This window comes from Hippichthys cyanospilos, chromosome 13 (genome assembly GCF_059441005.1).
Source record: "Hippichthys cyanospilos isolate Australia breed blue-spotted pipefish chromosome 13, RoL_Hcya_1.0, whole genome shotgun sequence".
In the NCBI taxonomy this organism is placed as follows: Eukaryota; Metazoa; Chordata; class Actinopteri; order Syngnathiformes; family Syngnathidae; genus Hippichthys; species Hippichthys cyanospilos.
In genome coordinates this window covers 10,595,315-10,667,403 of record NC_142381.1, presented here as the reverse complement: position 1 = coordinate 10,667,403, position 72,089 = coordinate 10,595,315, and the positions used below count along the sequence as shown (strand labels likewise).

Here is a 72,089-nt window from a genome sequence, read left to right as displayed (position 1 = left end):
GGATGCTGAAGTGCCACTCATGTGACTGGTGGGGGACATTATAATTGAACAGATGCAGCTTCGTTCTTTCTGACTCAAAAACATTGCCTCGACAACATTCGCTTGCGCAAATGCGGACTCAATTTATCGTATTTCTCAGAGTACAGGTCAACCTCATGTATAAATCGACCCCCCCCCCCCTCCCAAATTTACTCCAATTTGGGTGAATTTGACAAAAATACAAGTATAAAGCTTGGTTCATGCTTGGCGTGCAAACGCTCCACGCAGAAATGAGACCCGCGGAATCTAGCCGGTATGCTTTTTGCAGCACTTTATACTCGGTGTGGCTAGCCCCGACAGTCAGGCGATATGCTCCCTTACTGTAGGCGGCATTAAATGCCGTCTACAGAATACAAACAAAACTACTCTATAACAGAGGTAGAGAATCTTAGTAGAGTCTAACAATCTAAATTCTTCCAAGGTTTTTTAACAATGTTCGTGCTCTCCAGGAGTTGTTTATGGTATTTAGGTCACAGTAGTCCTTTTCCGCTGACTCATAAAGGGGTTTGTACTGGTGAACTTTCATAAGCAATAGTTCATCGGCCATATTTTCTGCATGGTGCTTCCGTGTGGTATAGAAATTTCAAAAGGATATGCGTTGCGGACAATCTGGTCCGCGTGAAGGGGCGTAATTGCTGAAATGATATCATTTTGACACGAGGAGACGCGGGGAGCTCGCGGATGCATCAAGCATAATCCAAGCTTAAGTCTTCCCCTGATTTAAGTGGTTACATATATAATGATTGTCCTATTTAAACACATGGTTGTTATCAATATGACTATTATGGTACTTTAGAGGCATTTCTACATCCTGTATTGAGCAACAAACTGTTGCATTTATGTGGGGGTGCGGGAGCAGAAAGGAGACAAGACTCGTTTCTTACTCTTGCCCGTAGCCTAATAGCTTGCCTTGACTCAAAGAAGCTGCTATTTCGCTGGTCTTCTTCTCTGGGCAATGTGCAGTATTGCCACTGTTTGCACGCTTCGTCCTGAACATTTTCTCCAACGTGTCAAGCTCTTTCCCCCAATTTCTCGCTACTTTTTCAGAAACTCTAAAGAGTTGCTGCCTTGGAGTAGTTGTTCATAGCATATCTCCCACTTCAATTTTGAAGTGGGCTTCATTGGAGTTTATTTTCCTGTGCATAATGCTTCAAAATGCGGTGAAAAAATAGCCATGCAGCCTCTGTGTCGACAACAAAGAGGCAAGTAGATGGCGTGTGACGAAAGTAGATATTTGCGATGCTCTGTTCAAACACTGCAAAGCGGATACATACTCTATAGAATTATCTAAGCAAGCAAGTATACATAATCATTTTAAGCTTTGTACATACCCGATACGACTTATTATGCATTTGAATGTATGTTATTCAAACCGCAGATATGTGGAAAAAACTGGTCTGGTTTTCAGTTATGCGGTTATCAACCCCCCTTTTATGGGGGTTGAAAATGAGGGAAAAAAAAAAATCAACTTGTACTTTGAGAAATATGGTAGTTGTCAGCTAGTTTCCTTGTTAATCATGTCTTGCAACTATTAAAAAAAAAAACAGCAGCGTGAGGCCAATATTGTGCAAGCAGGCGATATAATGAAGCTATTGTTTACCAAGATCATTTGAAAATTGGTGAAGTTACATAATGAAGTAATGTTCTCTCAATATGTCGGTAAAGTGTTTTGAGATTGAGACTTTGGTTCTGCCACAGCTGTCAAGATTTACACACTGAACGTGAGACTCACGTATTTCTGTCTCGTGTCATGCTCTCACATAAAACTTTGAATTTCTCCCATTAAGAAAAAGTTCCAGTGGGAATAAAAATTTTTCCACACACAATGACCACTGTCAAAATGATCGGGGGACTGGCCTGCCATAAATACACTGCAGTACCACCTCCCAAATCTCCCCATTTCTCTGATTGGGCACTCTAAAAAAAACCTTTGCTTGTCGGCTACCCCTGAATGAACTTTTGTGAACTCTCTATTTTAATCATATTCAGAATCAGGGCTGGACTGGCTACAAAACTGTGTGCCACTGCCTTGCTACTGTACTAGGCACCTCGTCAAATAATGTAGTTTCCTAAGTTCAAACTCTCCCTCCTCAGTCTTCAATCCAGTTTATGAATAATGGTGCCTTTCTGTGTCAGTGGTAAGAGAATATGTACAGTACTAATGGCCCATTTCTTCAAAAGTGTCAGGGATGAGGCGGTGCCAGAGGTCGGCCAAAATTACATCTCTTTGACACCTTAAGAATCCCAAAACTGGCTTTCGTAAACAGGGCTATTTAGGAGAAGGTGATTACTGCACTGTAATTGAACTTTTGGCTATAGTGACTAACTCGTGTTTTACAATGTTCAGGAAATGTGAAAATTATGTCATATCCTTCATTTTTCAAAACACAACAGTAGTTTCCACTTTAGAAAAGGGTTTTCAATTCTTTGTGAAAATTACACTGTTCTTAATCAGTTTACAAGTTAAGCAAACAGCAACACATCACATTATTAATTCCAGGTACCATTGAGGTTTTCCACAGATAATCAGGACTGCTGTTTATGGTTGATTAATAAGCTAAATAAGTAATTATTAAAGGTAAATGTTTGCCTTTAGAATAATAAAACGCCTTGTAGGTTTATCGTCCATGATCAAAAGGATGTCTGACTACCAAAATGGATCATTGTGAGAATTTTTTTTTTTTAACCCCTGGGATATGTTGCTATATATATTCTTCTTGTACTGTAGTACATTTGCTGATGCTAGTGTAAAATTTGTCACATTTGCTGAATTTAAAGGGGAAAAAAAGAGGGCTTAACTAATTTTCTGGTATTGTTGGTGAGACACAGTCTAACAATAACTTGATGTCTGTTGAGATTGTGATCACTGTCCAACACTGCACAAAACCCATGTTTCATAATAATCATAATCATAGGCTAATAATAAAGATAGCTCCAATTTAATAGCGACTTTCAAGCGGTCCTATGATGAACAGTTGAGCTTGATGTTAGCGAATGAGTCATTAGCTTTGGCCGCCAAAAGATAGTAGTTTCACTGCAAATGGCAGCACAATAGAGATTTCGTTAGATGTCAGCAGGCAAGCAGCAAGGCATTTTTTATCAATATCGTAAGATAATGCAAAGAAAGTTCCAGATTGCTGCTGTCTGTGGGAGAAACTAACACAGATTGGCCAGCTACCTAAAAACCAAAACAAAAAATAAAACACTACATTAAGTGTCCCAATTAAGATAAAGAGTCATTATTGATGTATATACCGGTATATTTTTTAATGTCAGTGTCAATGAATGAAATGTCTAGTAGGAAAGAAGTACTTCACACTGTATGTATTTTAGAAATGCATTTTCAATGACTGGTTTGCTAATTTGAACCTTATGGCAGACAATATTATTTATTGTGGTGATAATTATTTTCACAAAAGACCACCCATGCAGGAAACCCATTTAGGTATTGAAGTGTCATTTCTTTGATGATGGGCCATGGGAATACTAACAGCACAACTAAAAAGGTGAAAGGCTTCATCAGTGGTATGCAAATTTCCAGCGCAAATATACAGGCCGTGCCACTTGGGAAAATTGTATTATTGCTTATTATTATATGCATTAACAATGGCAATGAAGAATAAAGAAAAAAAACACATGCATAAATCACAATAATACAATCCAAGATGGGTTCCACATACGTTTCTGTTCTCGGTATGACGCTCATAAGCAAGATAAGAATCTGTATGGAGGCTCCAGACAATCATAGGAAGGCTAATCGATGCAGACTATTTGGTTGTGGTGGATTCTCAAGAAAACCGTTGTTATGTGGTGAAAAGTTGTTGTAGGTATTTGTTTCAGTTATGACTGTTTGGTTCAGTGTTCAATGGATATTGTTGTATTTATACTTTTGTCATTTGTGTAATATATATTGTGCTCTAAACGCATTGCCAAATATGACAAATGTCATTTTGACACGATTAAAAAAAAGATTTTTGCCTTATAACCTTTGGTCCTTTTTTTATTAATAAAAGAACAAACAATCCTTAAAACTATTATTTAGGTAAAACAAGTTCATTTACAGTTCAATGTTCAAATTATTCAACCTGTGTGTGTGTGTGTGTTTTTTTTTCTGGGCTGGGCACAATCTGATGAACGGTTTTATTAAGTAACTCATGCGATAGTTTAGCCACCAGATCTATCTTCGGTTAAGAACAGATTAAGGTTGCTACCAACAATATGCAATTTATGTGGTTGTGCTCACATGTCTTGTCTTCAAGCTAAACAGCAAAGGATCAAATCTAAGCATTGTTTGCGAACATACAGATGGAAACTTTGTATCATCTGCATTGTGGTGATAAAACGCTGTAAAACTTTGACAAAGATGTCACATGAACATTATTGTTATCGTATGTATGTCGTATGTATATCGTAGGTCATAAGTCAAATGAGCTGGACAATTTGTACTAACCAACATTGCATATGTTTTGTATGGATATCAAAATAGATGAATCGTGTGATACACATGCATTTTCTTTTCCATAATGTTAGCTGACTTTCATATGAATGCAATTACAAGGTCTTATACAGTATGATACACTCTGTTTGTATCTATGGAGTTTACAGTTTGTAAAAGGTAGTTGTGTGTTGTTACAGTCAATTAGTGAAACAACGTGCATGTAGAAAGAATACATGATGTTTTTATCTGAATAAAAAGAGCTGGCTATGTAGTGTTCATTGTCGCTGCAAAGAATTATGTTTATTGTTGCTGAACTGAATTAAAAGTGGCTTTAAGACATGTTGACTCAAAGTTTTCTTTTGCCAATCAGCAAGGTTTTATATATATATATATATATATATATATATATATAAAATTTCCATTCGAATTGTTTCATGGGACTAGACAAGAGAAAAATGCAATTTTTAGGGGTAATTCAGACTGATTTACTTTTTTTATTAGCATATTTTCCTTGTTTTTTTTTCAGATTTGGTCCCAGGACAAGTGAATATAGTGTCATGATCACTTTGGGTTTGGTGTTTTTTTTGTTGTTGTGGGATATCAGGGTTTTCTGGCTTCTAATTTTATGGCGTTGCTGTTCAAGTTTTTGTTCCCCTTGACAAGTTCTTGTTAGTGTCATTCTGTCCACCTGTCCTTGTCAACCTGCCCCTGTGCCAATTGTTTCCTGTCCAGCTGTCTTGTGTTGTCTCGTTAGTTGTGTAGGTATCTAGTCTCCAGTTTCATTTCAGTGCTTGTTGGGTTATTGTCACATTGTTATGCTGTCTCACTTTTCGCTATTCTACGTTTTAATCTAGTTTTGTCCTTGCTTTTTCCTGAGTCCATTAATTCTAGTTTATTTGTATTTTAGGCTTTTTCCGAGTTTTGGTTGCTTTCGGTTCGCTTTTGGTTCGCCTTGCTAATTGAGTCCACTATCCCCCACCCTAACAACACCATGCTGCACGGCCATGGCAATTTAGTAAATAGATATAAAAGCTTAACTGGCGTGAAAACTGCACACAAGAATAATAGTCCGAGCCATAGCATGCAATTTCATTTTTGTCAATCTTTTACAGATCTGTGCAGGATACTGCCTGTGACCTTAAAGTCTGTTTCCAATGTCAATTGGCTGCTACTCAGCACAAAAAAAGTTTGTTTTTTTTGCCGTTTCAGTCAACCATTTTTCAGTATTGATTTCAGCCAAAAATTCATTACAGTCCATCCCTAATATATATATATATATATATATATATATATATATATATATATATATATATATATATATATATATATATATATATGTATATATATGTATATGTATATATGTATATATTTGTATATATGTATATATATACATATGTATATATATATATATATATATATATATATATATATATATATATATATATATACATATATATATATATATATATATATATATATATATATATATATATATATATATATATATATATATATATATATATTAGAGATCAAGATGTTTGATCAAACAAAGTAGATCAAGACTGGATTTACTTGTAATTGCAGTTGGTTAACACGAAGATCTGTCAAGCACATTGAAGAAGTATTCTTCCCAATACACAATATTATATTCTGTTATTAGTGTCTGAAAAGTGGCAGGACAAAGTCAAAAGATGTCCAAATTCAGACTGGTGCAAAGCCTTGAAATTTTTGGGGGTACCATAGTCACGTCACGTCAGTCCTGCGTTGCCTGTGCGCTTCAGCGCCTCCAATTTTCTTTCATCTGCCCTAACCCACAGTAATGTTCAGATCAAAGAAATTATTTGAACTTTCTCCTGCTCAAGTCACTAAGAATTGACATGTAAGTCATTCTCACCAAGGTCACGCGTCCATTGTGCGTACGTGCTTTCCTGCATGTTTGAAAGTCCACTTTTTGTTTAGTTTGAAGAAAATATATTTCACTTTCATACTTGCACATTGCTACGTTATTTCTCCAAATTATGTTTTCAAGATGACTCAGACTTTGACACCAAAGGGGTTTGCTGTCTGTCAATTATCTGTATTTTTCAGAATACATTTTTGTAGCAGTAAAATTAGAGGCAATTTGAAGACTTTGAAGAGGATTATAATTTCCTCAAAGGCACCACTACTATTTATTGTCCTCCCACACACACACAAGCACATACCCACAATATTGTACATAAATACACACATGCTGCACAATTTCCCGCACGTTTGTAGAAGAATTTGTTTTTTGTCTAAATCGCATGCAGCGCTCAACATATCTGGACACAGAGGCGGGTTATACCTGGTGTTGGTAATTTTGCAGATGAGTGGATGTGAGAGAAAAGCACCACTGTAGGAGTAGTGTAGCCACCTTCAGTCTTGGTCAATCAAAGAGGGAACTCTCATTGAAAAATGAGCCTGGCTCATCGTTCAGATTTGCATTTGCATACTAGATCGTTAATTTTGCTGGACTGCTCATTAAAAAGAAAACTTTTTAAAACACTGAAAAAAATTGTTAAGCACTATTTTAAATGACTAATTTTGCAAAAACTTCTCGTTCTCAGGGGCTAAATCTTGTGAAATATGCCTCTCACCCCATCCCTAATGGTACGAGCGGACATGCAAAAATGCGCCAAGTCTTTTTTTGTTTGTTTTTTCCCTCCAGGATTCTATTCGGAGCAAAGCTGTTGCTATCATAAAATCCTAGTCAAAGAGCAGTGTTAAAAATAATAATAAGTTGTCAATGAGCTTAATAGGAGGTTAACCACTGTAGCAAAACCATACATAATTTGAGAGAGTGAAAGGTAGACAGCAAGAAAACTTGGCTTCTTGTGCTTGGGGAGTGTACTGTTTTGTATTAAGAGAGTTTTGTTTTAACATATTAAACCGCTGTGGAAAAATAAAAGTTAGCAATGAACAGCAAAACACAAAAATTAAGTTTAATGAAACCCACTTTAATTCAATATTGACAATTTCCCAAAACAAATATTACCACTTAAATTCCTTCAGTTTATTTATTTATTATTATTTTAAAAAAAAATCAAAATGACTTAAAAGACTAAAAGCCCTAGTGTGTAAAACATGGCATAAACAACAAGAGAACAAGATTCATCATTGTGTATTTGGCAAGATCCAACTTTGTTGCTCAGCGCCTGTAGAAGTCATAGCTGTTTGTTTTTGAATCCTGCCTCCCTTTTAAAAGCGCACGAGCATTCCAGCTCACTCTTCAAGCAGCTCGTGACGCTCTGTGGCTAATGAAAGAGGGCAATGTGAAGTGAAGCCTCATTCCAGTTTAATGTACTGAAAATGAGATTACACTGTTATGAGCGGTTTGCTCTACGTGTTTGCTTCTTGCGATATGTTTTAATTTGCTTGTGTCAGTAATATTGATCCAGATTTTACATTAAGACATTAAATTTCACTATATAATATCGTGAAAAATACATAGGCATCATACACATAATCTGCACCAAGAGAATACACTTAAGTTATAATGTAGATGTTTTGATTTTAAGGCTCCTATCTTATGCATTACTCAAATTCAAATCCACGTGGCCCCGGCCTTCCTCTGTAGTTTACATGTTATCCCCGAGCCTGCGTGGGTTCTCTCTGGGCACTCCGGCTTCCTCCCACACTCCAAAAACACGCGTGGCAGGTGTAATAAACATACTAAATTGTCTATAGGTGTGGTTGGTTGCGTGCATGGTTGTTCGTCTCTGTGCCCTGCAATTGGGTGGCAAACAGTTCAGGGTGCCCCCCCCGAATGCTGCCCGAAGCCGGCGGGATAGGCACCAGCAAGCCCGTGACTCTTGTGAGGATAAATGGTTCTTGAAAATGGATGGATGGATCTTATGCATTAACTGACAATGTATTTCTAATGGGTAACTTACAGATAGTATTCACATGACGTTAGGGAACCATGCCAATAGACCCAGTGGCCATTTTCTGGATCATGTGGGCAAGCGAGCGAATGTAAAAGCTGAGGAATTTGTGTTTTTCTATACTGTTACTGTCATTCATCCATTCAGTCATTTTTTTTTTTCCTCTAGCCGATTGACAATTGTACATATGTGCCACTCACAGTTGCGGCAATAGGGTGAACAAGGGCTTGAAAAGAAGCTTCTTTGAAATGCCCGCTGTTATTGTTCAATTCCCCTCAGTGAACGAACAAAAGAACTGAGTTACTCAAGAAAAACACATACTGAAGATTGCAAAGACAAATTCACATTTGGAGGCACAACCTTTAAAGAATGTTTTCTTCCATCTCGTTGAAGTAGTTTAAAAGATTGTTAAACTGCACTTTACCGTGATGTGATTTTGATATACAGTATGTGATACTTTTTGGCTGAACAGATTAGAGCAAATAACTACAACAGATCAAGTGATGACCAAGTTTGATTTTGATATTTCCCCAAATTTCCTCTTTAAAGTGACTCTGTAAGATTTAGCATCGGACAGCAGTAGGAGCAGTGTTTATTGCTTCATTTACTGTAATGCCACTAAAGCTCCCACAGGCGGATGCAAAAAAATATGCATACTCCCAGGAGAGTATGTGTAATTTAGGGCCATTACGGTAAATGCAGCAATAAACACTCCTCCTCCAGCTGTCCGTAGCTATAACAGACATGGCGACCTCCGGAGGAGTGCCACCCCCCATGTAATATAATGTAATGATAACTAGACCTACTATTATATTTGAAACATTTGTTGGTCGTTAAGAACACATTTTTTTGCTAGTTTTTGAAATTTAGAATCATTTATTTTATTCCTTTTTAATGAAAACCGGTCTAAATCTTACAAAGTGTCACTTTAAGGCATTTGCGTTGCTTACGCATCAGGCCAAATTCTCAAATTGTAGCCAAAGTGTTTGAAAATAAGTGATTAGTCAACAATGTTGGGGTAATCATCATGCTAGTGCTAGTGCTAGTGCTAGTGCTAGTGTAGCGTACGGTCAGTGAACTCACTAAATTAGTCTCAAACCAATTCAGGACTCCTCACCTTTAATATCATTTCACAAATGATTCATAAAAATGCTTTTGCAGTATTGAATTTACAAACGTCGAAAATAAAAGAGAAGACATTATTGATAGTAAGTTTTAGTTGTCGTTTTTCATTTGAACCGAGTGCTCAACCTTCGAGAAATGATCAGTATATTTAAAAATGTTTCTAATTACATCAATAATGTTTCTTGGTAAGCCTCCATAACAGGTTTGCAGTGTCAACAGTTATACTCTTGTCTTGTTTTTCACTCCTCCATAAGAGCAGACCATACACAATCAAAAGTAAAGGATGTAGGCATGGGTGAACTTGTGTCACGATGGAAGTATGAATGCATGTGGGCGTGCTCGCTCCACTGTATGAAATGCAAATAACATGAAAATAAGTTCAAGAGATTGCAGCGCTCTATCGTTTTGTCCTTGGAAAAATATACTCTTCCCTTCGTCCTAGGAGTGACACAAAGAGGCAGGATACTAACAAAGCTGCTGCCTTGAAGTTAGCATCAACAGACCATGTTGTTGCAGTCATTTGAATACACTCTTTGAAGGTTAGTGGTTTGTCAGGGGGCTCCACTTAAAACCCAACATATAAGGGTTCTGTATGTGCCTATAAAAAACCCTTCCACCCTCTAAGGTTTTCATTTAGATCCCCCACAGGGAGTTCTACTGATAACTCTTTTATATGTTGTATATTGTTTTATGTTGGAACACTCCTCCAAATTTCACCGTCCCCACCCAATTGAAAACAGGTCAAACTCAACATTATCCAAAAAGAGAATAAAATTGGACTGTTTTTTGATTTTGGACAAGCAGGCTATCAGACATGCCTAAAAAGGTGCAAGGGAGTCATTATTCCAGCTTCGCAGCTAGTGGTTCAATGGTAACAACAGAAAATTAAAGAAACACCCATTGAGTCTGCATGTATAAGGTCACAAAATGCCTCATTAACAAATCTGATGGCAACAAATACTGGATGGTAACCGAATCAAATGATCAGTCCTTTAATTGAAAATCTATGCTACACACACTGCCCCTTACTTTTTCGAGGTAAGAATGAAGAATCTTTTTTTTTTTCTAGAAAATGTTAATACTTACAGAAAGCTTAACCATTTGTCTCTTGGCCTTCACCATTGCTGTGGAGCTGATTATTCGAGAATCCCGTAGGATGTTTTCAAAGAAAAATTTGAAACTCAGTCTACATTCTCCAGTCAGGGTACATATGGAAGATATGACTACAGAAACAACCAAAACCACACGCGCTGAATGCCTACTGGATAAACACAAACAAACAAAATATCAGATGGGCACGAATTGAGATTAAACCTATCAAATCTCACAGTATTTTCATTGTTGACAGTTCACTAATCTCGGGTTTTACATCAAAGAGCCGGCAAAGGAAAATCCTATCAAAGGCCTTGGACAAAAGGTGTAGCACAGACCTAGAAGACTCAAAGTAAATCCTGCCTTCCCAAAGGAAAATAAAACATTCACAAAGCGTTCAAGTGTTTGGATGCTTTGCAAAGGAAAACCATCAATATAAAGGCTCTAAATGGCCACTCAACCTGCACCCTGCCTCACATCCTTAATTCAGGGATTGGAAACCGCAACGGGTCCAAAATCAGAGGTTCAATTTTCCACTTAAAATTGCAGCTGACAACACGACGCTGGATTCAAATCTCCGGCGCTATGTTCACCGATGTGTTTTTATTGTTGCGCTAACACTCCCCTGGGATGATGCCATCAATAAGGCATATGAAAGGTAAAGGCTGCAGAATGCCAATTTTGCATCTAAAGTAGAGGACCAAGGCTAGCGCGCTGCTCTTGTTTCATTGCCCGTTCCACTCCACAGCTTTTGAAAAAGAGGAGATGTAAGGGCCAATGGAAGGCAATATTCCCCATGCAGAATTTTGACCATTCTTGGATCATTTTCTTCCACATCATTCTCGCAGTATTTTATGATATAATCATACAAATGAAAAGAGAGAAATTAAAAACGTGCCATGATTTGCTTTCCTCGACAACAGTAATACTCTTTGATTGTGGACGACCATAAATAATTCATATGCGTGTTAATACAGAAATAAAAGTGTAACATCATGCCCAAAAAGCCCTTTCATATACTCGGTCAACAGTGGAAATCATCAATTGAGGTCGTTGTTCTGAGTTGCAGTTTCCAAACCACATGAATTCAGTGATAACTTATTCATGTCAAGATTTTTTTTATGTCATATCTATAGCTCAGTATTTTTGAGAACCAACAGAGTCATGACACAGGTTTGCAAAATGTTGTTTGTACTTAGCTTTGTAACAAGACATCTTTAACTACCTCATTGATAAAATATCATTTGGATTCCTTTACCGTCAATAGATGTTTTATTTTAACATGTGTACACATGTATTGCATTAAATTACTTCTTAGACAAGAATCATTCCTCTCTAATCTGACTTCCCAGAAGCTATACGATAAGACAACAAATGAGAGACAGACTGTAAGTTTGGCAACAGAACTGACATGAATTGTTCCTTCAAATCCTGCATTCTGAGAAATATCAAGGAGTTCTGGTAGCTGCTAATGGTAACTTGCGACTCCAACAAAGTGGAAATGCTCCTATAATTGCATTTTTATGTAAGCACAGGAAGAGTGAAAACAAAACCAAACAAGCAGCAGTTAGCGTTCTGGCCAGTGGCCACAACTCTTGGCACCCGTGTTTTTTGCTAAACAATACCTTGAAAAACCGCAGTCCATCTGGCAAAATGTTCTGTCAAGAGACGGAATTGGCAAGGCACCCAATTGGTTTGTGTAAATCAAAAGAATTAATTGTGCATGGGGAGGGAAATAAAATACCCAACCTACAGTCCAGCATGATGGATCAATTATATATTTGGGCTGTGTAGAGGGCAGCTTTCAAAGTATCAAAGGCATCACGAAATTAGAGGATTACCAAGGGATTTGGGAAGAAAAATGAGACACCTATTGTATGGGGTACCTGGGGTGGGTATTAGGATTAGAAAAATCAAGACTATTATCATGTATCTAAATCAAACACACATACAAGTTAGTGGTGCAATGGATCATGTGTGAGCCCTGATCCATGCAGATCATGCACAATGGCTTGTGGATTGGTCGGTGAAAAAAAATGTTTAATTCACATTGGCTATCTGCTAATGTTGCATATGGTGCATTCAAATGCAGTCAGACTTTTCAAAGGCAAACAAAATAAAAAGGCTAAACATTAATAATGGCAAATATCCAAACATTGTGGGCTTTCTACTCAATAAAAACTGACATATCAAAAAGTATGAAAGGATTTTATCGTGGAGTCTTTGGGGGCAGGCTAATTTGAAAAAGGAATCTGCGACGCAAACTTGTGATCCGATCCGAATCGTGACTTTTTTGATCTGTTGCACCACTTAGTCCTGTACAAGGAATCAATTAGTATGTTTCAAACTGGCCAACATTTTCAAGCCGGGGGAAAACTTGCAGCAAAACGCTGAAATCTGCCATGGGTGAAAGAAATCATGCAAGCCTTTGAAAATGTAAGCAAACCGACAACTTATGGGTGCAAAAAGCTTAGTGATTGCTGTGAGAAAGTTTGGAAGCACTCGTCCTTGCCAAAGTCTTAACAACAAACTAATAGGAAAGCACTCTTCCTTCACTTCCATTACCATCCAGGGGCATATTCTATTCCACCGTATGTATAGAGTGCACAAAAGGCAAAAAACACTTTTGTAAAAGTCAAGAGGAGACCACTAAATAACATATGCATGAAACATATTTTAAGAATATTTGAAAAAACACAAGACTCTTGTTGTTATTGCCTTAGAAGACGAGCTTGTATGACCACCAACTAAATCAAGCTTGGGTGGTCTTCATAGTTTATGTGATAAGAAACATTCCTGGATGAGCGGGCGAGAAGCACTCACACTAAATCAGTGTAAAATGATTTCATAACTAATTTGATATACCTTAAGCCTAATTAATCACATTCCCCTCCTCTGAAAATGCTTTGTACTTCTGTACAGTGATGTAAAGCAGAGGCAGAAATGTTATAGATCTGACTGTGAAGTGAGCTACACTAAAATGTCTGTCTTGACAGCATGTATTGAATCGATTTGTGGCACGGAAGGTGATTTTAACATTCATGCTGACATCCCAGTGGATGCGACAGAGAACCGAGTTGTTTTTATGTATCGACAGACTCAGCAAGTAATCCAGTTCACACTCAGTATGTGAAAAGGTTGACGCCTGAGATCTTTTGTTTCCTTCAAACAGTTTCCATTTATAGATCCAAATATAGAGTCAAAGTTAAAAGCTTTATTCAGTGCACCTTTGCAAAGTACAAGTTTATTCAAGTCCACCTTCGTAAAATGGCATTTTTAATCAAAGCCTTCATAGAATGTCATTTTTAATCAATGGCGGCAGATGTCCTTCGAGAACAATGTTTCATACAGCTGCATTCCATCCCCCAAAATATTTTCAGAAATCGGTGATGTTAGGTTTCATGCAGTATAGACGGACATTGTGTGAGTCAGTGCCATTGTGTCAGGCTGGTCTCGGTATTGCTCCTCATTCTGTTTACGGCTGTAAATCAAATATTTTGCATTAAAATGTTATGCTCATCTTTCTCTAACAATATTTCTGTAAAAAAGGTGTATGTGTACGGTTTAGGGCTCAGTTTTAACCAGGAGAGTCTTGTGCCCCGAGTCTCAAAGGATTTCACCAGCCTGTTTGATTTCACGTAGACCGTGTCCCGACCTCCCGTTGTAATTGTTTTTTTGTTTTTTTTCATTCCAGAAATAGTTTGGGCAATGCATATCGCAATTAAACTGTCACAGAGATTTATAAGATAAGCCAAGATAATAGGAATTCAAATGGTTTACTTTTGTTGGATTGGTCATGCCTGAGCCCACCATATTTGATCACAAATCATATATTCATTCAATAGTCATTTGACAATTAATCAAATCAATTTTACAATTTACATTTACTTTTACTAATATTCTACTACTTACAGTACATTTTTTATTGAACATTTGATTACTAAACTAACACTTAATTATTTTGAATTTTATGATTGAAAAATGATTATTTCATGTCACATTTACTCTACTTTCAAAATAGTGTTACTACTGGAAGTTTGAGGACCCAAGAGCACGCACAGACAGGTAAGTTCAGCGACTGAATGTTTATTGACCAGAAGGTACTTGCTGAAGTGGAAGCTGTCGAAAGTGGGGCGCCGTGGAGGGGTGTTCGGGGTCAGGGGAGCTGGAGCCTGGCAGGCAGTCTGGCGAGGGTTAGCAGATGGGACAGGGGCTTGGGCACGTTGGTTAGATCAGCAAGCTAGTGAGTAGTTGGGCACATGCAGGGTCGAACCACTAAAGATCAAGTCGAATCGGCAGGCTATCGGATAATCGGGGACCGACAACATCTATGCACAGGCAGACAGGCAGGTTGAAGTGCCGGAAAGCTCGGTGTGGCAAATAGCTCTGGCAGTGGCGCCGAGGAAGAGACCGGGTTCTATACTGAACAGGAGATTGGTAGCAGCTGTTGATTAGGACTGGAGAAATGGAGTGATGGATTTTGACTAATAGTGTATGTGTATATATATATATATATATATATATATATATATATATATATATATATATATATGAATAAAAAATATATAAACAAATAATAATAGTAATATGTAATATATAAAATAGTCTGCGGTAAAGCTAACAAATTTTCATTGATACGCAGCTTTGTATTCACATCTTTATTTTTTTTGTTAGGTACATGTTGGATAAAAACATGTGCTAGCATGTTAAATACAACAACTTGACCTTTTCTCATATAGTTCAGCTACAATTTAAACATTTGTGCTGCCGTGACAGGATAATAGAGACTTTAAGGGGGTCACTTACCATCAGCAAAATGTTCACAACACACTTTAGTATACTTGTCAGTGGGAAATATTTCCGATTTGCCCTTGCAAATTATTGAGTTTCTTCTCCAATCATTCAATTCCTTTGTCCGTTCCACATTTGCGGTTGTCTAACGAGGTACTCCAAACATGTTTGTTTTGACGTCCTTGTTCACCCTATTGGTGCACCCATGAAGCGCTGAGTGAAAACAACGAATGAATGAAAGAAATGTTGGACACACACTATCTCTTCAGCTTTTATGTTTGCTCACCGGCTCGCAAATCTTTTTTAGACCGAGAAAATGGGGTCTTCTGATCCTTCGGAAACATTTCGAGGCTCTCGGATATCAACCTGGCTCCTTTTGAAAGAAATCCATTAAAAGAAACGGGATGTGACAGCACCAAGTGCATCTGTTTGTCTGCTTAAGCTTATGTTAAATGATGTTATCATCTTGACTCCATACTGCATGTCTATAGTTATTCTATCCACTGTACAAGGAGTTGGAGTTGTTTTGTAATATACAAATGTGTCAAATGAGATTCAACATTCTTACATTGTTTAGGCATCTGTTTGTTTCCACTACAACAACGTTTTCAGTGGCTACATTTTAACATGATCGATGTTGCCAAAATGTTGCACCGTCTGATTTCAACAAAACTGAAAATATTATCAAAATGATGGTACATATTATATAATTGATACAGCGTCCTGGTGGTCTAAATTATGTAAGTGTTATCCTGTTACTTTAAGAACTATTGTGAATTCCAGTCGCATTAACACACAAGGTGCATTTTTAACGCAATTAACGCAATTACGACACTTTGTTACTTCATACTGAAATCCATTTACACCCCGCTACCAAAATGCACCCGTATAAAGAATTGAAATCTTTTCACACATCCTATTGAAAAATTATGACTATGAGTCACGGTTTAATTACTTTAATTTGTCAAGGAGTGTACTTTATAATCAGGTGCACCTTATCTGTCTATGTCTGTCATCTTTTCAGTTCGATGTATACTGTATAATTCTAATTCCCTTATACACTTTCCCTAATACATGTCTTGAGATGATTACATACTAGCAAAAACACAATCTTAAAACAGCTAAATTTAGAATTGAAGTTGAATAAAGTTTGACTTATTTGCTGTATTGATTTGTTTTCATTGATGTGCAATAAGGAGTCATTGTCTGGCGCACCTCAAAATTCTATATATGGAATTTCCCCAAAACAGACCTCTTCATTGAGCCTGTGCCTAATAATCCTGTAAGTCTCAAGGTCCATAAAATACAACAAATTAACAACAGCACATCAGAATAAAATGAACCAACAAAGACAGTTGGAAGAAACCATGTAACTAAGTATAAGCAAAGTCACGTAACAATGAAGCATACCTGGACAAGACAAGTGGCTGGAGGAAGGGAGCATATTATTAGACACAAACTGGACGTGAAAATCTAAAAAGGAGATATCACATGAAATAAAGCAATAATGGGAAAACATGGCAAACGAAGCAAACAAAAGTAGATATAAACACAACAAAGTCAACAAAAAAGACTGTCTCCTGCCTCCTGCCTTCATTGTACATCTTCAAACCTGAAGCCAATCACATGTCTTGTAGGAGTGCTCCTGACCTAAGTGACATGTTACCTGGCTCATGAAGCTCACTTGTGAGTGAGAGCGGAGGAGGATGAAAGAAAGCATTGAGAAGATGTTATTTCAAGTGCTTTTGTAATAAATTAGAATTTCGTCTGTAAACTGTTTCCATTCTCACGTTTGGCCACCTACAGGCTCCACTCTAGCTCAATGTCATAGGAGTGCCCATGGCATGTGTTAAATTACAGTCAACTTGTCTGTTTGGAATGTAGGAAATCTTCACAGCACATTTTTCCGCCATATAGCTCTGAAGTATATAATATTACACGTATAGTTCAGAGGTCCCAGAGTGCATGGTTGTTTTTCCCTATGTGCCCTGCTATTGGCTGGCAACCAGTCCTGGGATTCCCCCGCCTATTGCCTGAAGACAGCTGGGATAGACACCAGAAAGCCGGCGACCATAGTGAGGATAAGCACCTATAGAAAATAGAAGGATAGAAATACTATACATATGAATCAAATTGCTTTCGCTATCTCATTCTGGTTTGCCTTGACCTGAGATTTTATGAATTGTCAACACTTTTATTTTTGATTTCTTAGAACACTTAGTGTTGCGTCCCTCGTGAGAAGGGGGGCAATATTCAGCGCAAGTTCAATTTTAACACACCAATAGAACTGTCACAGGCTTGAACGTTAAATGCTTTTTAAGGCTGTTGTCCCAAGACAAGTTTCCCTGGAAGGGATAATAAAGCAGATTTGTTTTGCTGCGCCATACAGACAGACAAGTTATGATCAAATCTCACAACACTATTACCATCATAAACACGCTAACTCCAGTACTATCGCTAACTTTGGGAAAATATTCTCAGATAGGCTCCTGTTACTTAATCTTCCTGTGGTTAAGAAGTGCAGTGTCTCAATAAACAACGTTTTTTCTCTGCGCTTAACGGAATGGCGGTCTATGAGATTGTAATGTGAAGAGAAACAAGTGAGAGTGAATATTGATCAGAGGCCTCTACAGCGCCAATGCATCTCAACATCAGCACATCCACACGTCAACTGAGTGAGAAACGTTGAATGATGACAGAGTATGCAATCTCATTTGTAAACAGTCAAGATATTCAACACGCTCGCATATCCACGTACACGTAAGTCCAATCTTTTTTTTTTTTTTATGGGGGTGTATGTAGTTTTTAGACGTAGGTTCTTTCTGCCACGCGAAATGCTCAATTTGCATACATTGCAAGTCTTTGCTTTCCATGTTAAAATATTTCCATATTGCAGACATGACCATTGTAACATCATGCTAGCTTCACATTAGCTTATTGTGTTTTCCTTTGATTCCAGTAAACTAAAAATCACATGATCAGGCCTATTTCCTTTAAGGTGATCCGATTCACGACATCCCTGAAAAGAAATGTGCAACTGTTAGCGATAGCTTCCCCCTAAAAACCATTGAAATAAACAACTCTAATACCAAAGCACAAATATGCCTTAGAGCTCAGTGTCAAACTCAAGGTCCGGGGGCCAGATCCGGTCCGCCACATCATTTTATGTGGCCCACAAAATGCTAATTATGTAATTCGGTTGTTAAAATGTTTCACCAAAGAACAGTATATCAACATACTCCTCAAGCCCATTAAAAATGACATATACAGGTACACAAAAAAAAAAAAAATCCCCAACTTTTAGGATTTTAGGGGTGATGGGATTCTTTTTAAGGGTGCTTAAGCACCTCCAAAAATGGGCTGGAAAAATGCCATGCCATGAAGCCAGTAGAGCGTTTTTTTCACTTACTGGAGACAAAAGAGATTGATGTACTGTATTGCATAAAACAAATAAAGAGAGGTGTTAAAATGGCTCATGTTAAAAGAAGCTGATTCTCTGTTTTAGTCATAAAGACCCTTTTTATCTCAAGTTTAAAGTTTACTTCCAGAGATCCAAAATTGAGGTCTTCATGGATAAACAACGCAATGTAGTGAAGTTTGATAAACACCTGTTTTGTATTGCATCCTGTATTCACCCCCCAATATCACCCTAGTTAGTTGTGATATGCCAGATCGTTGTTGTCATTGCTAAAATGGAGTAGTCTGACAAAAGTAAAGAGGAAATGGGCCAACATGGATATTTATTTGGGCCAGAAAAGGCCTCAGGTTCAGTATCCAGCAGTGAAAATGGCAAGACTGATTTGCTTGCTTGATGAAGAAAATGGCGCATTGGATTGGAGAGAAGGGGCAGGACTGAGATGGAGGCTGCTGCTCCGATAAGATGCCAAAGACCGATATTGAGTGCTTTTGTTGCCATCAACACCAACTTGGCGTGGAAAAAAAATCAAGAAAATAGACTAAAACGCTTAACTTTAAAGGCGCACACAAACATCACAGGCTTGATCAACAAGTGCGTGCATTCCGCTCCAGATAAGCCGTCGAAGCGGTAAGTTTGGTTTTTTTTCTGTTGAAATGTATTCCAGTCATTGCTCTGCTATTTTGCAGTTCAAAGCTTGAAATTCTCGACTTTAACGTGGTTCCAGCCACACATGTTAGGTTAAATGGATCGCCGGAGCCCCCCTTTTTAAAAGCGCTACCTCAATTATCTTAGTATGCCAAGCGGGGTCATTGCCCCTTTTCAGTTTTGCTTTCACTATGTTTTAATTAAATGCATGATATACAGTACATTCTTACTTGCACACAGCAGGGTGCCAGTATGATATCACAAGTCAAGAAATCAGTCAAAAAAAGAATCGACTCAATCCAGGGGGGATCTTTACCTCAGAGCTGATTAAGATGATCAAGTAGACCGTTGTTAGGAGGAAAAACGTGTGGGAAAACTTCAAAAAAAAAGCTTACCAAAACGGTTTGTATCATACGCTAAAAGTGAAAATGAAGTTTAGTCTGACGTTTGGGTGTTTCACTATAATGGAGTAGAGGACAGACAGAGCATTCACCGTGAATTTATTTTGTGAATTATTAGGTTTAGGCACTCAAAAGTAGTTATTGTCTTTGTATTTCCTCTGGAGGTAGACTATAAATTGGACTTTGTCATATTTTTAAGAAAATTTGCTACACATGTGAGCAGCGTATTGATTAGCGACTCCTCCTCTTACTTCCTAGAGCCCTCTCTTGCTGCACATTTCCTCAAATGTGATGTGACAATTCTCAGCGATACAAAAAAAAAAAAACACTCTACACATTGATGTTGACATTTAATTTCTGGTAAAAACAACACAATTCATCTTTTATGAGCGCAGTCATACACTGGAGGTTTTGTCCTCCTGAAAGGGACTCCTGCTGAGGCCAAGAGTGTCAATAAGTTTTTTTTTCCCTCCCCAAATTCTGTGTCTGTTGTTTCATTTGTATTCCACTTGGAATCACATTGCAATCACTGCAAAACAATGGCTTCTTACACGATGTTGAGCCATGTGATGAAGTCCAACTGATTAGTTTCTGTGGACAATAATCACAAAATAAGCAAGCAAGGCCAATTTATGTTCATTTGTGGACGCACAATGTGACTCCTGGCTAGTCGCCTCATGTCATTGCTAGGCAAACTAAGTTCTTATACAGTGGGAGGGAGTAATGCACAAGTGTGTCCTCGGGCGCCATTTTGCACTTACCAAGAAGAAAAAAAACAAAACAATTATGAAATGGTTAAAAAAAGGACAGAAAAAGAAAAGTGCTCACAATTTAATAATATATACTGTAGTCAGTATTTTGTTTTAACAAAAATCAAAATCAAAGAATCTCAAAGAACATTAAAGGTGGTTAAAAGTTTAATAGTCTTTCATAGTGCTAACAATATGTTTGACTAAGTGCCTTTTAATACGGTGCACCCTATGTTTGGTTTGAATACAGAAATACACCCCATAATCGAGACTGCACCTAATACAGTGAGCCGTATGGTGCGGAAAATACGGTATGCACCAACATGAATCTGAGAAGTATATGAAATCAATTCTGAACAGGTTGCAAGAAAAGCAAATGTCTTAACTATTACTGTGAGGCAGGTACAAATAAAAAAAAAAAAGAGAAAATTCCACTTAACTTGGAATTCATATGGATGCCTAGGTATTGATTGTTTATTATGTGTTTTATGGACGAGTTTATAACGTACATGTAATATGCATTCATGTAGACATAATACCTATAGAATACATTTATAATGCTATGTAAAAGTTGGAATGATTTTTAGTTTTATACTGTTATTTAAATTACAAAGAGGTAGGCGTTTGAAATGCTTATACTTCTTCCTACACGTTTTATAAACATGCGTATATGCTATGTTATCTGTTTAACATATTATTTGACATTTTTTTAAATGTTCAAATTAACTTGAACATACCTTGGATACCTTAAGTTATAGCTGAAGCTGTAAGGTGGCATAAAATAGCCAAAGAGATGAGAGGTTTCACTGATGCGCTCAACAATTGTGCTCACCTACTAAGCACACAAATCAGCCATGAAGATTTACGACTAAGGACGTGAGAAGGATGACTTTTGGTCGGCTGCACCACTATATCATTTGGAATGTTGACCATGTCCGCTTCAGCCTGTGCATGCGAGTGTTAGTTCAGCTGTGTCCAGAGAAATTTCCATTTGCGGTAGATCTCCTCTGCATATTTGACCAAATAATAGGACATTTATCTTCAGTAATTGTCTATTTGTCTTGTCTTGTCCTTTCATTGGGTGCCAAGGTGAAATATTTGAATGAGTTCTCAAGACCTTTTAATCTGTACAGTAAAGCACTAATAGTATTGTTTTGGAGGTTCTCTAATGGGTTTACATGAAGACTTGAAGAGGTACGTGAGATTTTAGCAGGGTTTCAGCAAATCTAATTTACCGCTGTGAAATATTCCTTTTCAAATTAAAAGCAAATTTATTGGAACACAACTCAACTAACTGCTGATTTGTATTATAGTTGCTATTTGGAAGCTGGAGTTAAAATTGATGAAATATGATGCTGGAAATAATATATAGAAAATATCAAAAGACATATATCAAAAAATATGTACACTGCATAAAATAAAGAATCTTCTAAATGATAAATCATTATATAGATTATATAGCTAATCATTACCGCTATACTTGACATATTGTGTGGAGCTATGGTGCAATACTTAAAAGTCAATCTTTGAAGTATCAAAAAAAGCTATACGAAATATAAATCATTTAAATTATAGAATCAACGAATCAATTGTTTATCAGTTTGAACACTTTTAAGTCCTAAGAAATAACTATTAATTAATTATAAGAAAATTTTGAACGATAGTTTAGTAATGCCTGAGAAAAAACGTGATGTGATATCAAATATGATCTTCTGGGAGCTCCTCTCCCTCTCCAGTCAAGTAATCAAATGTTTGGACAAATTAATAAATAAACAACTAAAAAGTCCCTACATATATCAGCTGTCTACATTAGCCAGCTTAATTGTCACAAGCAGCGATAACAACAAGCATGTAAATTTGCGCAAATGACAATTTTTGTGTATTTTTTTATTCTTTACTATTTTTCAAATGACACAAATGTCATGGTGACACAAACATTTTTCCCCCCAACAATGTTGTGTTGCTTAAGTATTTTGGATCCACAAAATACAAAAATATTACAACCAGCTGGGCCACCCATGTTTATTCAAGAGAGGTTGTGGCATTACTGGTATGAAGGAGCAATGCAAAAATGGTCTATGAGCAAGCAGTTAAGAAGCTGAGCAGTACATGATGTCTGCAGACAGCCTTGAACGTGTTCCCTATTTTTCCTTAGCTCTGTTACCCAAGTGCCACGCGACGTGTGAAAACTGAGGATATTCTTATCGTCGCTAACTTTCGCCCCAGGTCATTGTTTCACATGTAAATGTAGTCAGATTCTAAGCAGAGCCAATGTTTTGAAAATATTTGTAAGGTGTTTTCTTCAGATAGATATAAAACATCTTACTCGACTACGCTTAGGCTTGCGGCGTATTTCAATGCATGCGAATTTCAAAGTGGACGATTTTGAGCTGGAATGATGCTCTGAGAGCAGTCAAAGTGATATATAGGACTTTTGACAGGCGGAAAATCCTATATAATGAGCTATAGGCTCTAGGTCATAGATGTACTATAAGTGAAACAAGTAAAGAAGAGTTGTCATGACATCTCGGGCAACCGGTCTTATTAGACCCTCAAGAGGATGGAAGCTATGCCAACATTTGACAACTTGACTGGAGATTGAGGGAAGCTCGTGGAAAATCACATTTGATTTCACTTGTCACTTCTTTCTGTGAGGCAATATAAAAAAAACTATACAGTATATATATATATATATATATATATATATATATATATATATATATATATATATATATATATATATATATATATATATACTGTATATAATGTTAAATTTGTTAATGGTCATGAATTTGTTACCTTCATCATAGGTCTTATATTTACTTATTTGCTTCTTGATGTTCCCATGAAGTTACTATGCTTATTCAGTTTACTTTATCATGACCCGACTCTGAATCACAGCACACACGATGACTTCCCAGCCACGCTGGCTTCCTTCAAAGAGGAGAAAGTGTTGCTCAGTGCAATGCATGATGGAAAGTTTGAAGATTTGGAAGATTTAACTGGGTGAGGTGACTAACTATTATGAACAATGATAGGTGACGCAGGTGAGAACAATTACATCGAAGGATTAAAATAATGGACCAAATCTACTGTTCCATCGTTTTTAAAATGTTTTCATCATTCGGTGGTCTGTGGGCAAAACGGATAGTACCGATGAGCTGTCCACCTCTACAGTTTCCTGTCAGTGCTTGACAGGTTACTTTATTCTTGCTTATTGTACATTTTTCTCCTGCATTATGTAAGTTTAGCTCAGAAACGCCAAATTACAGCGTAGCTAGGCAAATGCTTAACGAGACACTAACAATGACTTAAAAAAATACTTAAGAAATGTATGAAGGGAGTGGTGTTCATCTGTGACTTTTTTTTTACATGCTTCCTCCTAAACACATCACATAGTATTTTTTGAGCATTTAAAATGTGACTTTTGTTTTCTGTCCACTCACTTATTGGTATATGTTCTGCTAGCCTGCATGAAGACATGTCCAGGGTTGATGGGGTTGTATGCATCAGAGCATAATAAGCCACATTTGATGCAACATAAACTTAATTGGTACACGACATGTGTCAGGACTTTTATAGCCTCACATTCAGCTATTTTCCCACTGTCATTATGTGATTCCTTCACGGTAGACATGATCAATAAATATCCTGACAACGTGATCGTTACCTGTTCATTAACATCATTACGGGCCTTTAAAAGCTTTTACAGATTAATTTGTCTGCCCTGGAAGAAGCCATGATTCAAGATGCCTGAGAGGACGTCTAAATTTGTGTTTGGGAGGATGCATGGTACTTACAGTACAAGCTGAGAGCTGTGTTTTGTGAGACAAAGTACCGCATCTTTGCCTTTAAATCACCTGGAAATGTGGGCATAGTGTACAACAATGGCAATGATGCACAACCTTTCCCCACTTTACTGGCAATGAGAGCTAAGTAGTACAGTGCAGTGGAAAAGTATTTGCCTTCATCTAAAATTCATCGTAAAAAAAAATAACGAAAGTTAAGAGAAAATTCAGTTTTTAAATAGAGATTGTATTTATTGAGGAAAAAGAAATCTACTGTGACTGCTTTGGAAATCAAGTGTTTTTTGATTGGTGAGAAGTATTTACTATCTCTGTAGAGAGGTTTAGACTCACTCTTCCTTGTCAGATTTGCTTTATTTCAGCAAATTTGTGTGTTTGTGTGTGTGTGTGTTGGGTAATTCAAGCATGAACTGCCATTCTGAGGTCATGTCACAGCATTTTAAATCAGATTCAAGTCCAGACTTTGGCTTGGCCACTCCTAAACCTTCATTGTGTGTGTGTTGTTTTAGTCTTTCAAAATAAATTGTCTTTAAATGTGCTACAGCCCGAGGTCGCAAAATGATGGCTGAAAATTTTCCATCGAGCTTTTCTGGGAAAGAGCAAAATTCGTGGTTTCATCAATCACAGCAAGTCGTCCAGGTCCTGCTGTGATAAAGCAACCCCGGCCCATCACTACCACTTCAAGTTTGACTGGTTGTTGATTGTCTTTTTCTGAGATGTGTTTTACATGTGTTATACAAATTCTTTCCAAAAATAAACTTAAATCCCATCAATCCAGAGTAAGATAAAAGTCCTCAGAATTCATCATTCTTTCTTTTCTTTTTGTTTTTTCAAAAGAAAAAGAAGCCATTATGTTCTTTCAGTCATGAGTGGTTTCTTCTTTGGATGTCATTTTTGCTTTGTCCCTTCCTTATTGTTGAGTCATGAACACTGACCTTTAACTAAGCTGATGAAGGCCTGCGGTTCTTTAGATGTTGTTCTCTGTTTCGTTATAACCTCCTGGTGCTCTTAGGGTAATTTCCATCAGCCAGACACTCTTGAGAAGGTGCCCCACTGTTCCATGTTTTCTTCATTTTTGAACAATGGCTCCTATTGTAGTTTGATAAAGACCTGCAGCTTTAGAAATAGTTTTGTAACAGATTCCGGATTGATGGATTACTTTATTGCACATCTGTTCTTGAATTTCTTTGGTTTCTAACATTTTGTTACACCTTTTTAGATCGTTTGATCAAAAATCATTCTGTCTAACAGATTTTAACAAGGGAAGAATTGCTAGCAATGGATATATTTGGGTTAAACTGGTTTGATGTGAGAAACAAAACACCTCTGTAATGAACATACAAAAGTCCAGCCACCGGTAATTCCTAAATCCAATTTATGGACCAGAGATTGGATAAGTAAAAACCTGGTGGTGGTGGCTTACGATGCTGACACTCCTGTCATCATGACTCCAATCCTAGCAGTCTCCAAGGGTGGATCCGCCCCAGTGCAATATGATTGCAGGATGGATATAATGCACATCAAGACATTGCACCGTAACCATGGATGCCGCCGCTGTAGCCATGTATGCCGCTGTGTGTGGAGGGGGCGGATTTATAGATAGATAGATAGATGGATGGATGGATGGATGGATGGATGGATGGATGGATGGATGGATGGATGGATGGATGGATGGATGGATGGATAGATAGATAGATAGATAGATAGATAGATAGATAGATAGATAGATAGATAGATAGATAGATAGATAGATAGATAGATAGATAGATAGATAGATAGATAGATAGATAGATAGATGGGTGGGTGGGTGGGTGGGTGGGTGGATGGATGGATGGATGGATGGATGGATGGATGGATGGATGGATGGATGGATGGATGGATGGATAGATAGATAGATAGATAGATAGATAGATAGATAGATAGATAGATAGATAGATAGATAGATAGATAGATAGATAGATAGATAGATAGATAGATAGATAGATAGATAGATAGATAGATAGATAGATAGATAGATAGATAGATAGATAGAATTCAAGAATAGGTCAGGCACTTTATTATGGCACTGAAGCTGAAATCAAACATGTATCAAATATGAGTTAGCCTCTACCTCTGACGGTTTGCATAATTACCACATTTTTTAAACATTTAAAGCATGTAGGCAGGCGGATACCCAAATCTTTCCAGTAAGGTTCATGTTTTTTATTTTATTAAGAGAATGTAGCTCCAAGGGGAGTTTTAGATGAGAAGGCAGACGATCAGCTGAGGCAATTCATCTTGGAGAAAAGTAAGTGAATTGGGCTAAATTAGCAGTTATTAAGGCTTTAAATATATACAAATGTGTAACTTATGCAACGGGCTTCCTTCTGGTTCTCACTGAGAAAGCATATGCTTCCTTTGAGGGTTCTACACCGTGTGGGGATCAGTCATTATTTTATAGAACTAATTTGATCCCTTAATGTAAAAAGGTCTATGGGGAATAGGGTTTAGTGTACTCAGTGCAATTTCGCTCAGTGTCATTTTGCAGAAAAGCGCACGCGTACAAAATCTGTTTGCTCCATTTGCCAAGCACCTTTGAAGCATCATGGCAATGCACAGCATAGATAACTATTGGGCTAAAATGTCTGACACACAATTAGCTTTGCTGCAATTGTGTCTGTAAAGTACGGGCACTTTGATGAATTACGATCTGTCCTGATCCCGTTCCTGCTTCATCTTAACCTCAAGGCATGCTCCTAGCACAGTCGCTGGCAGATTGAGAGTGGTGCTGTGAGTTTTCTCCGTGGGTCGTAATCTTTCCTGCCATGGATTAAATTGAATTCTGATTCAATCGTGGTTTTGACATTTTATTGTGACCACTCATTCAATTAAGCCATCAACCAGTGAGGCCTGTTCAAAACAAAACAGAAAAGTGAAGTCCACCAGGCATCATTTGGCATTGGTAACCATGACAAAACAATTATGGCGGAACAATGAAAGACAAAGGCAAAATTTTCCGGTTAGATTTATTTTCTCTCAGAAAATAATGGGAATGAAATAATTAATTACAGGGTCAAACTGTTGCTATTGTGTGTGTGCATATATATATATATATATATATATATATATATATATATATATATATATATATATATATATATATATATATATATATATATATATATGTTTTTACCATATCATATTTTGTTGACCAAAGAATCCCATAAATATATATTTTTTTCATAATATTGACAGCTTAAGTATTGTTCTACAATTCAGGATGAAAATAAATAAATAAATAAATAACCATAGGTTGAGTGTAAAACTTTTCAAACCTTTTCCCTTAATGGGCATCAATTATACACTTCAAACGTATTTTTACTTCCCAAATAAAGCCTCAGTAACCGAATAAGTACAGTATTTGTTTTGCTTCTTTATTGTGTTTGGGTGTGTTCAATAGAGTAGACGCTCTTAATCAGTTTATCGAATTTCACATGCGTTGAATAAATCAACTTAAAACATGAAACTTATGTATATGTTCTGCTCCTTGCTATGGTCTCCTTTACCTATTGAAACTAGTCTTTCATTATTAATAATCGTGCAAAAACAAGAGAAATTCTAAAAACAAAAGTTTCAATGTAAACGTATAGTTTGTGCAAAAATATAGCTATTCATAATTTGGCCATCACTTGCTGAAAAGCCACAATTGAATAGTTAGCAACTTTTGTAAACATGTCTTTGATACCATCAATCCAGTTTTCTACCCCTTTCGAGCAACCTTGATTTCATGGCTTAGCTCGATTTCATAACCTTGTTTTTTGAAATAACTAAACATTCAAATGAATTCAATGTATTGTCCAGCACTAATGTGATGTGCGACTTTAGTCTTGAGCAATAACTACGCTCACGTAATAGAAAAGCACGTTGCAACTCTCTGACCTCTAAGACACAAAGGGGATATTTTTTTTTTATAGCAGCATAATAAAACGGTGCAGATAAAGAAGGATAGGTATCTTTTTAAAGCGCATGTGTTGAGAGCACATGAAGAGGCCAATGAGCTTAGTGGTGTCATGTGATGTCTGTCTCTTCAAGTTGGATGACGCAGATGTGACATCACCGGCTGCTGAATGGGAGCCTTTGACAGCTTGGCCGCATCTGTGTGCATCAGTAAAATCATTTGCTAACGACCTTATCTGGGGGCTAGAGTGGGCCCTCTCCTCGTGGAAACCCACGGGGACTTTTCGTTATCTGTCCGCTCTTGCATTCTTTCAGGGTTACTTGTTGGGGCAGACTATCAGGTTGTGACATTGGACAACAATGAAGTATTCTTTGTCGTGTTTAGAAATGGAACGGCAAATCTTCAGATTTTCAACCTCAACGGTAATTTTGATTTATTTATTCCTCGATGAAAGCACACCGATCGCTAATCATTGGGACGATATTGAAAATTAGAGGGGACAGTGCGTACTAGTACGGCGAAGGAACTTTAGGAGGTACTCGAGATTTTTAGTAAAACAAACATGCAAGCATCCTTTAAAAATAATTATTGAATTAATTATGTCAGAAAAATATAAGGTCACAAAACTAATTTTATGTTCCGTAGGTTATTCAATTTCATTATTGTAAAACGCCAAATTCTCCTGCATACTAGAATGGTTCAACCTGAATTGTGCCCCCTCTCGTCACCTGTCAAGTTAAATATTTATTTTGTGAACACATCTCTACTATGATCTTAAAGAGGACTCTTTAAGTTGAATGTTTTTCTGTGAACAAATATTTATTTATAATTATTTCTTTTTGAGAACAGGTCAGATAATTGATGTTGATTATTTTTTGTGGACAAATATTAATTAATTATGAATTTAATGATTTATTTTGTGAACAGATCTCTACTATAACCCCAAAACAGGAGGCTTTATGTTTAATAATTTTCTGTGAACAAATTTTTATTTATATATTTTTTTTAGAACAGGTTCGACACTTTATATTGATTATTTTTTCTGGAATAATATTTATTAATTATTAAGTTATTTCTCCTTGATAACAGATTTCTTCTATGATCCAAAAGAGTACACTTTAGGTTGATTTTTTTTAAGGGTCTAAATTTAATTAAGCACGTACTGATGGCATGTTTTAAGTCTTTTTTTTTTTTTTTACCAAAAATTCTTTGCACTGGTTAAGGAGTACTTGGCTGAGAAGATATTTGACAGGAAATACATGGCTGAAAAAAGGTTGCGAACCACTGGTTTAGAAAATGCTGCACTAAAACTTGTGCTTTTACTTTGCTTTTAATTTTGACCATCTCTGTCAAATGGGTTCTCATGGGTTACAAAAAAAAATCCATATCTTGCAATTGTATGGTTAATTCACATGAAAAGCTATATTGTACTTGACAAATTGACTAATTTACAGCAGTTTGAATGTTGCTAGGTTGAATTCCCCAGCACTGAGGAAACCGCAATTAAAGTTTTGGCACATTCATACTTCAAAGTTCCATAACAGCTAATGCCTTAGGAGAAACATATTGACCTCAAACATTCAGAAATAGTTGAAAGATCACTGGAAAGTAAATTCCAATACCAGGTACAGACATCATCCGAGTCTTTGAAAGGCTGAGGGAATTTAACCTCTCAGTTGAAATAGAGCAAAATTGAGGATTTGGCCTCAAGTCCAAAACAACTTTTGAAGATCCTATTAAACTTGCGTTTCATCTCCTGAGGCATCATTTGTTTGTTTTATTATTGCTACTTGAGTGTGTGATTTTTTTATGAGGTCATTTTGCCCAATGGGAAATTTAATTGAGGAACTTTGTGTCATAAGATTATTTGCCATTTGGTGTGCCCTTTGACAAAAACTGTTTATTGATATTTCATCATGGATATTAAAATCTTAAATACATTTGGAAACAAAAAATAAAATGAGAATACTTTGATGGTTTAAAAATACATATATACATATACATCCATCCATTTTATAGAGTCTCTTCTCCTCACAAGGGTCTCAACCCCACCTTGACCAATTGAAAGTGTTGAAAATTGCTCGCTAATTTTCATGATGCAATTCTAATTGATCATTTTTGCGGTCTCCTGAAAGATGATTTGTCACAGAGCCACCCACAAATAAACACACAAAATACAAAAAAATACATATTGTTCAGTATTTACAGGTCACTTCAACGATGCGATGTGCACAATATGAGGTGAGGGAGAACCAATCACAATCATCTTTTCACTTTCAAGGTTAACAGTTCGTATTCATTTCATTTTCCTCCTCTTTGGTGGATTTGTGATTCTGCCACATTCTGCCATTTGTCTCCAAAGTATGAGATTGTGTCATTAAAAAATATTGCATGAAATGCCTACCGTGTAACAAGAAGTGGTGATTATTATTTACATTACATGATTACATGACATTCTTACATACAAAGGATTTCAAAACTGTTCCACTTAATCCCGGCTCACTATACTGTCAATCTCCATGAGAGGAGGAGGCACTCGCATGTAAACAAAGGAGCGTTTAGTGCCCTCGTGTTTGTGACGTGACTTGCTTGAGTGCAGCAACACATTAAATTGAAAGTAGAGATTGACTTGTTTGAGGAAAGAGCTCTCGGAAGAGACAATTAACAATATTTCATAGAGATAAGCGGTTGTGATAATGGACTACGAATAGTTACGGTGTCCCTATTTCGTGAAAATATGGCCATGTGCAAGTCAGTCTTCCATTTGACTTCATACTGGAGGGTAACATTATGGTGTATCTTTACAGTCAGTTGAAGCCACCGGTTGCCCACATCCGACCGATGTGGATCACGAAACCCAACTGGCCTCTCATTTAACCTCTTTCGAATGTTGGTAATAAATGCCAGAATAATGCAGTACTTTTAAACACCAACAAAAACTACATCTATGAAAAAAGGATACAGATTTCTTACACTGCTACTCAAAAAAAAGTCAATGACAGTTATTGATGTACCGCCTCGGTTCCCTTCGCACCATTCCCATCATCACCATGAAAAATGAATGAGTCGCGACAAAAGCGCTCACATTATCTTTTATACAAATGTTTTGGAGATTGTGATCTATACGCGCAACAGTGTTAAAGCGCCGGCATGCTCGGTCAACCACAAGACAGAGGAGCTGCAAAAAAGATTAAATCAAGCAAACATAATACCCGCAAAGGAGCAAGACGGCTCTTAAGTTGGATTTGGCCAGAATCTAATTAGAAAGCGGGCCGAGCCTTTTAATAAGAAAAGGCTCAGAATTTAAGCATATTAGCAGAATAATCGACATAAGATTGGTTAGTTAGGAGTGGTTGGGGAAGCAAAACCACCAACAGGCACAGCAAGCAACACGCTAGGCTATCAAACAAATGTCAGATAAATGATTAGTTTGTGAACAGATAAGAAATTGGAGTCTCTGTGATATCATAATGCAACTAATAAACATTATTAAATTAGATTGTTTGAAACATCCCTCAGTGCTTTCTTAGGCAGACACGCACATAAACAAAACAGACCAAGGCATATTTATTGGACAGATAATGTCCAAAGAGATAGTCTGGTCAAATCAAATCAAACGGGAGCAATCTGAATGGAAGTTGCTTGTCCATGCAGCCATAAAACAGCCTGGTTTATGTTCACAGGTACGCCACAGATTCTATAAATTATCAGTGGCATCTTGGATTACAAATGATCTTGAGGACAGAAAGCACAGCATTAGAGCCACAGGCCCGTAAATATAAAACGATCACGGTTTGTTTGTTCTTATTTCTTTCTTCTGCTGTCAGACGACCTCCGGACCTCAGATGGCATTTTTCTTTTGATGCAAACTCTCCGAGAGCATCTTAATGCATTCGTCAGATTTGTTTTCTTTGATGGGAACTTTTCAAAAGCAGCCAAGCCGCCAACGGCAAGCACACACGTTGCATTGCTGCAGCCTGCCGACTCATTTTATTTCTTGACTAACTGGACCGCTTTCATTTCCTCAAATAAAACTTGGAAGCGCCCGGGTCATCATTTGTCTCCCTCTGTTGGCTGATTTAAGACGCAAGTGATGTATTGAAGCGTAGTTCGATAATCCAAGACAAGTGTAGCATTCAGACTGTTCCATTTTGCCAGTGGATCTGTTCAAAACACTTCTTCATGTCAAAAAAAAAAAAAATAAATCACAAGACGGTGTTCAATGTGCTCAAGGAGTCAACTAACATATTAACAGAACCACAAATTGTTTTACGTATTTTTTATTTTTTGGTCGTGTCAATCACATTTTCAATCGCGCAGTTTCTGTTAACATTTTATACTGATGTATTATGCGTTCAACTACCTTCTTTTTATGTGAGCATAATTAGCAATCACAATGTAAAAAAAAAAAATCCATTGCAAAACAAAACGTCAGAAATACAAACAAGAAATGACTTTTTTAAAAGAATTACACTCGAATTTGACATGTTGATCTTTTTTAGATTTCTCACATCGGGGTGGGGGTGGGGGTGGGGTGGGGGGGTTGTGTCTGCCCTCGTTGCAAGATTCGCTTGTATTTTATTAAGGGAGTTTTATGAAGCCTTAACCATATGTTCGCCCCCTGGTGGCTGACTAACTACCGATTCAGTGAGTACGTTCCATCAGCATCAGGGGCAATGTGAGACTGAATCACTGTTTTTCTTTGTTTTGTTTTTAAGAGCAAATAAATTTGAACATGAAGCAAGTTTTATACAGGTGAGCAATGACATTACGGATGCATTTTTTTTCCGGTAGACAATTCAAAAATCAAAACAATTATTTTCTGGATAATAAAGTACACTTGGAGATACCACAAATGTAGCTCAAAAGATTAATGTAATGTAAATGTAATGTAATGTAAATATAAACGAATGGTGCAGAACTTTAAAAAAAAAAAAAAATCATCCACAAATGCGTTGCACTGATTATGCAATAGGCTTGCCTGAAAAATAATATTTCAGGGAGTACACTATGGAAAAAGGTACTACATTATGTAGCAGACACTGAGTTTTAAATGTGGCAGACGAGCAGGTTCATTTACAGTGACAAACATGATCACAATTACAATTAAATTAATCCCACAGCCCTGGTCAAGGGCAATCACACGCTATTAAGGGTAACGGCAATATTTATATCTATGTAAACTCTTCACCAGGGCAAATTGCATTATGATGAAAAAAATGAACCGCTAAAGCCACACACCACTGTGTTAACAAATCTCTTTGCACTCCCTCAATTAAGGAAATGTTTTCTGCATTGGTCTAAAGATGCTAATATACGACCAATTCTGACACGATATGTAAGCTTAAGAGCAAAAATGTATCAAAGTATTTAAACTTACGAGCACAACTGCATAAAATAGAATAAAACTAAATAAAATGTGATCCCTCAGGTGCAAATATAAAAATTATTTAGGCATCTAACCGAAATTTCAGCAAAAAAGTGATAGTTGTGATCAGAGTTGAACAGAGTGCTGTCAGTTCTACAGCGCAAAGCTGAAGTTCAGTAGCCTAGCTTCTGGAAATAGTCTGTTCCCCTGGTGGTCGTAAATCTCATGCTCCGTGGCCTACTGCCTGAAGGGAAATGATCCAAAATAAAAGGTGCTGGTGAAGTGTCTGAGACGTGTGCTCCCGAGCAATCCTCTGAGCGGCCGAGGACCTGCTGTGCCACGGCGTGATGCCGATGCTCTGGGCACTCTGCACCCGCCACAAACCATTTGTAGAAACTCCTCCCACTCAAGTTTGAAACGGTATATTGCAGATGTGCAATATACACCCCCCCCCCCCCCCCCCCCACACACACACACACACACACACACCACCCATTTAGTATGGATATACCAAAAAGTGAACAAACAAGACATGCCACATTTTTAAATGTTTAAATTGCTTTCACAGTTAATAAACGTTTTTATAATGACACATTGCTTTGATTTCAATTATGGAAACAATCGCTCAGAATGAATGGGGTTTAATTGTATTTGACGTTGGAATTTGTATTTCTGACAAAAGGATCCTCGTGTCGAAATAGTGAAAATGATTTTTTTTCACATCCAAGTATTCTAATGTGACCATTCAATTTACAATTGTATGGGGGTACTTCAAACTTTGACTAAGTTACATCAATTTGAATATTGCAAGGTTGGAATCTCTACTTTCAAGTTTTGGTGCATAGATCTACATTACCTCAGGAAAAAGATATTGACCCTAAACCTTCAGGAAGGCCCCCTGGAAAGTAAATTCCATTTGAAGGTGAGGACATCATCTAAGGTTTTATGCTTTTAAAAGCTTAGGATGTTCAACTGCTCAACATGAAACTGCAGATTCCATTAAGCTTACATTTATTTCATCTTCTGAGGAATGCATCTGCCAAGGATTGCTTGTTTTATTATTGTCATGTGTGTGTGTGTGCGTGTGTTCTCTAATCATATCACCACCAAGGGAAATTTCTGAATTTTGCGTCACAAGATAATTTGCAATCTGGGCTGGTTTGGGACAGTAGAAATGCTCAATATTTTACCATTGATATTATACCTGAAATGCATTTGGTCAAAAAATAATAATTCAATGCTTTGACGATTCAACTTTTTCTTTTTGAATTCATACAGACTGGCCATAGTCATGGTCTTCTCGCAAACAGGTGTTTGCACCTGCTACACGTGTCTGGGTTTTTTCTTTTTGCATCATTAAAAAAGAGCGTCTCAAAAACTTTGGCCAAGGTGAAGATTTCCCAAATTGTTCCGATTAGCGTTTGCATGTAGCAACCATAAACCGGAGATTTACGTCAGCAGTCTATTTCCCGCGAAAGACGCAGACGCCAGTGCCGAAATTTCTTTCTGATTGGACAGAATTTGGCTACACTACTGCTGCCTAGTGGCTTGGCATGCTCGTAAACGAAGAAAACCATACTATGCGGATCCGCATAGCAGTGTTTTTTTTTTTTTTTTCAATTATAAAGCCATATGGACAGAATTCTTTTACACACGAAGGGAGGTATGTAATAGCCCTGGCTACGTGTAAAGGCCAAAACCCCAACTATGCGCTGCATGCATTGTGTTGTGAGGTAAGGAACAATTGCAATGATCTTTTAATTTTCAAGGTTAAGTGGTCAAATTAGATTTTTTTTCCCACCTAACACAGTACAACGTGGATTTGTTTTATACCATAAATGCAGGCATAAGATAGGTGGTAAATGTCATATAGAACACGGTGCATGAAACTACCACATCGAGAAATGATTAAAACGTTACATTTACATAATACCATGCACACGACATTACATTTCAAAACGTTTCCGCTGGATCTAATAAACCGTCAATCTCCTTTGGTGAAAAATACACGTTGGAGCGTGGCCCTTATGTTTGTGACATAACTTGCTTTAAATAGATTCAACTATAAATCGAAATCGATTTGTTACAGAAAAAAAGGTCACATATGTAAATAATGGTTATCCAGGAGGTTAATATATTTAGGATACAAAACAAATGAAAAGTGTGTTCGTTCAAAAAGACAGTGTGTTATGAAGTAAATCCTTTAATATGAAAGAAGCACATTCCAACACAATATACAGTGTAACAGACCACATCCCACAGTTTTCATATTTGCTGAGAGAGCTGTGCTTAGAATGTTCAGTGGTTTCTGTGATGCAAAAAAGCTATGATCTTGTCAATTGAATTCCAGATTATTTCCATTTCATTAACTACGCAGCGTCTGAGACACGACAGGCCGTAATGCATTTCTATTGTTTACAACAACTATGCCGTTGACCCCTGGTGAGGTAAAACACACTTGATGAAGATAACGTTTCTGTTTTTAACAATGCATTTGATGACTTTAAAGTGTGGAAAGGTAATGCATTTTTTTTTACAATGTAAATGCCTGTGCCTGGAAAACAAGAAACGGAATGTTCAACGTTACTTTCTTGCTCCTAAATCTAGACACACACAAAAAAAGACACTTTTTATTCACATTCCTCATTTGTGCTGAGCACTGCATATAAAGCTAACTTGTGGCGTGAGGAAGATGTGCGAGGTCCATGCTTGTTTCCCTACTTTGACATTCATGGGATGCAGAAGGCTCCTATGCGGGAATGATTTCAATGCCCAAAGGGAAAGCCGGGAAATTAACAAGCTAATTCATGCAAGGCCATTACAATAAAAAGACAAAGCAGAGAGCTTTGTTTACCTCTTCTACATTGAATGGCATTCGAAGCCAGAATTTGCGAGGGGGAAGAAAAAAAAAAATGTCACAGACAACGCTGCTATACAATAATATGGCATTATCCATTAACCTGTACGCCTGGTAGAATTCTCCCAGAGTTCCTCTTTTCATAAAAACACCCGCAGTCTCCCGGTGATTCAAATCCTGAGCAAACGCTTACATTCAAGAGCCTTCTGAACAAAGCGACTCAAGGTTTGAATTCGTGACATCCACACGAGATCAAACCCGAGTTTATGAAACGCAATTGTCACCTCAGACAAACGCCGCTTTATTTGCCTTTGATGCTCCGAGTCATTCTACGTCGGCTCCGAAGGCAAACCCGCGCGCTCGCCCACCGACGACAGGGAAGCATTTATCCGCACTGAGAGAAATGGCGAGGTTGCGAGAACGGAGTTTGAAAACAAATAACTTGCCGTGTTTGAACAAACCAAGCGTGTAAAAATACATCCGGATGACACGCTACCAAACGCGGACGCGTAGGTGAGCCCGCCGTGTGACATGCACACACCGCTTGAGATCACGCGGCGTGACAGCCTGAAATTCTATATACGTCTTCCACAGGTTTGAAGAGAAAAAAAAAAAGTGTTGTTGTGCCGTGTGCTGTTCCCAGAATATTAAGGCGGCTCATCTTTCATTTTACTTTTGTCGGCTTGTACTTGAGCGCATCCTACCAACATGTTGACGGAGCGCTACATCACTGGCAAAGAGACGCAAACATCTCACCGTGATGACTATCTACTCAACGTGATGGTCTGCTGACAGGCGGGACAAGGCGCTGCTCCTCAGATGAACAAGAGCAACTCCAGACGAGAGATAAACACGTGAGGTGCAAAGTCAAACAATCTGAATAATTCACCAGCCTTGAGGCCAGTAACATTGTTACTTACTGCGCCGCAGCGATCAACTTCAAGCAGCGTTCATTATAATTGACAATATTCAAATGTAACATACTTATTTCCTAATCTATTTAAACCATCCCAAATCAATATGACTGCACGGATGACATAGCGTATTTTGTTACAACTCAGTTTGTAAACGGGTGCTTTCCCAAATTAAAAGGGACGGTAAACTTCACATTTTTTCCCCCTAATAAGAAGGCTAATACTAAACGTAAGCTCTTTGAGTAGTTACAAAGTTGAAAATCTTTGCTTATGGGCGACCAATATTTGGTCAGACTAAAAATTTGCCATTTTGTTGGTAATAACAAATGCTGGGATTTGAAAATCTCTATACATATAGCTATATGAAAGAAGAGTATATAAAGGCTAACAGAGTTGAAGATACACTTTAAGCATAAGACAAATGTGATAAAAGGCCCCAAAGCAGCAAGCCCGTGTGCCAGAGGGATGCTGAGAGAGAAACAAAAAAAGATCTATGGTAGCTGATCCAGACATCTCCCATCACATTATCAGTTCCCAAGTTGATTTCTCTCTGCATAAAGTAGGCCCGTTGCAATTCATCAGACACGGACGGACGAGTCAAATATATTTTAAACGAGGCCGACGCGATCGATTTTTCGACAGGCCCTGAGGTATCGAGGGCTTGTTGGGAGTCACGAGGACAATCACTGGAAATGAATGGCACTTTTTTTTTTTTACATTTCAATTTGGGCTTCAAATGTGCTGAACCACCTGAAGTGTCAGGCAGGGGCCTCCAAAGTTCAAGGGTCACCAAAAAGACACAGGGGGATGGGTCCCTCACGACATGGCTCAGGTGGTAGAGTGGTCGTCTCCCACTCTGTGAGTTGTGGGTTTGATATTTAACTAAAATGAGACCTAGTGAAAGCGCTTTTGAGTATATAAGATAATGTAGAAAAGCGCTATATACAAGTGAAAGCCCATTTACACAAACGATATAAAGGGCTAATTTTCCTTTGCTGTCGTCCTTTCAATGGCTTTTAAAGCTCCCGATTGACAAGCATTCATGTGCAATATCTTGCCGTTAATGCACATGTCTGAGAAGGCATAAAAAGAAAAAGTGAGTGGGGTTTCAATTAATGAGCTCTGTAAAATCCCAGTTGAGGGGTAAAAACAAGGTTGTGTTTTGGAAATTTGTACTTCGGAGAGCTTCCCACACCCTACTAAAGGAACAGTTTTATGTATATGGGTGCGCTACCTAGCACGGTTACATATCAAACAGAGAGGTTGCCTCATATATCTGCAGGGGTTCTGGAGAAAAGATTCCTTGTGCCACCTCCCCAGTCACCAGTTGGCTTTGACAGCTTTGATGTCACTGACCAGGTTTTGAGCAAGGCAGATTCCAAAAATCTGGAGAGGAAGCCAGACAGGAAACGAAACAATTAAGTTTGATCATCTGGACTGCTATGATGTGGAGGATTTGCGCAACGGCGGAAATGCCGCCACTAGGGGGCAGTGCCAACATCAACTCAGTGGCCAATGGGCACAATTTTACCATTGGCTATGTGAACGTGACTAACCTGTAAAAGTGCGATCCCCACAAAGGTGCCAGCAACAATAATGAGGTTCTCCTGCAGCCACTTTTCAAACTGCCCCACACAGCCTTTGGTATAGATGTACTTTTGTTGATCCAGCTTCTACAGAAAGCAGAAGGGAAAAACAAAATCCCATTAGCGCGGCAGAAAAACATATATTTCAAAACGCACACAAGTGATCTGCTCTGACAGGACAACAACCTGCTGAACTCTTGACCTATGACTAAAGGAGGACCAAACAAACACGGCAAAGAACGTTTGACTTTTGTGTCACAAGAAGATATGAGTGATGTCTGAGTCACTCTCTCCATTAGAACATGTGGGAGTGTTTCACAGAGGGCAGTCATGCCTTAAAAACAGAAAAAAAGCAGGAGGCGGCTTCTTGTGCCTGACAAGATATCACATTTTATGTTATAGAGTGGAACATCAATTTAACAGATATTTTCTTCCTGCGGCATAAAACCATCCAATGAAGTTGAAAATAATTGTTTTGTACTATTTTGGATGCTAGGAATGCACAAATACCATACAAAAGTATATAAAGGGTTTAAAAAGTATCAAAGATGGTTGCAACATTGACATTGGTTAGCCTGCTCTAGTCCTATAGTTCTCTACAGAATTTTCACTGATGTAATGTACACAGTGAAATATTTTTCAATCAAATGACATCTGTGTCACACGTATTATATTTTGGAGCTACATTTGTAGTTTTTTCAGCAATTCCAGAAGATAAATCGTGTAACAATCCGTTTTAATGCTGACTCACCTGCTGGAAAGGTGTCTCCAAGATCTGTATAAAAGAATAAAATAAAGGTGTGCATATTTTAACAAAAGAAAAGCATGCAATATTTTGCAATTACCGTATTTCCCGGACTATAAGCCGCACCGGTATATAAACCTCAGCAGCAAAATATGAGTAAAAAATATTTTTTGTCACGGATAAGCCACACTGGACTATAAGCCGCAGGTAATAAGATATTTCTGCAAAAAGATGGTATATGGAAGGTTATAGATCAATATTTTTTTTATTTTTTTTTTTTTGCATTTGTCTGTCAACAGCAACCTCCTATCTTTAAAAGACTGAACATGCCTGCATGTTTAGTCCCAACATATTTATAGAAAATGGATGAATGGATATTTTCAACACTAACAGAATACTGTCAGTTAATTAGCAGTTCAAAATACTTCAATAGGATCTTTTTTTGTAGCTTCCTTTGCTTGATAGATTATTTTAATGGACATAAAAACACATTGCACATAATTCATACATACAACCATAAATACATAAAATCATATATACTGTATTCTGTATTTAAAATTCACACATCACAAATTTACCCCAAATTCTATACATTCTCTTATTCAATTTAGACATATTTTTTTTTTAAATATATTTTTAAAACTCTTTGAGCATAGCCATTGATTAACATCTTTTCAGTTCTATTTCATAGTTGTTCCATAAATTGAAACCTCGAACGGATACACACATTTGCTTGATGATAGCTAGCAAAAAAATAAATAAAAATCAACAGATAAGCCGGACTGGACTATAAACCGCAGGGCTCAAATCATGAGGAATAAGTCGCGGCTTATAGTCCGAAAAATACGGTACTATAACGTAATTTGGCAAGAAGTTGTGTCGTGTTCCAATTACCGTAAATCCCCAAATATAGGATGCGTTTTTTTCCCCATAAATGAAGGCCAAAAAGATGGGTGCATCCTATAAAGACTTTTTTTCCCCGACAACATTTGAGGAAAATAGCATCCATCAGCCACATAAAGAGTTACGACGTACAGATGCGAATTTCCATATCGAACATATTCGTACTTATGGTAGTTACGGTAATGGTACAAGCTCGATTAGAAGCATTCAGCTGGCTGTTAGCAGCCAGGTCGAAAAACCTCCGCTAGCGCAAGCAGCTTGTTAGCTACCAACACTGCATTATTTTCAATAACAGAAGCAAGCAGACCAAACCAGTGTCTGAGTTCATCCTTATTAACACATGGGAATATATTACAGTATAACTTTCAAGACCAAAGTGATTCTTGCAGCGGAGCAGGTTAGAAACCGTGTGGCTGCCACAAGATTTGAGCTAACTGGCTAATGGCCCTCACATGGCAACCTAGAGTGGAGCTTGTCACAGATCAAACATTTTTACATTTGTTTCAACAGAACTCAGTCAAAATCCCCCTACGCTCATTTGTGCACTCAAATGTTCCTCCCGCTGCGCGGAGACTCCGGGCTCCCCTCTCTCACTAGCTCGCCCACTCACTCGCCTGCAAGCCACATAGCTGTCAAGAAATATATAACTTACAAATATAAATACAAGAACACAATACAAGAAAATAATAAATCGTACAACCTTAGATTAGGCTGACATTTTGTTCACAAGCACAACCTGATGCTAATTTTTAAACAATAAGGAATGCGAAAGCTATTTTGTAACAAGACGTTTAGGGTGGTCAATTTTCTCTGAAGCTATTTCATTTTCAGCCTCGGTCGTTCTGATGGATTCTCTCCCGAGTCTCTCCGTAAACAAGCTGCGCATCACTGATAGCTCCGGCAAAATATTAGTCGCCGGGGCGTAAACAGACACGGGGAAAATGAATTCATCCCTACTCAGCGGCCAGCGGTTCAGCGTGCTGCATAGCGTGTGCCTAGCAACAAGCAATCTGTCCGACTGCAGTGCAGTGAGTCGTAACTGCCACACCCACACCCACCCACAAACAGGCGCGCGCGCGCGCACACACACACACAGAGCGGACTGGCATAACCCATCCGATTGCCAATTACAGAGTGGCGTAAGGCTGCACTCCAGGCTATAACGGGAGGCTAATTATACCTGCTAGAGGAACAATCTGTTATTAAGGCAGGAAGCGTGCAGAGGAGCCTGGGTAATTAACTCGGTAGATTCTCAAGTTCTGCCGTGAAGCTCTACTGAAGGTTTTGGGCATTTCTCTCTTTAATTGTATTTTATAATGAATATTAGGCACTCAAATTGCCCTTGACTGCTCAGATCACTTCAGCTAGCTCGACCTTGTCAGCCTAGAAGGTTGTGGTTTCTGCAAAAAAAAGGGCGGCCCTGTGCTTTCTATCCTGTGACATTTAAATATAACTCAAGATGCCATCAAATGTGTTATCTTGACCTAGGCCTTATTTCAATATATAGTGCAGCATAGGAACATACATTCTAAAGTAAATTCTTGGTTTTCTTGGGGAAATGTAACATTCATAAAAGGGATTTTTTTTTTTCTGGGATGGGAAAATCATTCTGGATGTTCTTGACTTCTGTTTCAAAATAATTGTCGTACTGAGAGGTACGGTACTAGTTTTTATAGTGTTAATGTGACAAGTTTCCACAGTTCATATATTTTATACTAGTTCCGACTAAATAGTTTGCAGCCAACAACTAGATTTTCACTACTTCATTACAAGATGGTTCACAGTTCTGCATAGTTCTGCACACTCGACAGAATAAGAACGTAAAAAAATATTCATAACAATGAGGTCATCAATTATTATAAGCCACCATAACGCAGAGTGAAAAAGCAACACTACAAAACAATACCTACATCTTTACATCGAACATCATAACCGCACTGCGTGTTGATGACACCCTGTTGAGAAAAAAGAAAGAAGTGAAATCTAGTGGTAATGTTTGTCGGGTTCTTATTTAATTTTACAGTACTGTGGCTAGAGGAGCACAAATTCATATAAATCAGTGGAAGCAATTTGCCCGCAGTTACTGGAAATCAAGTTTTATGATGTAAGTCATTTGATTAGCAATACGAATCAGTTTCAGTGAGAATCAACAAACTGAAGTTTCATCTCAAAACTGACTGTCTTTGACTTCAGAGGCTCTGATGTACTAAAAATGCAAGCATTGGTTTCAGCTCCTCACCACAGGGTCTTTGACACAGCAAGACAAGGGGACACCACAGCGCTCCCTACTGTGGTTCTGTTCAGTGCAGTTGAAGTACATGTTCAAGTTCCAGTCATCGGGCCCGTGAGCGCCACAGCATGACCACTAAGAAACACAACAACAGGCGGGAATGAAACTGGCAATTAGTGAACAACCGGCAGACATGGATTTTGTTTGATCGGGCCTTGGAAAGGCTCTGAGAGGCAGCCCGAGCTCTGCTTGCATAGGCTGGCAAAGATAGCGGCTACAGATATCAGACAATAGAGAAGCTAATCGGCTTTATGTAGTTACGAAGCCCATTGTTTTCACATGGGAGCCAATTACTTCTGCCACCTCATGTAATTGGATAAGCACAATTATATTAATTTTGACATTCATAGCAGCCTGGTCCCTCTCTCTCCAGAACACCTGACTCCAAACAAGACTTCAGAAAAGCAGATCATCTATCGGGACGGCGGTTTTGGGCAGCGGCAACAGACTTACATATCTCTGGGCGAAGTCAATGAGGTTCTGCAAGTCAATGTCATCCCGGTAAGCCTTGATATTGTTGTTAATGAAGAAGTTGAGCTGGTCTTTGATCCAATCCTTAAAGACGAAGGCGAGGATTCCCGCAGCGAGTTCCAAGAAGAAGATCAAACCCAGGAACACGGAGAACTTCAAAAAAGAAATAAAGAAACAGATCCACACGTCCAGTTAAAATGGATCTTTGACGCCAATAAACGTCATAGGCAGTGAAGTAATTGATATTCATTTTACTAGTATTGTTCGTCAGATGGTCTTGTTGAAGGCTCAGTCGCAATTTGCTTGGCAATAACCGCAGTCCCGGAAGTAGCATTAAATCACCCCGTTACAGTAAACGTAGGTGGAGACAGGCTAATGATTCATGTAGCAAAAGCCTATTAGCTCCTCTCTCTGACGCCTGACTTACTGCCGCTAATGGAAATCGGCTGGGGGTAATAGCCACTCGGAAGAGCAGGCAGCAGGTTTGTCTGCATCAGCTGTCAGCTGAACCAAAATACATCCCCCAAAATGTAGCTGTTGATTTCAAAACTATTCTATTTAATTTCCACACCAAAAAGCACGGAGCAACATTTGGAAGCTTGGATCCAGCTTTCTTTGATGTTTGGCAAGGAGACGGCATGCTTTTGTGCGCGTGTGTTTGTCTGTGTGTGCGCGTGCTCATCGCAACGACTAATTCACTTCAAGAGAGTCGCAGCGACACCTGTGACTGCGGCGGCTTCTGCTCTGGGCGTGAACTCCTCTTCTAAAGAGGTCTCAAGTGGTTCGACTGGTGCGTGTGAGTGTGTGTGGCCTTTGAAAGTCACGAGGAGGCTTACAAATTTAAGTAGGAACGTGTTCTCGCGCAAGGCTCCGATGCAGCCAGCGAAGCCCAGCACGAACATGACCCCTCCGACAACAATGAAGAGCCAAACGGGGTCGAAACCTCCAAGATCTGTGATGGATGACAGATTAGACAGCACGCCCTGAGGGAACAGATGACAAAAAGACAACAGTGAAAACGATATTTTCATCAAATGAGATGTCCTGACTTTTTTTTTTTTCTATGGTATGTCAAAGAGAAATATTTAAAAACCAGCTTATGACACAGAGCTCAAAACTCAAAACAGCAATTAAAAAGGGATACTGAGTGCATTATGAATAAAACATGTTTTTATTATTTTAACTGGCATATTTCGATCCAGCTGACAAAGCTGTGAAACAGTAACAGTTGACAGGTTTCGGCCAATGTTCAAAAACAGACTTGCCCTTCCTCTGCACATCCTGTCCAAACTGGATGTGCCCCACGATGTGTTTTCCTCTTACTAAACTGTCTTGCAGTGAATGCGGTATTTCTTCACACTTTCGTAAAACTGTCATCGTTTCACAATGGTAAAAGTGCTACTTTATTGTGCTATAAAAGAGATAAGATCAAAACAAAATTCACAACACTCCTTCTTTTAATGTACAATGTGAAGTACAGACTACAAATTTGTGGTTGTAGACAGCTTCAAATTCATGGTTGTAGACAGCCTGAGTTCCTTACCCGGAATTTTCCAATTATGATTCGGCACCGTAAGTGTCGTTTACCGAATGTCTTTTCCTGTGGAAAATGCCATTCCAGAGTGTCAGTCAATCCAATGAATGATGCTAAACCAGCCATTCACATATTGCCACTCAAGATGCCAATTGTTGTAGTCAAATCCATAGTATTATTTTACAACTGAGAGTGCATGAGCTAGACAAATAACATTGATTCAACACAGAAAAAAAGTTAAACTGTGGAAGGAGGAAACACTGGATATTTATTTTGAATATTTGTTGCTGGTTAGCACTTTTAATACACGTGTGCGAGAGAGAGAGAAAAGTGCATTAGAACGAAAACACATGACTGAACGCTGTTCCTCTTGTTATTCAGCAGAAAGGCAGCAGAGCTATTTATTACGGCTTCGGCGTGATCGGGACTCACGATAGCCACGGAAAAGGCCACATTTAAGGCTTACACAATCACTAGATCCATGACAGTCAAACAACAATCGTTATAAGCGGAGTGAAACGTTTTGCAAAACGTGAAAAGACTGCGTTGCTTGCAAAGTCTACGCATCACATGTTAGTGCCATTGCTCGTTTTGTTTAAGGGACGAACAACTTTTCTTTCAGCCTCTTTGTAAAGCGGGATGGTAAACTGTCAGTATTTTCTTGGCTCCGCTGCGTGCAACATGTGGATAAAGCACTCATTTTCGGACACAAAAATGGGCGCAAATCTTTGCCTTCAACGAGGACAAGCTGGTTAAATTTCTTCCGTTGTTTTGTTTTTGTGCGTCCTGCCATAGGACTTTCCAGAATGGGATGTGTGGCGACGTTATGACACAGCGCACGCCCGACGTAGTGCCGACAAGAAGTGGATTGACTTCTTTTTATCTATAACATTGCATTGCATCTGCATTGTAGTAGATGAGAATCCCGATTCTCATATGAATCGATTTTCCCTAATTATTATTATCATCTTCATCATCATCTTTTTTTTTTTTTTTTTTTTTAAATTGTGTTTAATGCTATGCTCTGGAATCATACAGCCTTCAATAGAGTTTGAAAACAGACAACTTTAAATTATTCAAGCTGTGCCACAAAGGAACTACTCGGGTGCAGGCAATTTGCACAGAGTTCATGACCACACAATACTATCCGAACGTGTTACCGCAAAGACACAGTAGTTAAGGAGCTGGCATGAATAATTTCAAGATTTAATTAACATATTCACTTGTAACTGGACTTGATGATTTTTTTTTTTTTTTTAAACCTGATCCACTTACAATGGGAGGTTAATGATAGGAAGTACCCTTTGATGCTCAAATATAGTTAAGAGTGATTGTAATGCAGAGATAGTAGGTGGGATGGAAGTACTTTTTATCTGCTCAGACGAAGCATATTTTGAATGTGGTTAGTCCAATGATTAGATAGCACTCAAAGTAATGGACCAGTAAACAGGAATTTTAAAAATCACCCTTTGTTAAAAAAAATAAAAAATAAATGAATAAATAAAGGATGTAGCCTTTCTTTGAAAAAAACAGCATCATACTGACAACCATTTGTGACGCTTTTCCAGGCTTTCACTACAGGTTTGTCTGCCTTCACTGCAGCTTTGTTTCGTTGTCTATTTTCGTAAAAATTAAGACTGTCTTTGTTCTGAATGTTATACTGAATAATATATATTATATATGTTTAAGGATACATGGTTCGGATTAGTATTTATGTGTAATAAATGTGACACCAGAGTTACTTGTATAAAATTGCTGTAAAACATTACCGTAAAGGTAAAAATGGAAAATAATCTGCAAACACTGGCCATTTGGACAATTATTTTTGGTCAATGATTGAGGGGCCATTATCGGCAGGCCGATTAATTGATAGGGTCCTACTGTTTTCTATAATGAAAAAAGATAGACTTTTCCTGTATTGTTTTCCTGCGTGTTGCAGTAAAAATATTGGAAGAACGCAAACTATGCGGGTGAGCGCTCTATGTTTGTATGCATGTGTTGAAACTTACCTTCTCCGCCCATGCCCACAGGCCTATTGCAAGGAATGCTGCTCCCAGTAGCTGTGAAGCAAAGCACAAAGAAAACGGGCTTTTATCAGACGGAGTGCTAACAGGTATATGACCTGAAATCTGAAAGCAAAAAAGCAAAAATAATGCTGCAATGTCTACATGTGGAAATCAATCTCATTGCAAAGAGCTAAATCAGGAAATCGGGTTTTCTGAAGCTTCAAAGAGAACTAAATTCTGACAGCATGTCCTGTGGACAGACTTAATCATTGCATTTGCAGGTTGAATTCATTGCTCCAGGCCCCTTAAGAGGCTGAGGATGTGATATCCGGAGGATTAGGGAAAAATCATTCCAACATTAGTTTCCTGTCCCTGTGAGGGATATACACTGTGGGCTCACTGTTGGGAGAAAAGAAAAAGAACTACAGGACTCTTTCCGAAGGCTCATTTATTGGACCATACAGTAAATAAAATCCCTAAACAATACAAATAAAATTATGTATTATATTTGGATTAAAATTTAAAAAGAGCCAATGCTTCTGATTAAATCCAATAATGATCTAATACGATTGGCTGGCAACGTGTTAGTTCAAGGGTGTACCCCACCTACTGCATGAAGACGGCTGGGATTGGTAACCCTTGTGAGAATAAGCGGGTCTGATGGATGGATGGATGATCTAATCTAATAATGGGTTTAATATCAAAAAATGCAAATGTTACTTGTGACAGAGCTTTTCTTTAACTTTAATGTAAGCATGCAGTGTGAAATTTGCAGTCAACGTAAATTACAAGGATGAACCTTATTTTCGGCTATCGGAAGGTTTGGGCTGAAAAGGGCAAAGGATGCATTTTCAGTTTTCAGGCAAAAGATAACTGACCAGGTTATCTTTGGTTTTAGTCGCTTAAGTGCCAAATTGCACCTACAAAGTAGCAAAATGAGAAAGAAACAGACATCTTTGAAAAGTTTCTTTGGGGGAAAGGCCCAGTTAAGGGACAGGAAAGGAGCTTACAACTTTGAAGGAACAGATGCTTTTAACAGGCAATACCAGGAGACCTACTTGAAACAATGATTTATCACAGTAAGAAGTTTGAGCTCTTCTTTCCAGCCAAAAAAGGACCCACAAACTGGCAAGGAATGGATCCGTGACATATTTGTTCACAAACCAGATCAACTGCTGGAGGCCACCAAATGACAGCGGACTAAAAAGTGTGTTTGAGACAACAACCTTGCCGGTGTTCTGGATTAAAGTCATAAAAGAATACTTAGAGATCTCCACCACAGCACTCAAAATTCTGTTGTCATTTTCAACATCCTGTCTGTGTGAATCGGGGTTTTCTGCAGTGACCGCAACAAAAACCAAAACAACTGCCAACTTGATATAAGCAAGCACACTTTGGGTATCATCATCCACTGTAACTCCTAGATGGGCCCAGCTTGTTGCCGCCAAACAACCACGTGAGGGAGAATTCATGCATAGCTAACCAACGCTCCTGATTTTAGTCTTCAAGTATTATAATTACTCCCAGTTCCACATTCCTTAGACTTACAGTACACTAAATTTAGCAGCAACTTATGTCTAGTCTGCAAACAAATGAAGCAGAAAAATAACTAAAAGGTAGACTGATGACTGTTGTTTTTGCTGTTTTAATCAAATACTTTGTTGTCATTGCTTGCTCCTGGGGAAAAAAAAGTGATATACATAGTTGTAATCAGACTGCAAAGATAAATCACCATCAAAACAAATCGGAGCTTCTGCGCTTATTCAAGCTTGTTTTGACATAATGGATTTCCACAAAGATGGCTACAATTGAGGTGAAGCCATGTACGCCGCAAAATGAACAGAAAATGGGAATATAGCTTTTTTGCGCACCACGTCGTTGTTTATGAGAGCTGTATCACGTCGTCGTTTATGAGAGCTGTATCTCTGTGAATCCCATGTTGTGTAGATGACTGAGTGTGTGAAATTGCTACTTGAGGTAAGAGACACTTTGCTGTCTGACTAAAGATAATGATGAGATATAAAGATTAAGACATTCTGGTCTTTTCTAAGTCACTTACCGTATAGTGATTCAGTCCTCACTGAGTGATGGTGTGAATGCGTTTGTGAACAATTATCTCATATGTGTCCTGTGACTGACAGGAAACCAGGCTCCTACATAAATGCACGTTATTCATATTGCAAAAAAATGCACCAACTTTCAGTTACCCAACCATATATGGTGGTATTTGATTACTGGATGAATGTAATGACTTTAATTAAAACCAAAACAAAACTTTGTCACACATCTTTACCAAGCAACACGCCACAACACAAGTTTTCACTTTTTCAAAAGCTATAGGAGCAATAGAGCAGTGATGCATTTTTCAGCCTACGTTCCAATGCTTTTAGATTACAGCAAAAATAAACAAAACGGGCCCAAATACCTTTGAAAGGGAATATTTAGCCAAACCTTTACTCAAACGCTTCCTTTTAAATAAAATGACTGCAGACATTACGGACATTACTATCTGTATTGTACACTGTAATTAGGTCTATTATCAGAGAAGTCTTTCTTCATACTTCCCTTGTACACCTGAAAACCCATGGTTTGCCTTTCTGTATTTTTGTTGAAGCTACGTACTAAAACAATTTTTTCCTCAGGTTAACTCGATGCAAACGTGCCTGTATAACTGCATTAAAAAGCAACTAATGTGCCTTTGTACAGTATTGACACAGTATCACTTCCCTTTTGGAATTCCCCAACAGTGTGGTGCCAATACTGAAAACACCAATGAAAGAAAATAATCAACGTGCCCTTGCATAAAACATAATCTAAAGAAGCATTTCATCAATCTTTAATATATGTGCCTCAGTGTTTCTTACATTCATTTAATTGATTGTGTTTTCTGTTTATTTGTGCAAAGCATTTTATGAGTTATCGTTGGGAACCTGATACCCTCATTACACTGGCTTTATTCATGAACGCTAGATCAAATGAAATTCTCATAATGCTTCTCCAGGGAGTTGTTAAGACCGATGCTCAAAAAAATGGACGGCTTAAAAAATGTTTTCTCTCATTTTATTGCATCAAAGTTGCCTGATGAATAATGAAAAAAGTAAATACTGTACACTGATTATAATTCAATAGTAGATAAGAATCCTGCAGTCTTATGCAAAGCCAAAGTCTATTGTTTGATGAAATCTATCAAAAATAAACACTGGAGACACACTGGCCTCTGCAGTTGAGAACATTTTGGATCAAATCACTGATTAACACATTTAAGAAAAATGATAACCAAGCTCGAACCATTGATCTGACCAGAAGATGTATCAACATATCAAACTTTATTTACAGCACAGCAGAGGTGTTACTATACAACCAATAGATAATCAAATAATCAAAATATTTCTGGTAATCAATCATTGAGAGGCCAAAAACTGTCCAAATGCTCAGAATTTCAGCCTCTTGATAGTTAAATATTTTCTAGTCTTTTACAAAAGGAGCTCATTGTGTTAAATCTAATTTGATATGAACAAACATCTGTTTTTACTCAAGAAAATAATTGTCAATATTTTGGTCTATTTTCTGACAGTACAAACCAAAGCAGTAATCAAATAATTCATCAAATTGTTTTTATTTCATGCACTCTCAATTTGATAAAATGTCCTCTTTTTGATTAAAAGGATAGAAATTGATACATGTATTTAAATCATATTTATTTGTTAATTGAGGAAAAAATAATCAACATATTAAATGATTTTCATAATATTTGTGAGTTACATCTCTACAGTGAAGTCAACCCCCACAATTCGCCAAGGACTGGGATTAGCCCGTCCTACAAAAAGCCCAAAGTAACCCACAACTGATTCCCATTTTAATGCATAAGGGGTAAATGATCATTCAAGTCTAAAAAAATCTCCCAAAACAAAATTCTAATCTTGACTAACAGAAAATTCAAAGAATATGCTCTCTTCCATCTTTTTATGTGACCAGATTCACTATCATTATTCAAGAAATGCTATTTATGGTCAACCAATTATTCCTTGTCCCAAGACAAATGCACTGAAAAGGTCTTTTCTTTATACAGCTTCATCACTGGATTAATTTACCATGCGAATTTCTGGTCATTGAGAATAGATTCACTTTTAAAAAGTGAAGCTCAGTTTTTTATATCAGTGTTTTTTTTTTTTTTTAAAGTTTTCCTGTTTTAATTTTTTTTATTCTTTTAATATTGTTTTATGTGAGTTTGTGATGCTGCAATGTTTTTAGGAGTAATGTGTAAAACTTTTAGGATCATGTTCATTCTTTTGTCTGTACTGTACATCTGTTGTTGGACCCCAGGAAGACTAGCTATTTGCTTTGGCACTAGTTAATGGGGATCTTTATCAAAATCAAATAGAATCAAATCCGATAGGCCTACCGATTGTGGACGATCTTAACGACGAAATTCTACGCTGAATGTCCAGTAAGGCCATTCACTCATGACTCAAAAAGCAATTTAGTGCCAGATAAGCACGTGCACTCAGTCGATGCTGGCTAATAACACACAGCCCCCTTCCAAGCAACTCAGCAACCTGGTTAGAGCTTAACAAGCTCTTAATTACAGAACGCAGAGCTCCCAAACATTTCAGCAGCTCGAGCAGAAAATGTGATTAATTATGAGGATGTGAGAAATGTGTCTATTCTGAGGGACGACAGAATGTGTTTTGTTCCTGGGCAAGAGAATGCCTGGCTGTCAGCACAGAGTGCGCACGGGCATTGGAAGAATCCAAGGAGAAAGGATTTTAGTGCACACAATATTTAGACTCTTGGGCATGTTTGCCTTATTTTAGGCAGCATTGTCAAGGCTGACAAGAGAACAGCAGGAAAGACAAGTGGGTTGATTTGAAGAGAATAAACCCCATTGCTGTCTATTCAACAATGCACTGGCTTGTCTGAGGAGTCCAGTTTCACAGCTCGTGCAACAAGAGGACATGTTGTGGTGGTTACTAACTGAAAAAAAACAATGAGCTCCGGCTTGTTTAACCAAAAGTGCAGATGCAGGACTTTTATTTGGCCATAGTGTCAAACAAGCCTCAACACATTAGTCCTATGACTCAAGACTTCCTGCTTGATTACTCAGCTCTACTGAATTATTTTCTCAAAGAACTGATAACAAAGTTTTATTCATCCCGGATTTGTACCGGATATTACCATCCCCAAGTTTGAAGGACACTTGGAGGTAGTGGGGAAATGATGGGAATCAGGATGGTCATTTGCATATGTGGCTGATGAGCCAGACACAAGCAGAATATATGAGAGAAGACAGCCAACCACTGCCCCTCGTCATTGTTCTCACCATCACTCTTTGTGCATTTATGGGTGTGGAAGTGAGAGAAACAATGCTGTCCCAGAGGCCAAGCCTCTATAGCAGTGGAGTGAGTGAAAGGGGGCACGTGAAAGGAAGAGAGCCTGAGTATGTGTGTGTGGAAAGACCCTGTGGGTCACACAGACATTATACTACTACACCAGTCACACTGGGGCCCATGAAGACAGCTCAAGAAGGGGGTGAACAGACAAAACTTTGCTGTGAAGTGCTGCTGTAAAGATAATGGAGATATAAGTGTACAATGCAGAAGAAACTTCCATGCCTTTCACAAATGTCCCAATACTTGAGTGGCATCTCGTCCAAATGCTAAAACAGATCCCATTATTTTCTAAAGCTTATTTATGTAAACTTATGTAAAGTTAAGTATGAGACACAGTTGTCTAAGCTCCGCACAGCCATCTGTTTCATAACTAACTTGTTTTGCACAAACAGCAACAGGCATGGGGAGGGAGGACAATTTAAAAAAAATGTTCAAGAGCTTGGTTATGTCCATAATCTCATGATGATGGCGTCCTCAAGTGAACCAGCTACTATTTAACCATATTAATATAAAAAAAACAATAATTCCCATTGAATCTGCCCAATGTACATTAACGTATTCTTTCAATGAGCGTCGGATGAGCATTTTGTCACTATACATCGCTAACAACAAGAAAACTCAGCTCATTTCTGACACAATGCTACTTCAAATTTAGTAACGTCACGTCGTCAACATGCATCACAAAAGATTCAAAAGACTGTGTTTACTTACCCAAAATATAATATTGAATCCAAAGAGGAAGTACTTGACGCAGCAGCTGACTTCTGCTCCCTTATATTTGTGTTTTCTGTTCATTCTTCTAAAAATAGGGGCTAACGAGCGAGCTAAGGAACTACTACGGTCGCTGTAAAATAAACTCGACAAAAACCGCAGTTGTTAGACACATCAAGTGACGGTTTACTCGCTCCATAAGAAAACAGAAACACGTTTATAGCCCGTGCAGATTCAGAAGCTACAAACATAATTAGCCTTCCTAGTTTGGACCATTAGCGTGCTAGGCTAGCTAGCACGCAACTTTCCCCATTAGCAATACATGCTAAAAACAACAACAGCAAAAAATACCAGGCCCGCGTAGTCTATTCGCTTTACGCCAAAACTTCCATTACGCGCGTCAACCCTCGAAAATGAGCTTTGCTTGTTTGCCTCTTCGAGACCAGACAACACCCATACGTCATCACATGTCGTCCAAGTAGGAGTACGAGACCTAAACATACGTAAGGGTGAGACAGTCCTTGACGCACGTAGAGGAATAAAAAATGTATTTTCGTTTGATGTCTTTATTAAAACCCCTCCTGGCTCTTTTTATTTATTTTCAAATATTTTAATACGAATAGTATATTTTAATGTTACTGCGATCAACTTTAATACAATGCCGTAGAATAGAATAATCTGCATCTAATCAAATAATAATAGTCATTTTCATCTACTGAAGACAAAAATAAAGTAAACAAGAACCACAAACAAGCAATATTTGAAGGTGTCTGCAATCAAGCATCCTCAGGGAGAGATTTAAGAACGAATATACTGTACTGCAGCGAAACTGCAGAAAATGGTTGTTATATTTGTAATTCAAGCAGTTTGCTGATGCCACTGGCCTCACTTGAGCCCTTTTGACTTCTAGAGCGGCCTCTTGTGTCTCAAATGTGACTATCACGTTCAAGTGACTATTTCTTTCCATTTTTACGCAACACGGAACTAAGAGTGCAACTTCTCCATTTTCTGGCTTCTGGTGTGATGTAAGACTAACATCATAACTTGATTTCTTACATTTCAACCCAAGTAGTGCTTGGGTGTGACAAATTATGCAAGTTCATTAAACTGTAATGCACGGCCTTCACTTGGACAAGCAAAATATCAAATGAACGGATTAGTCCATGCAGAGAGGCGCTTGTATATAATTTATAATATGTTAATGATTTCAGAAGGCATTGGTATTGATTCAATAACAACAATGATCAAAATCAGTATAATACATTACAGTTCAACAAATAATATCAATATATATTGGTGATGCATTCTGCTCAACACCACAGCAAACTATAACCTCTACTATATTCATTATTATGATGTTCATATTCTCAAAGCACTATGTGAGATTTAGGTGTATGTTACAAGTGTAATCGCATATTGAAGCGGTGGTTAAAGTCAAGAAACTTTTTTATCTGAATGTGCTTGGTCATTTGAACTTCTGTCTTAAGCCCTACAGATGGCAGTCTCAGAACCTGAGATGAATGCGAATTTGGACCTTGGAGGCTGACATTTTGGCAAAGCACCTTTCACAAAGTGCGTAAACAACTTTCAAATTAAAATGGATGCCTGTGGTCGTGAGTTCAATTTGTAGGTAGCCACATGCACATTTTATTCCTATTTGCCTAACTGATAGTGGCAAATTGCAGGTTTTCATCTGTGTCCAATTATTCCAACCTGATTCATTAGATAATTATTAAGGGGCTATAAAAGGCCTTTGGAGCTTGTAATGGCCTAGACTAAATTTAATTAACTACCTGAAGGCTGCGGCAAGAACCAAAAGTTTCTAATACATGTCTTGAAGGTAGAGTTCACTATTATAATTTACATGCCCTGAATTTTTAATCTCTGTTAGCATCTTACATTACAATGTATTATGGGATTTTATATCACAAAACGGTCTTACGCATAGAAAGAATGTGACAAGACTTTACTTATGTGTTACCACTTTATTATTCATTGATTTCCAGACTTCATGCGAGTATGGAAAGCTGGTTGTGTAAAAACATAGTTGCATAATCACAAAGTCTTCAAAAAATAAATTCTTGCAAAAGTCCAAATTAGCAGTGGTTGGCCTGTCCAAAGTCTTGCTGAAACCAATCCATTGACAGTGATAGGTTTAATCCTGCTTAAGGTCAACACCAAGCAGGTGTCTATGCCTCTGAAAAAATTCAAGTCGGTGATTTGCTGTTTGCTGACACATAGTGGGGCAGGACAGGAATGGTGTGAGGATAGCTATCAGGATGCACCATCAAAGATGATATGAAGGCCACAATCAAATTACATCCAGTTTGGCAGGATTGTACAAAACTATTTTGAGACAATAAAGGATGAAATTGGTTATTTTCCACTCAAATTAAATTAAACGTACAAAAGTGCAATTCTGGTTGCCAATAGTAAGGGCCTTTCTGAATATAAGATAGAATGAACTCTGCATTCAAAATACATTTTATAAATATTTTTCACATATTCATAGATTAACGTGATTAATGTGTTCCCTATGTTGGCATATTGGCAATATTGGCATTATCAACGTTTATTTTTGGAATGAACATGAAAAGGATTGATCTTGATGATCATTAAGTATTATGCATAACTGTTTGTTGCCAATGGCATTTTTTTTTTTTTCAAAATGGAGTGCACTTTGTAGCTGTAAACAGCTGAGGCGCAGGTGGGCAAGTCAACATTTCATCAAAGTTAAGCTACATTCATAGGGAACTTTGCTGTGACAAGTCTTCCAGGTTGCATTCATCTGCTCAACATGACAATCACACAGAGACAGGGGTCCAGAACATTCCAAAAAGGTTCTCTTACCTCAAAATAGAAACAAATGACATTTAAATGATAGTAGGGATGCACCAACATGAAAATGCTTGTTCAAAACCAAAAAAACAGAAATGAGAAACTCGTTCCTTCCCCCCCAAAAGACACTTTTTTGCACATCTCCTTGGGGCAGCCAATCAACTTCAAGAACAGGCTGTAACATAAAAAGCAGGTTCCTGTAAATTGAAGATGTTGATTAAATGAAACTGCATACTGTGGCTATGAGTATTATATTTTTATAGAGGACTAATTTTTCATGTAATTCATTGTTTTGATCGTAAACCATATCTAAAACAAAGGCAGGTTTACAGTATTCTTTATTTTGATTCATTGTAATACCAACAGCCAGAATGGAAAACATAAGCCTAGTAACATGATTAGATATTGTAAACATAGGTGACTAGCTGGGCCATTTGTTATAATTAAGTACACTGTAATATCACAGTATTTTCACCATCATTCTTCTTGATACATGTCAGCTTTGAAATGTTGAAAAGAAGCCCACATTATTTCAACATTTGCAGTTATTAACGTTGAATGCATTGATGGAATTTTATTCTTTCGGAGTTTCAAATGTCCAACTGCAAATGAACGCACCACGAGGAAGACGTAGTTAACATAGCCAGGAGAATTGAGGCATATCATACAATAATGACAATTGTTTTGTTGCTTCTTAGTGTCCTTAATGAGTGATTGAATATGATTTTTGTTTTATGTTCGTGTATTGATGTTAGAGACTAAATGTGATGGCAATATAAACACGAGTGGTGAGAAGGAGTAAAGCTAGCTCATAGCCACTCCCGCTGTGCCAACTTCAAAATAAAAATGTACTATGACCATCGCATCGACATCCATGTATTATTTGGTGTATTTATTTTGAAGATGGCCTTCGAAACATGCCGTTGGCGTGTGACATGATGTTGTTCGTCTGTGTTGGTAGGTCTTTCTTTGGTTCACCAAAATTCCCAAGAAACAAACGAAAGTTCAGCAGTTCTCTTCTCTCAAACTGCTGAAATGCTTCCCAGGCGACGCCCTCTCTTCTTGTGTGCTTGTGTGAAACTCAGACAAATGCTTGCTGGCGGTGGCATTTGCGTCATCACAACAACCTATTTTTGGACCTTTTTTTTTTCCTTTGTAATTGTCTTTCGACCAAAGCCAACACATTTGTTTTGAAAATTTCGGACAACATTTTTCTGTGACCAAAACGTCGGTGCATCCCTAAATGATATTTTCTTTAATGGGTCTAACAATGCCATGTCACACACACATACACACACCACTCCCTTTTCTGTCTGTAAAGTTTACATTCAGTTCAGCAAATGCAATATAAAGCAACATATATACACTATGTTACAATGGGTATCACGATATGTATTGCAATTTGCCATGAATTTTAAAAGTAATCTGTGACATACTCTGCAGCCATGTGAAATAGTTTAACAATTACCATTGCATAGTTGAGCATTCATAATCGTCAATGTGGTCATCAATAAAGTAGGAAACATACAAAATTATGTGTTTTACCAGTAAGTGAGCATAACATTCAAAAAGTAATACTTAATCATTAATCACAAGCTAGGTACGAGACTGTATCTTTGCTTAGCACACAAGCTAAGGTATGCTTGTTGAGAGACTGTAATGTTTGACATTCAAAGTGAAGTAAAAATAAATCTTTGGTTAAATTGCCCTTTTAGGATGCCAGCGGCGTACAAGCTACCACATGTTTTTTTTTTGTTTTGTTTTTTTTACTGTTACAAGCTTGTTCTTGTCATTGGAAGGCCATTAGGTCAATCAGACGCTAATTGCATTATGAATCATGAAATTTGACGGTTCAAGCTTTGTATACAAGGCCAATGAATGCCCAAATGTTGCAACCTCACAGGTCAGTGGAGATGGTGCTTTTCTTCACTCTCAGACTGCCCCCCCAACCACGGGGGCAGGTGTTGTAAGAATGCAGGCCAGGTGATCGCAGGCCCGAGTCCTCAGACTCAATGGACGCATCAGAATCGGTGAGGGAGCGTGTGTTGTAGAGCCTCATGGGAGAGCAAATCTGCTGGGTTGGGGTTGGAGGAGGGCTGGTAAAGGTAGGGGACTGGCCTCCCAGCCGCTGTGACTGGAATGGTTTACAATCATAGCCATGATGTGAATATCCCAAAGGTGAGATAGGTAAACTGTGGCTGCTCAAAGCACCAGGAGAGGGGCTGTTTTTACGTTTGGCTGCATTGATGATGTTCTTTGCAAGCATCCGATGGTTGGCCTTTGAGTCTAAATTACTGTTGATTGGGGACATGCATCGACTGTCCTTGGGGAGGAGAACAGGAGAGGGAGCAGAGGATACCGACAGACGGTGAGCAGAGGGGAAGCTCGTTTGAGAAAGTGCAGGAGACTGGGAGCGTGAGCCCCATGGTGGTGAGACAGGAGAAGTGGTTGTTGGGGCTTTGGAAAATTTGGAAGTAGAAAGCGTGGAAGGATGGACAGTCTGGATTACCATTGGTGATTGACACCTTGGACTCCAGGGAGGAGAACGATGAGTTGTGGATATTTGAAAAGGTCTGGAAGAAGAAAGTGAGGAGAGGGTGGAATTCTCAGGACTCACCATGGGAGACTGGCATCTTGATCCCCATGGTGGAGAGAGTGGGGATGTGTTTGTGGAGGTTTTCGATGAAATGTGTGACACGTTGGAAGATTGCGGATTGACTACCGGAGACTGGCATCGAGATCCCCATGGTAGAGAACGAGAGGAATTGGATGTTTGGAATCTGAAATCATGACCAGAGGTATTGGTGGATGATTGGGGTACCATTGGAGATTGGCATCTTGAACCCCAAGGAGGGGAGCATGGAGATGGGGATGTCGATGTCCTTGGTGGCCTGGTTATGGACGCTGATGAAACTGTGGAAAGTTGGAGATTTTGGTTGCTCACAGGAGATTGGCTTCTTGAAACCCTTGAAAAAGGAATCGGCGATGTGACTGATCGGCTGGTGATGGTTGCAGAGGGGCACTTAGTTTGAAGACTTGATGTCCAAGTTGTATTGGCAAGACAATCGGGACTGCTGAACTTCCTTGTAAAGCCTGGCCGAGTCTCAGTGGAGGGTTCCGTTACGGAGGGTTTCTGTTGGACAATAAGAAATATAGCCTTTACTGTGCAATCCTTTGTAGAATATAATAGCTGTTCAACTTGGCAGTAAATAATACACACTCAGCCTAAATGATTGTTTGTTTTCTTTGAGAAACAACACACGCTTTTTTTTTTAAATACAGGGAGTCTCTTCATCTTATATAACATTTATTATAATCACAGTGGCATTAGGGTCATAGCGATGAATTTTAATCCTCTGCATGTGTTAGTGCATTACGCCTGGCCAACAGCCCACGTCGACCCAGTTTTTTTTTTTTCATGTGCCGTTCTCAGGTTACTCTCAATGGCCTTTGCAGGCAGGGATTTGAGATTACTTGGCTGGACAACATGTAAGCGCTCCCCAATAAACACATAAATAAATCCCAACATCTCAATGTCACAGTATTATGAAGACTGCTTCAGCTGCTTACTATGAAAAATTAGTGAGTATTTGGCTTTTGAAAAAAATGATTGAGCCCATCACGACCAGTAAGACCTTAAGGCTTAGATACATCAATCCGACGTCGGAGGTCGTGAAGAGTTCGGGCGTCGGTATGCGCTGTCTGATTAGTTTAGAAGACATCATTGTGACCTTGGAGCTATTGCCAGGGCAATTTGAAGGCGTTTTCAGCGGATTCAACATGTCAAATTGGTGTCGGACTGTTGTGTCACTAGATCAATCTGATTGTTAGAAAGCGAATTAGCGTGCAAGGCAAGAACAGAAAGTGATGAATATGGATAAACAATAATCAAGGGAGAGCCTTGGCAGTTTTTCTCATTTTGCACATCATTACACTCCACATTTTGACGTGGGTCCGTCTGGACAGTAGAGCGAGGTGATGACTTGGTCTCTATGGCGCAAAGAAGAACTGAAATCTCTCATAAATTAAAGAAAAGCACTCTATGCGTAGACCTGGGGAAGCAACTGGATATACCGGGTAGCGTTTATGTCTTCATTGCATGATAATGTATCAAGTATGTGAGTTTGCTTTGCATGAATGTTACGTTTTTTATGTTTTTATATACCAGCCTTGTAAAGAGCCTTCAGGATGCCTTTTTCTAATAATGATGTAATAGTGACTACTAATGGTCATGGAATATCACGCACGTGAAGTAGGTACATACAGTAATTAGTCAGCGTCCTTGCAGTGTTTTTGCGATGTGCCAACAGTCAGGCTGACGCCGCAGCGGGTCGGACTGATGTATTTAGGCCTTTACGTGATTTGCATTTCCAATGTTTAACAGATATTGAAGCGACTGGCAAACTGTAATTGAATTCATCATGTGATGCAATGCTTGTCGACAGTATATGTAAGATTTTAAGAGTCTAATCATTTGTTTAGAATGGCCAAGTGATTTCGGTGTCAGCAAGAATACCAGGAAAGTTGAACATCCATTAAAAGTGACAGTAAAATATGAAATTTGAAAAAGGAGGAGGAGGTCACGGATGAGTGAATGCATAAAGCTTTAATCAGAAAAGGAGTGATTCAGCTAAAACACAATTAGAGCAGAACATGAATGAAGGTTTATGAAGAGAAACAGACATGCAAACTGTAGACGAAATAACCAATGACTGATTATTTCCTTTGAACAAACAATTCTGGAATTGCTGCTTGAAGTCATGAAAATAATGTAGATGCACGTCCTGGAAGCAAATTAGCATGCCATCTGCAGATGGCAAACATCAAACAATCCAACTATGCAGAAAGATTTTTCATAAAAAAAATGCTGGTGAGCAGAGCAAATTACCCTTAAGATATAAAGACATAAAAGGAATTCTATGGCTGCATTTTCACTTCAGTGAGAAGCATTAAATTGCAAATTGCGGCTCATAAAGCAGATGCCACATCTGTCAAAGTGCTTTGTAACAGCATCACCCTGTTCTACAAATAACTAAAACGCAGAGTGTGGGAGGGGAAACACCAAGTTGTTATTCATCATTTTAACATACTCAAGACGGAGGCATTTGTGTACTCAAGTGCTTTTTAGCATTGGGCACAAAAAACTCATCTGATCATGTTAACACATTTTTTTATTTGAAGTTTCATTAATGCCTTAGGTGTTACCTGAGGAAATCAGGAACTTCAATTCAAATTTACATTTTTGTTGTCTCTCGTAAAGAACAACAGCTGTAATGTGTGGCATCATTCATGCATGAGTTTTTTACATTTTTAGTTTAAGAGGATCTTAAAGAAAGCAAAGGCAGAGGAAGGTGAAGAAGCACTGGAAGGCGCTGGTGTAAGAAAATGAAAAATCCCTACAAATTATCACATAAAACCTTAAAAGATAAAAGGCCTCCACACCTGTGCTTCAATTCCCGCTTTCTTGGCAGAAAATCTTGGCCTTGGTGCCTGAATCCCCAGTCGAGATGAAACACGGGCTGGAGAACTAGCAGCTGATGGCTTACCACAAGCCGGATTTGATGGATACTCGACTCTTGTGATGGAGTTGACAGGAATCTGAGGAGATTGAGACTGGATGTGAAAAACAGAGGCAGGGTTGTTAGGTAAGGAAGTCTGTCGAGAGAACGACTGAGGGCTAATCTCGTTCTTTGACTGCGGCGCTCCTTTCGGCAGGGATCTCAATGGATCCTGCACCGGTTTAAGGATGAAGAGGGACGAGTTAAGCTGGTAGGGTCGGTGTCTTGACAGGTCCATCTCTATCTTGGAGCAACCGTTCTCAAGAGGAGGCACCTCTTGGACTTGTGTCGCTGCTGCCGTTTGTCTTGGTTTTGGCTTGGCCGTTTGCTGGGCCTTCATGCTTTGTGCAAGTTGAGCACACATGTCAGAGTTTTTGGCAATAGCTTTGACCCTACCAGGCATATTCGATGGGTAAACCCAAGATGGTGGCAAAGACATTGTTGGTGAGGGGGATCTAGGATAGTGAGCTGTGTTCTGATTCTCAACAACGTATTTCTCCATTCTGGACCTGCGCTTGGCAAAGAGCTCTGCGCCTTTTCCCGATGCATCATTGAGGGTCTGTTCTGGTTTATGTTCAACCCTTGTATAGGTTCTGGAGCTTTTAAGGCAGGAGGTCCATTCTGGGGCTTTGGTTTCTTCACCCCTCTGTTCCTCCTTGGCAAGGAAGTTTGACGCTTCTGCACCCAGAGCTAGTAACTCCTCCTCTGATGTGGGATCAGGCACAGATCTACGCATGTTTTTCTTTTTTTCATCCACCCCTTGCACTAGAGAAAGTAGTTCGGGGTTCGGAGCCACTACCTTCTTCTCTTTGAATGTGAACATTGGCTTTTTAGTCGGTCGTTTGCCAACACTATCCTCAAGTAATCCTGTTTTTATCGGCGGCGTCGACTTCCTTTCCGCGAAATGCTGGGGAACAAAAGTAGAAGGCTTTGGGGCCGTTGGGGGTCCGTAATGGGAAAGGGGCGAAGCAGCATTCTGAGATACGGTAAAGGCGGTGGCTGGTGGAGGGTTAGTGGGAGACGTGTAGGAATCGTTTTTTAGAGGCTTGTTTGTGAAGACTGGTAGGGCAGGTGTAGGATATGCCGGAGGAGGCGGAGGTGAAACCACCACTGGGTGGGGAGAAGTAAATGCCGAACGATTAGGAGGATTGTCCATAACTGGACCGGTCGCCTCTTGAGACTGCACTGTCAATGGTGAGAAAAATGGCCTGGCGGTTCGATTGATGATGGTAGTCTGCTTCGATGTAGATACAGCAGTTATCGTAGGTCCATGGCAGCCATTAGAAAGCTTTTCAAGAGGAGCTGATGATGAATAATTTCCGTTTATGGTTGCCTCACTCTCCATGAGGCTCATTGCAATTGGATTGTTATTTTCTCTTTCAGGTGGAAGATCATGCATGACTTTGCCTTCAAGTTCTTTGTAAATTGGATCATTTTCCTCATCCTGCTCTTCTATTTCCTTGACAGGGAGGAAATGTCTTTCTTGGATAGCACTGGGCTCAGCTACATGGTCGCATTGCTCCTCCATGTTATCAGCTGTTGCTTCTTTATTCCCAATAGGCACAAATAATGGGCTGCTAGTGCAATTTTTGTAGTTCAAGTCTTTGTCCGTTTCTTCACGACTTCTCTCTGCCCATGTTAGTTTGATACATGACGGGTTGGCTTTCACATTCTCCGTGATGTCCTCCTTTGACTGCACTCCACTGCTTTCCAGTGTAAAGGCGCTGACCCTCTGCTTGCGCCGGTTGAATAGCTGCACACCTCTGGAGCTGGAGCTGGAAGAGACAGTGAGCTGAGCAGCAATGATGTGACTCCTCAGGCGGGCCTCCTTTAGCTCCTTCTCAGAAAGGCTGACACTCCTGGTTAGATCTAGTAAATGGGAAAAAAAAATAAAGTGGACTTTAATTAGTAAATGAAAAATAAAGATCATCTCCATTAGATATGTTTGATTAATGGTAAAGACGACCCCTAACTATTGGAAAAAAGGGGCCGTGTTCTTTATCTTAAATTTAAACAAAGTCAGATCCCTGACTATCTAATTAAATCTCACAAGACTGCAGCAAACAAAATGAGGGAAGTGCATGATCAACCAATATAAAACATTAATTTAACTTTATTGACCAGAATTAAATGGTCAGCAGTGTCAATTTGCTTTGTGATCCTTAAAAATTATAGTATTCAGCATGCCTCTGCTTAAAATTATGGTTTGTTTTCTGAGCTTAAGAGTTCCATTCCAAACAGCAAAGTTATTTCCTCTGCAATCTGGTCAACTCCCTCCCAGAGCATTCTTCCACTCTGGAGAAAACCCCCGGCTTAACCGTCCAACATGTCTGCTTTCTTACTGCACCATGACTTTTTTTTTTTTTTTTAAACCAACTAAAGCTAAAAAAAATGTTAATTGTGATTAGTAACCTCTATCAATGGAAGGATTTCAATTTTAACTCCTTCACTGCCAACCCAGTAAAAATGTATCACTGACGACAATTGCTGTCAATGGCGAGGGAATGAGTTTCAAAATAGAAGCATGAAAAAAGTCTAGTGTATTTTAGTGTAAGTTTCTTATTAAAAGGGAACATTGTTAATAAGCCCCCCAACAGGTATATTGTGGTGAATAATGTGGATTCGAAGGATAATTACTGGTTCCGGTCGCATGTCGTGCATTATACATCTCATTTAAGTAATTCAGACTTGTAGAAAATATGGAGGTTCCCATGACAACTGGAGCAACCATGACTCATTCTTTGTTCCGTACATTGATTTATTCAAACAGCTACATTATTTAAAGTAATTATGTGCCGTTCACAATTACAGATTGTTACAACATGTCATTTTTAGCTGTCATGCTCACCAACTCAAAGTGAATTAAACTGCAATAGATTCTATGAAGTTAAATGTTCTTGAGTAATCAGGAATATAAAGTATGAAACCATTTTAATGATTTATGATTTGATTTGAACCCTGGCCCATCAACCTTTCTAAGGCTGTCTGTTGGTCTACGTCCCCAAATGACTTTTATTAGGCATTAACTTTGAATACTTTCCGATAGGGGAATATATCAGAGCAGCGAAGCTTGAAATGAAATGTCCTGACTGTAAACATTTGCCTCTAGTGGGAGCCAGATTGCTTATCAGGTAATACGCAGGTGCAAATCCGGGCACATGATATTCACATAATGAACAGCTTGTTAAAAAATAAATGCTACCCTCCCAAACAAATAAAAGAGTTTTTCTTTGTTTGCTCATTATTAAAATCAAGCATAATCAATCTACCACAATGACAGTGATTAAAAAGTTTGCAAGGAAACCAAGTGAAAACTTAGATTAACCCAAAACTGTTTACAGAAGAGTATTTTTTTCCACAAATTGCAGAATGTAAATCTTAAAGTTTAAATCTATGGATGAGTTTCATTTAAGTTTATGTCGATAATTTTCTCTCTTACCGTTCCCGTCACATTCAGAGCCCCGTTTTGTACGTCCCAAAAAGTTTTCCACAGAGCTGCATCTGTTGGCCTCACACACCCCTTTCCCTTTCTGTAATGTGGCACAAGCTCCAATTTCCTTTTCTTAGCAAGTCCAGCAGCTCACTGCAAGGGAGGGCGGGTGTCTGCAGCTGGAGCCTGCGCCGCCTGTCTGCCTGCCTGCAGTTCTGTTTCACTACTTCTAATTCATTTCTCAAAAAAAGGAAAAAGACTCAGTGGGGCTTCTGTGGAGAAACTACGGACGTCAGCTCTGACTTTAGCTTCAAGAGAGGCAACAAATTTGTGTCAAGAACTGAGCCGCTTATCTCCGTCTAATGTGGGCAGAAAAGCGTCTGACCTTTGTTAGAGTCATTGGAAAGGGAGATGCTCCAGTTTTACGTGGATTAGTGCACCCCAGTGGCTGACCCCTTATACCCTCCTCCCTGTCCGTCTGTGTGTTTATTATGCACTCTACTTGAGTGCCTGGCCTCTTTGAACCCTTCGGGCATAAACTCCAACCTGCAAGGGCTGGGATAGGAATTTCCTGTCCTGTAGCAAAGACAAAACTGGAAGCCCTGAGCCATGATATCAAATCATCCACACTCACTTTCTTTCACCATGTCCATTTTCACAACCCCATCCCTCTTACTATCAGTCCAAAGGGTTTCAAACTCCCACGCAGTAGGGGGATTTTAAAGTCAGAGAGCTAGCCCTGCATTTTGTGTATCAAAGGTCAGATTACTCTGTCGGATGTTATCTTTCAGCCGCGGGCTGAGCAGGATGACAGCACTGGCCCCAGTGGCTGTTGTGTGAAGCGGGATGGAAAGACAAGGATTAACAGAGGTCCTGGGATCTCCTGGACTGAATGTGACCTAAAGTCCAGGTGAATCCCATGGGTGGAGGGGGCGGATAAGAGAACAGCCCAGAGGTTAAAACCAAGCCTGTAGTGTTTCTGTGTCAAAGGTCTGTGCAGAGGTGTAGCCAACTCTAAGCTGGTTTTAACATGTGTTGCATTTGTTGTGCCGTATGAGGAATCCTATACACTTACTAGCCACAATATTCACAATACCAAAAAATGAACAATTGCATGTACCTTGTCAAGCATCCAAAATTGTGGCAAACTTGAACTGGATTACATGTGATAGTACAAGCATACTTAATCAAGTGTCCTTTGACTGAATAGTTATTGGCACAAATTATGATTCAGTGTTTTTCATTAATAATTCTTTTGACAACGTAATGAGAGTGAAAGCAGCTTAGATGCTGCCAATCTGTCAATCGCTGTGTTTTATATTTTTGTGATTGCATTTGTACTGCTGACGGGCTTGCACAGATTTTGACTGTATGGAAACAGATGTTTCATGGAGCAACTTTTCAATCTCCAGTTACAAAGAAGGCGGAACATTTTTTTGAACGTTTGCCTTCCACTCTTTTCTTAAAGGGGAAGTCAGCTTCTAAATTTTCTTGACATTAATATGGTCTATGCAGTCCAACTTGTCTAGAGTGGGGCCTGAGTGATCAATCAGCTGGCCGATTATGGCCCTTCAGACATCAGCCAAAAATAATCAACCAAATGGCAGATTATTTTAAATGTATACCTTAATACTGTGTGCTCTAACCATTTATAGCAATTGTGTACAAGTAACACTGGTGGATTACATACATACATTACGCCATACTATGATGTTCTTTCCTCAAATATTTATAATGTAGTTTGTCTTCTAAAGAAAGTAAATCTTAATTTTTACAAGCAATGCTTGGGTGAGCGACGCAAGGAACTTGAGTAAAAATTGACCTGGAAGTCAATATTTCACACGCCACCTAAATTCCCACATTGTCTAAAAAAAATACAAAACATATAAAATATGTAGTGCACCATAAATTAAGTATACATGTGTGTAAGAATGAACTCTATTTTAATACTGGTAACACAAACGCGCATGGCAAGCATTAAAGCCCTTATAACTTAATTATTGTACATGCAAAACATTCTGTCACCCAAAAAGGATTTTTACAGATATTTACCGTTGACCCCTGCTATTTGCGGGGAGAGTACCAAGCTGGCCAGTGAATATTGAAGGGGCACAAAATGGATGCCTATTAAAATGAATTGGGGGGAAAGAAATGTTATTTTGTTCATTCTAATTTTTAAAATTAAACATCTAATTAATCACTAATATATAAATCTTTTTCTGCTAAAAATCGTCTTCGGACTAAAAAAAAAATAAAAATCCATATCATTAGTCTAGTCTAATATCGCATTGGAGGAATATGATCTAAGCATGGTAATCTGATTAATATTGTGTATGTGGACTAGGGATAAAGCAGAAAAATCCACCTGTTTTATCCATCTCAGGGGACGGCCATTTTGCAGCCACATTGTTACCCAGGGCTCAGCCAATTGCGGCATACCTGTTTTCTAAGTTAGGTTACGTGACGTTCGCAGGCTGTGCTGTGGCAGGACTGATAAAAACAGGTGTACCTTTCTAAATAATTCCTATTCCACATACACAATATTAACCATATTGGCATGTTTAGACTTGTGGGGACGTACAGGACATATTATAAACTAAACTTTTGAATTGTCTTTCTCTTTGAAGACGCATGGCAACCATTGGGGAAAAAAAAAAACTCTACCCAATTGTGACGAGAGAGTAAACACTCACTTGTTTTACTGCTCATGGGTTCCGTGTTGAGTCCAGTCGCTTCATGTGTGATGTTGCATTCCACAGCGCTGGCTTGTGTTGTCTGGATAGAGTTTGACAATCCCCCAGGAGTCCAGCTCACTCCCCTACGCAAAGACATGTGTCCCTTTTCCATCTCTATTGTTATTCCAAGTTAAAAATCGCTCCTCTGCGGCCAAGCAACAATCCTCGGTGTAAGTGTTTGGTCCCAGTTGGATCAAAAGTCCCTCTTTAATTTTTAGTCCTTGCTAGTTTATAGGGAGAAAAACAAAGAAAAAAAGTCAAGGAAAAAAGTCAAGCTTAGTGCTCCAAATGGCTTCTAACGGCCATAGCTTTGCAAATCCCTCCAACTCTTTTCTTGTAGTCAACTGAAAAAATGTCAAAAGAAGTATGCTTTGGCTTTTGTCTTCATCAATTCCCTATCTAATTGGACCTCCCTCTCGGGCCTAGACAACGTTCCCCAGAGTTCCGCTGGATGACTGCCACGTAAAATTGCACAATTTTGGCACGGAGAGCCGAGAAACAGCTCGATCTTCTCTAATACTCCTTTTTCTTTTCCCAGCCGTTGCTCTTCCTTCGTCGCTATTTCGGTCACCAAAGCATTCTCTCTGCATCCAAGTCTCCAGCCCCCAGATTATTTTTCTTTCAGTGAAAAGATCTGTTTTTTATCTTGGCGATCATAACTCCAATGTGACATGAAAAGGGAGCTGCGCATATGGCAGTTTCCTGCTGTTCGGTACATGTGAGGAATAACATTTCACTCTGCAAAGGTCATTCCAAAGACGGCTTTGCATTGAAGCTGTTCAATTATATCAGGATCCTGTGTTACTCTTTGTGAGTTACGGCCAAATAAAGTGTTTCTCTTATTTTCTCACTAGATGACAGGGCAAGTATGTAGTCACTGATCATTTGGATTAATACTGAAAAGCAATAAAGGAAGCCATCATCTTGAATTCAGTCAGACTGTGGTCGGCAACTCTTTGGGTCTGTCTTCACTTTGTTTGCCTTTTTCTCCCCGTTAGAAAATGTTTTGTTGAGCCTGTTTTGGTTTCAGACTAAAAGTCTTGTTGAAGGAAATCTGGCGCTTAAGTGCAAAAAAAGGCAACTTTATCTAATCCTCCCATGAAACCATGACCTCTCCATGGTAACCTGCAAAACAAGACAGAGATGTTTTATGGATCTGGTTGCGCAATTGGCCCAGCATTACCAGAATGAAATGGAAGCATATTCACCCAATTTGAATTGTTGACCTACAGAAGAATTAATTGAGATTTTTTGGACTTTTCAAGCCAGGATCATTTTCTTTAACTAACTGTCATGCTGCTTCAAAAATTGTGTGTTTACATTTCCTTTACAATATGTTCTATGCATGCAGGCCCACTAGTTTAAACGTGACATCCTGCTTACTTCAATTTACTAATAGCCCAATTAAAATGGATACTTGACCTCTATATTTGCCACAGGAGCCCAATAAAACTGGACCTTTGACAACTCCAGTCATGGCAGTGAATGAGTTAATATTGTGCTTGTAAAATATGAATCAAGCAGCAAAATCCACTATTTTGATCCATGTCAGGAGGCAACCATTCTAAACTTGCCGTGGAGTGAAAATGTTGTCACATTTGCTCAGGCATGTAACTATGATGTCATTTTCTGTCGACAGCAAGTGGCAAAATGTCCGCCACTGAGTTGGATAAAAATGCCTTTTGCAGCTTATTTAAATTACACAAAGAAAATATGAATCAGAATGTTGAGTTTAGACTAGTGGAAGTGAATAGAACATATGGTTATTAAGAAAAAACACTTGACTCACCCTTTAATCACAAAAGAGTCACAAAGGGCACACACAAACCCACAGTCGACAAATATTAGCATGATCACGAATAATCACCCTGACCAAATTGTGAACTAATGTGACCTTGTCTGACTCCTTGAAGATTCTGAGGTCTGTTTTTGTTTTTCCTCATGAATCACCATGGTAACGCGTTTTCACATACCGCAATCATTGTTATGACTAATTGCCTTCCCAGTGTTGGGAAGTGTTGCTTTGTCTTTTCACAACTGCACTGCTCCCCTTGATGATAGGTGTGTATTAATAAGAAAAGGCAGTCGGCAATATGTTACCATAGTCATACAGAAGGAGAAGATAGTCAAAACAAAATTGGTGCCCGGCAACGAAAAACTCTACAATTTCTCATAGTGGCGTGATAGGGGCAAGTGAGACCAGATGAAGGCCAGTACTGTTTAGACTGTCTGACAACAGTTCTTTGATTCTCGCAGATGTCTCACTGATCTGGATATCATTGGAAGACTGACGTTATCTTTTTTTCCCCAATTCTCCAACTCCATTCTCATGTCCATCGATGCTCCTTAAAAGTCCGGGGCATGGCATTGCTTCAAAGCCTCCTTGAGAAATGCACACCCGACTAATTGTACTGTATGCGCTTTTCATACTTGACATCTGATGTCATCTCCCCTCCTTTCCCTCTATCTAGCCACCAATTACCTCGAACTTCAAAAGGCGCTCCACCGTACCCACCTGTGCCTCTCACCCACAGCGCCGTGGCTTCCCTGTGCCACTTGTTGACCTCTGTGATTAGAGGTAGGGATATTATTTACTGTCTGGGCCCTAAGAGGCCACTTTAGCGTGTAATCACAGTGTTCCTTTTCATTGTCGGTGAATGATGCGTCTACATGTAGACAACCGTATAAACTGTAATCAGTCTTTTAATGTGGACACATATGGGATGCATCAGTGGCCTGGTAATAGAGAATATGTCAGAAAAGTGATTCACCCACATGCTTTCAATGCTGTGTTGGACGTACATGAATTTCGATATGTGTCTGACTGAAGCCTTGAAGGTGTATCACTTAACAAGTTCATGAGGAGGCGTCTGAACACAATGATACCCTCAGGTGCTGCCATGTGTCTGCTATCTTAATGCATTCGCCTGCTCTCTGCACAAGGATAGTTTGGGCTAAAAATGCTTAAGGATTTTTTTTTTTAACCTCACCCAAACAATAGCCAACTTAATGCCTTCTTGGCAAACTGATAATCTATTTTTGGATTTATTCCAAAACTGGCATTCCAAGTTCAGAACACCATCATGGTCAACATGCCTCAGCTTGTGCCAGGCGATGACTGACATATAAAACATGGCAGAGATCCAATGAGTTTCATGTGTCTTGCCCAAAGTGTGATTTTTTTTTTTTTTTCCAAGAAATAAAATCCAGCAAAGAAGAACTGAACATTCCACCACTCTGTTCACAGGTGGGAAACTTCAAGTAACAAAGATTAACACTTGAGGGGGTTGTATGTGTTCAAGTGCCAAGAGGGAGGTACCGTGACCTGAAAACTGTTAGACATCAAAAGAGTAATGCGCTTTTTTGAACATAAGTATTATCAGTACTGGAGGGATTCTTTGTTAAACACTTTGTCAGAGAACTGTAACATTAGAAGTGATACTGTAAGACAGTCAAGTGATATATGAGTTCAAATCCACCTCGTTCTGGCCTTCTTGTGTGGAGTTTGCATGTTTTCCCCGAGCCCACCTGGGTTCTTCAGTTTCCTCGCACATTCCAAAAACATGCAGGCTAGGTGAATTGGACACTCTAAATTGTCCTTAGGTGTAATCGCAAATGGTTGTTTGTCCCCCGCCTACTGCCCATAAACAGCTGGGATAGGCACCAGCAGGCCTGCAACTCTAATGACATTTTTTTTTTGAAAAATGCTGAGAAATGTTTTATTCACAGAAGATGGTGCTGAAAAAAATAACTTATATTATCGAGAAGTTCGTTGAATAAACATGCTGGGAAACCTTGAATGACTAAAAATGGTAGCACTGAATCCGTCAAGTGAATAAGACAGTTTGTTACAATGTTTTATGTCACGACTTTGATCAATGATTTCAATGATTGATGTATAAATTATTACCATGCAACGGATCCCCGATTTTGCATAGAATGACTTTCCTGACAATCTGATCCAACCAATCAGATCTGTATGAAGTCTAGGTAAAATTAATAAGGTATTCCAAAAAGTGCATAGCAGCTCCCCATTGCCACTCCTGTTTTGTCAAGGTGTGTACTGTGCATAAAAGCCAGTACACAGTCTGCATTTCCCCCTATTGTAACATAACTTATCATCACAGTTTAAACTGGACCATTAATGGACCACAGAGCCACGCTTGCTAGACAAAGAACCCTGCAAGTCCCCACTGAGGGAGAAAACAGCAACCCCAGATGTTTGCCATCTCCTCCAAACTTTCCCTCGTTTGTTTCAATTAGCCGCCTGTCGACCCTCTCTAAACAAAGATAGCAACTTACCCCCTGAAGATAAATGAAATGGCCTGCAGGTGACAAGCTGTGCAGCAGCAGTATTCCTTGCCGTGCGGTGTGTGCTGGTCAACTCACTGCAGCTCACCTGTACTT

The 72,089-nt window shown here is 38.7% G+C and overlaps 3 protein-coding genes and 1 long non-coding RNA gene across 5 annotated transcripts in view; 2 read left to right on the top strand and 2 right to left on the bottom strand.

Moving 5' to 3' along the window:
- Nucleotides 1-146, top strand: part of mchr2b (melanin concentrating hormone receptor 2b) — a 6,670-nt gene extending 6,524 nt beyond the window's left edge. The window contains exon 2 of the mRNA XM_088431813.1: nucleotides 1-146. This exon is cut by the window's left edge and continues 799 nt beyond it. The gene's annotated coding sequence lies outside the window, so the exon portion shown is untranslated.
- Nucleotides 147-35,317: 35,171 nt separating this feature from the next.
- On the top strand, nucleotides 35,318-45,961 carry LOC148413807 (uncharacterized). Its single transcript, XR_015867594.1, has 3 exons — nucleotides 35,318-35,447; nucleotides 43,383-43,510; nucleotides 45,810-45,961. It is a non-coding gene; the product is annotated as an uncharacterized LOC148413807 (long non-coding RNA).
- On the bottom strand, nucleotides 35,902-53,645 carry tspan17 (tetraspanin 17). 2 transcript variants are annotated; one of them, XM_088431393.1, is made up of 9 exons: nucleotides 53,122-53,644; nucleotides 47,024-47,074; nucleotides 44,317-44,463; nucleotides 43,463-43,633; nucleotides 42,959-43,084; nucleotides 42,630-42,674; nucleotides 39,823-39,846; nucleotides 39,042-39,158; nucleotides 35,902-38,871 (listed from the first exon to the last, which is right to left on the bottom strand). In XM_088431393.1, exons 1-9 carry the CDS (start codon nucleotides 53,203-53,205, stop codon nucleotides 38,806-38,808), a joined length of 831 nt encoding a protein of 276 aa, XP_088287519.1. In that variant the 5' UTR covers nucleotides 53,206-53,644; the 3' UTR covers nucleotides 35,902-38,805. The 2 variants fall into 2 exon arrangements, with proteins under 2 accessions (XP_088287519.1, XP_088287520.1); XM_088431394.1 differs by lacking the exon at nucleotides 39,823-39,846 and having other exon boundaries at nucleotides 53,122-53,645.
- Nucleotides 53,646-55,086: 1,441 nt separating this feature from the next.
- On the bottom strand, nucleotides 55,087-68,469 carry synpo (synaptopodin). Its single transcript, XM_088431990.1, has 3 exons — nucleotides 67,641-68,469; nucleotides 61,402-63,386; nucleotides 55,087-59,092 (listed from the first exon to the last, which is right to left on the bottom strand). Exons 1-3 carry the CDS (start codon nucleotides 67,792-67,794, stop codon nucleotides 57,857-57,859), a joined length of 3,375 nt encoding a protein of 1,124 aa, XP_088288116.1. The 5' UTR covers nucleotides 67,795-68,469; the 3' UTR covers nucleotides 55,087-57,856.
- Nucleotides 68,470-72,089: the final 3,620 nt, after the last annotated feature.

Excerpts from the sequence above, each read along its gene's own strand:
- tspan17 (XM_088431393.1), bottom strand. The coding sequence starts at position 53,205 with ATGAACAGAAAACACAAATATAAGGGAGCAGAAGTCAGCTGCTGCGTC. Across the intron at positions 44,464-47,023 it reads TGTGGGCATGGGCGGAGAAG|GGCGTGCTGTCTAATCTGTC; the intron begins GTAAGTTTCAAC and ends CTGTTCCCTCAG. Across the intron at positions 43,634-44,316 it reads ACACGTTCCTACTTAAATTT|TTCTCCGTGTTCCTGGGTTT; the intron begins GTAAGCCTCCTC and ends TCTTTTTTGAAG.
- synpo (XM_088431990.1), bottom strand. The coding sequence starts at position 67,794 with ATGGAAAAGGGACACATGTCTTTGCGTAGGGGAGTGAGCTGGACTCCT. Across the intron at positions 63,387-67,640 it reads ACCCATGAGCAGTAAAACAA|ATCTAACCAGGAGTGTCAGC; the intron begins GTGAGTGTTTAC and ends CCCATTTACTAG. Across the intron at positions 59,093-61,401 it reads AAGCGGGAATTGAAGCACAG|AAACCCTCCGTAACGGAACC; the intron begins GTGTGGAGGCCT and ends ATTGTCCAACAG.